This window comes from Salvia miltiorrhiza, chromosome 1 (assembly GCF_028751815.1).
Source record: "Salvia miltiorrhiza cultivar Shanhuang (shh) chromosome 1, IMPLAD_Smil_shh, whole genome shotgun sequence".
Taxonomy (NCBI): Eukaryota; Viridiplantae; Streptophyta; class Magnoliopsida; order Lamiales; family Lamiaceae; genus Salvia; species Salvia miltiorrhiza.
In genome coordinates, this window is record NC_080387.1 from 37,775,425 (window position 1) to 37,847,513 (window position 72,089).

A 72,089-nucleotide genomic window follows, 5' to 3' on the forward strand; every position below is an offset into this window, starting at 1 on the left:
AACAAAAAAATTATTTTTCGCAATTCATACATTTACACAGTGAATTCATACATGTTCTACATAGAATTCATATATTTTAGGTAGTTCGTATTTTATATGTTAAGAAGTGTTTATACCGTAGTTCTCCCTTACACACACACACAGATATATATATATGGTGGGCTAAAATAAAAAACACCTTTTAGAATATAAAATAAGAAATATTTTTAGCCCTTAGATTATCAAGATCTACGGTTGATTCATCACCTTATTGGATGAATTCATGGTCCCGAGTTCGAATCTCATAGGTAGCAAATAATTTATTTTTCACAATTAATACATTTACACAGCGAATTTATACGTGTTCTACATAAAATTCATACATATGGAAACTTTCATCAGATCCCGGATTATTAGCACTAAACTTTTACATTGTACTAAATATGAATTAATCATTAAAGCATTAAACAAGTTCAATAAAATAGAAGCCAAGTTCAATGAAAATGAGAACGAGACATGCAATACCAAGAAATATGTTCGTATTGAAATCTGCAAAGTTCGATTCATAAAATAACTATGTTCAAAATATCAAAGTAAAAAAAAATGGACGTACCGTAGACCCAAAACACATGCCAACCAAATTTTACACTGTACTATAAATTAATCATTAAAGCATTAAACAGGTTCAATAAAATAGAAGCCAAGTTCGACAAAACAGGACGAAATCAAATCTTCCATATATAATTAGATTTTATTAGTATTTTGATAAGGAAATAAACGGATATGATTAATTATTTTAATAAGGAAATCAATCAGTCAAATCGTGGCCGTTGGATTAAATAAATTGAATGAATAAGATTGTTTCTCGTTTCTCATTTTTAACATATTTGTGCTTCTCAATATAACCATTGCATATATATATATATATAACCAACTAAATTTGAGAATGGAGATATATCACAAATACACACGATTTAGTTAATAAGTCACTTCATAAATCCTCAAAACAGGAAGAAAAGAAAAGGAAAACAAAAAACAAAAAACAAAAAACTAAATTTGAGAATGGAGATATATCACAAATCCACACACGATTTAGTTAATAAGTCACTTCATAAATCTTCAAAACAGGAAGAAAAGAAAAGGAAAAAAAAAACTAAAAACTAAAAACTAAATTTGAGAATGGAGATATATCACAAATCCACACGATTTAGTAAGTCACTTCATAAATCCTCAAAAAAGGAAGAAAAGAAAAGGAAAAAAAAAAAACAAAAAACAAAAAACTAAATTTGAGAATGGAGATATATCCCAAATCCACGCGATTTAGTTAATAAGTCATTTCATAAATCCCCAAAAAAGAACACCTAATTATATTTGAATATTTATGTTTTTGGAATCATGTGAAGACTGAAGAGCTCCCAGTTTTTCAGGTGTTTAAATAATGTTGTTTGTTTCTTAGACTGCCACTGCATCTCTACTCTCTACCTATCCCTATTCCTACAAATTTAATAATATATCAATTAATTTCTTTTAGGCCCATGCACAACTTGAATCACTATTCACAAACAAAACCCATCAATTAGATTTTGTAGTTTTCTATGTGTCATGCAAATCTTAATTGAGAGAGAGATTACTTTCATTTTGTTTGTGTCCTAAAAGTTTGTTCTAGAGATGTCGCTTTACTATTTTTATTTTTTTCCATAGGGATAAAAATAATCAAAATTTTGAGTTAAATTTTCGATTATAGCATGTAGTATTTTTTTTTTCTCACCCCTATTTATTAGTTTTAAGTTTTTAACATCTACGAGTATTGGGGGCGTAATATAATCAACTTAAAAATATCGAATATGCAGTTCAACGGTGAAAAGTTAGAATGTAAATGAATCAAACAATTTTAATTCGAATTTCTAATAAATATGAAAGTTTATGATTTAAATAAAAATATAAATATTAGTTTTCAATTTGATTAATCATCAAATATAATTTGAAAATCATGATATTCGATTTGATATTTAAAAATAAATAATAAAATGGATATAATTAATGTAAAAAAAGCACTTAAATAAAAAGGAATAATAATAATAATGAAGTTGTAAAAAACTTTGATTCCAAATTCAATTCAAACGAAAGTATTTCATGTATCGAAAACAAAATTTGAACATCAAACCCTAACTGCAAACTCTTTCTTCTCCATATCACGCTATTATCCGCATGTTGTTGATTATCGTTACCTTAACCCGTCTCCGCTTTAATGTATTGTTTTTTTAGGTAAATGTATGTGTGTGAGTTTCATATTGTTTAAAATATTAGTAATTTAAAATTTTTCTCCTTTAAAATTGTGAATTTAACAGGAAGTCGAATCGAGTAAGAAATTTCGAATTGAATATTTGATTTATATTATTTAAAATACACTTATAAAAAATTGAAACAAATATTCAATTCAAATATTCTTGAATCAATGTATGAATTGAATACAAATAGCAAATACAATTTAAAAGATATTTGAATATTCAATTATTTTTACGAGTATGAATAGAATCCAATGATATTCGCTTCAATTTAATTCGTTTGCATCCCTAGTGCTGACTTCGATGAGATATGTTATGTCAACTTTTTAGTAATCAACAAAAATTAAGGGTGTTTATTATATACTCCTTTTATTCCATAAGTTTGTTTTTTTTAATCAATTCATCTACAAAAAAAAAAAAAAATTGATTTTGCACTATTATTAAAAATAAGTTCACTAACTATCAATTTCATAATTTTCATATATTTGCAAATATTGTTACTAATTAATCAACATAAATTCATTAACTATCACGATTTTTTAAAATTTGTGAGATCCTTCTCCACTCACCAAATACTCCCTCCGTCCCACGAATCTTGAGACGTTTGATTTCGGCACAGTAATTAAGGAATTGTAGATTAGTGTTTTAAGAGCATGAACAACGCTGGGTGCGAAGGCCGGATCGAACCCGGCCTATCGCACCCGCCGGCGTTGCTGCACCCGGGTGCAATGGGGGTGGGGCGATGGAACGCACCAGCAGCGTGTGGGAGCGAAGGAGGTGGCGTGTTTACACGCGCCCCTTTTCAAACCAAAAAAAAAAAAAAAGGAAAATTGAATTTGAATTCAATGAAATTTTAATTTTTTATTTTAGGATTTTTTATTTTATGTTTGTTTTAATTTAAGTAATTTAGGATTTTAATTTCTTGTATTGCAATGAAATGAAATTTTAATTTAAGTTTAGGATTTTTTATTTTATGTTTGTTTTAATTTAAGTAATTTAGGATTTTAATTTCTTGTATTGCAACTTTAATTCAATCAATGTAGGATTTGAATTTGAATTCAATGAAATTTTAATTTATCAATTATTGTAAATTTAAAATGGAAACTAGAATAAAACTATATCAAAAATAAAATAAAATCTTTTGCACCCAAGTGGGTGCAATACCATTGCTGGAGTGGGTGCAAGGATTGTTGATGCTCTAAGTGTGTAGTTAATAAAGTATAAAAGTGATAAAGTATGAGAGAGAATGTAATAAAAGTGATAAAGTATGAGAGAGAAGATAATAAAAATATTAAATATGTCAAGATTCGTGGAACGGAAACTTTTTAAAAAACTCGTGCCAATTTCATGGATGAAGAGTTTTTTGTAGATGAATACATTGAATAGAGTTATAAATAGAAAAGTGAATTGACTTATTCCAATATTTTAAAATTATGTTAAAATTACAAATACATATAAATTCGTTGAATAACAGACTATTAATTACGAAAGGCATCGAAATAACTAATAAGGTTGGATTTGTAGTCGGATACCTCTGCGGCTCTGCGTCCTCTGACGTTTATAATAGCGGGAAAACTGATTTTTTTTTTTTGAATAAATATTTAAGTAAAAAAAAATTAAATATCGCACGGATCGACGGAAAATTGATTTTCGCAGCCATATAAATACGTATAGAGGCTACATATATATATATTCTTCCAATTATTAATTTATATGTATTATAATAGATTTTTAGACACCAGGTGTCTTAGACACATTCATAAAAAAATGGTTTTTGCTTCATATTTAATTTGACCATTTTTTCTATTTAGTGATTTGTCTAAAATATCATTTTCAAAATATATTCAACCGATTTTGTTAGTATTATTTTTTATTTTTATATTTTTTATATTTTTTTTCCAAGTTCACTAATTTTTTATATAAAAATATATAAAAACCGAAAATAATAACAAAATCGATTGAATATATTTTTGAAAATGATATTTTAGACAAATCACTAAATAACAAAAAATCGGTCAAATTAAATATTAAGCAAAAATCGATTTTTTATGAAGGTGTCCAAGACACCTGGTGTCCAAAAATCACTTCCCATGTTGTAATCAATCATATTATCAGCGGAAAACAGGTAATTTGTCTTTGTCTTAACCAAGTAGACGATTTTGTAATATTATTAAACTAAACCCATGATTTTCTCCGGAATAAACCCTTCCACTCTTACAATATTGCACTTCTCAAGAAAATTTGCCACTTAAATAAACCGCATAATTCTCCTTGTCACATGTGGATTTCTTAAACTATAATATTTTTATACCATATTTTCGTACTCATTATTTTATAATATGATTTTAACTTTTGTTTCGGATATAGCCAAATTCAAGTCTTCTAGTGTCAATTTCCCAATAGCTTTCATTGTTATATCTTTTGTTTTCTTGCCTCCACACAAAGACAGTCTTGGGTTATTGCATTGAGGTGGTTTTGAGTACACCTATAATTGGATTACACTTTCACTTATATTTTGACTCGCATCTTGATTTGAATTTATATTATGATCCAATTCATATAAATAATATTATTTTGAATACGGGTCAATTCGATTGTACACCAAGTGTACCCAAGATTTTGTGTATTGTGTATTTCTTTTAAAAATATATATATCAATTTAAATTCTCAAAAAAAATATCAATTTAATATAGAAAAGAAAGATTACTCTCTGCGTCACATTTGAAAAGTCTAACTTTTCAATTTTGACAATCTCGTTTAAAATATCTCATTCTATTTTGAGGCACTTAAGACATAATTCTCATAACAACAATAATTCAATTTAATCAATAAATAAATAAACTGTAAAATGTTCAAGATTAAAATATAAACTTAAATATCATTTAAATATAACCAAAAGCCCAAAATTATGATTAGTCGTCGACATAGTGGTTGTTTATATCATTAGCTGGCGGTGTCCATCATCAGGGGCGGAGCCAGACTTTTGATTCAGGGGGGTCCAAAAAAACATTTAAAAGAAAATTAATAATTAAATTTAAAAATAAAAATTAAATTAAATTAAATTAAATTTAAATGATAATCAATAATACAATTATAATATTATTTTGTAACACCCCGCTTATATATATTAAGTTTAGAATTTATTTTAAACTTAGAATAGGATGATTTACGCCGGAAAAATGAAAAATGATTTATATTTTAAATTCCAACAAAAATGATTTACAAAAACATTTGTAAATTTAGTTATTGAATTTATATGCATTGCATATTTATTTAATTTAACATTTAGCATCTACACGAGCTATTTATTTAAGCGAACACTGATCGATTATTACAATTTTCATAGTACAACCCGGAAGACTTTTTATTGTATTTTATTTTATCCCACACCTACCTCTCCCATCAGCCACTCTATTCACCTATGCTCACCCATGCCTTAGCTCCTCTTTTTTCACTCCTACATAGTCAAAAATTTCAGCAGACAAATCTCAAAAATGTCAGCAGGCAAATCTCATCACTTTAATTTTTCAACCACGCCTCTACAATTCAGCTGCACTATTCACCCATCTTTTCACACTGATCAGCCTCTCCTTAGTTCAGTATTTACCTCCTTTAAAAGCCATCCTCATTTACCTAAAATCTTTAGCAGCTGCAAAGGATTTTAGACGGTAAAGTCTCCCTCTTCTCAATTCAATTTCTGCACATAACACTTTCTTGACCCTTCAAACATTTGTATCTTTCTGCAGAAACAAGATCACCATACATAACATAGCAGAACTCATTCAATCAAGGTTTTACCTTTTAAACTCCAACTTATTCCCTCTGCATAAATGAAAATACGATGCATCCTATCTATGTATGCTGTTTTACTTCTACAACTTATCAAACCAACAAAGCATGAGAATAAACTGCATAACTTGGATACTACTACACATCTGTGCTTTTACAATGTTATACATTCAAAAGATGATAAAACAGGATCGGTAAATTGAAAAGAAAAATTCAAACTTGTGTCTTGTTGGTGTTGCTGTGATGAGAGTCGAGTCAGTGGCCGGCGGCGGAGAAGATGAGAGAAGAGGCGGTGGTGGCCGGCTCTTCGCTGCTGCTACTGTCGACTGCAGAGTCGAGAGAAATAGGGGCGAGGGAGATGGTTGACCGGTGGCTGTCTCGCCGGGGAAGAAGACGGCGGCGGCGGCCTGGCAGCTTCTGTCTGTCGAAGCTAGAGAGGAAGAGGGAGAGAGAAGGCGGCGGTCAGCGGTAGCTTCGAGCTGCTATTGTCGGCCATGGTGGAGATTGGGGATGTTGGGTTTTACAGAGGGAGAATCGAGATACGAGAGAGAGGGAGAGGGAAGTCAGGGATGGTGGCGGCGGCGGCGGCCAGAGGACGGCGCTGCTGCCGTCCGCCGGAGGAGAGAAGAGGGCGAGGGGGGGAAGTGCAGCAGCAGCTGCTGCGTTTGTGTGTGTGTATTGTGTGTGTGTGAGTCGTGTGAGGATGAGAGGAACGAAAGGGATGGGGGAGGCGCAGGTGTGAGTGAAAGGGAGTGATGAGGGGGTTAGGTCTTGGACTTTGGGTTTATTGGGCTGCATTTTATTTCAATTGGGCTGTGCTTATATTTTATTTTTGGGCTGCTCATATTTTATTTTTGGGCTGCGAATTTTAAAACAAAAACATGGGCTTCCATTTAATGGTTGGACTTGTTTAATTGATATATTAATTTGACTTTTTATTGAGTTTAATTAATTGTTTTTAGAAAAAGTTTGCATAATAGTATTTTCTTATCATGTGCATATGTTAAATATATTTATTTAATTATGTGAGTTAAAGCATGAATTAATTTTGCACCAAACATTTTACATAAAATCATTTATGATTAAATTGACTTTATTATTAATTCAATTATTTAAGTAAAATCGAGCAAGAATATTGTTGGTGTCCTTGACTCAAGAATTTAGTTTTCAAATATTTATTAAATTTTGAAAACCCGGCTAAGTGAATCATAGAAAGATAAGCACTACACTATGACTTAAGATTAGATTCAGGAGACCTATTAAGATTATAGATTTCTTGTAGGCTTTGTGGATCGTGAGGAGTAGCACTGCTATACCGATTCAGAGTTAAGAATAAACGACAGGCATTGCCTAATAAGGTGGGCTTATTTTCCAAATGTATGGTTTAGCTATTGAGCTTAAATGTTTCAATGAAATGAAAACTGTTTATCCGATAAAATATTTTGTGCACTCTGCTCTGTTTAAGGCTCGCAACAATGAATCGATCGAGGTTCTCTCTTGACCTAACACGTTATTTGAGAATTGTGTACACCTATTAGCTGACCTGGTGGGTTGATCTCCATCGGGCACTAATCATGTATGAGGCGTTATAAGGGTGCTCGACGGGATGTGTTCCGGAGCATTGGGTCCCAAATGGGAACTTGACTGGGTTACGCCCTCAGTTCAAGTAAAGCAGGAGTAATGGATCCGTCGGTGGCTAAAAGGTCCGGGATCACAGCGAGTAACGGAAAGGGAGTGTGACAATTGCGCGCAATATAATAAAAATGTTTTAACATGCTTAGAAGTTATTTCAATTTAAAACCTTCTAAGTCATGTCAAGTATAATTGGATAAACTGCTCTTATGATTATGAAATGTTTATAAAAATGCTAGCCCACTAAGTACATTAGTACTTAGCCCAAAATTACTTTCAAATGTTTTCAGGTTGATTGGTCGGTGCTGACGGGGCAGAGCTGAGGCTAGGGTTCAACTCCGTATTTTGTCTTCCGCTGTTGCAGTAGCTCTTATTTGTCTTATGTTTCTCTAACTTAAGACATTTATGTTAAATTCTGAATTATGTTTCTTATCGAGCGCAGACTCTCAACTTCTAGCTCTATGTTATTTAACGTTGGTTATCAGAAGCATGAAACCAAACTTGTGATCCTGAAGTTTAGAATGTTGTTGATTGATTAGTATCACTTGATTTCTATCTTTCTTCATTCAAAGGGCGTTGCCCAACCTTTTTATCCTATTATCTGAATTTCACAAGGTTCTTCCCTTGTTCATTTCTATGATTTTAGTCGCACCTCGATTATAGTTTATTCCTTCAAGAATTGGGGTGGGACATATTTAAATTACAAAAAACACATTTTAACAGATTTTCAAGATTATATTCATTTTACGATGTATTTTGCAATAAAATTACTAAATATTGAATATTATATAGAGTGCAAATACATGATACAATCTCTTTCTAATTTGGAGAAATTTTTAATTGAAATGGTACGAAACGATGTCGTTTAGGCCTCACAAAAATGTCGTCGTCTTTACTAATCCACGTAAGCTCCAATTCGACACTATAGCGATCGAAAAAAATTGGTGGACGAAATTGCAAAACTTGAAAAAATAATGATTTAATTCGCCAAAAGACGTTAAAATTGCAAATTCAAAATAGTCCGTTATTTTATTTTCCAAAATCGCATGAAATTTTGTAAGGCAAAATAACTTTCAATATAAAATTCAAAAAATAAATCTCTAGATTCTAATCCAAACATGATATGTATAAATTAATTACGTGTTTACTTATTCTAACCGTTTTAACTCTAAAGCTTACATATCAATTACAGTATAAAATAGCTCACCAAGATAATGATATAGATAAAATTATATATTTTTTATTTTTAATATAAAATTACAAAAATATCCTAGTATTTTTGAAAATCCCAGGGGGGCCCAGTGACCCCCCTGCCCCACCCCTAGCTCCGCCCCTGTTCATCATCGCCGGCTAGTGGCGTAGATGGCCACTTTGTCGACGGCTAATCACATTTTCAAGTAAATTTTGCTATTTTTTGTAGCCAAATACATATAAACTTTAATTTTATCAAATGCTTATTTTATTTTTTTTGTTTGAAACCGGATAAAAGCTCTTTTATTCACCAACTAATATCCTCCAAAATTACATCATTCAACCACTCCGGGAAGTCCTGTTTCCAGCACACAAACTGACCATTATTACCAGCAAATTGTGCAAGCATATGAGCAGCCAAATTTGCAGAACGGAAAACATGGAAAATGCCAACAAGCATACACTTACGAGCTTCCTAAATCGTCTATCAAATGCTTATTGCTATGCTAAAAAATAACATCACTGAAGAAAGCAAAGAAAACGCGAAGTTGGTTGGAGCTTTGAAACTTTGTATTGTGCGTAATGTGTAAGGTGTATTTTACAATGAGACTTTACATATATTTATAGGCTAAAAACATTAAGAATCTCAGTAGGAGTAGAACTTCGCTCGTGTCTTAGTAGAACTAGAACTCTTTAATTAAGTCGATTTATATCATCAAGTCAATCTCCTACTTTGTTGAATGTCTGAATCCCTTAAGATAGCACCAAATCCCATAAAATTTGGGCTAGTAAATCCCGCATAATCAAAATCATCCAGTCAGCCACAAAATCTCCTGTACACTGGGTGTACCGTACACCCGGACCCGGGTTGACCCGTTCCCAAATTCTGACCCGCATGTTAATCTGAACCCGCATCCCGACCCAAATCGTGTAAATGACACTATTCAGTTATATAAATGACACTGCTTATAATTGACATTATTCAATTATATAAATGACACTGTAACATTTTAAAATTTTATAGTGTCATTTTCAATCTTATAGTGTTATTTAAAATATTATAGTGTCATTTACAATCTTATAGTGTCAATTACAGGAAGCGTCATTTATATTTCTGAATAGTGTCATTTATACGCAGTGTCATTTATATAACACAATATTGTCAATTATAGGCAGTGTCATTTGTATAACTGAATAATGTCCTTTACACGATTTGAGTCAGGATGCGAGTTTGGATCAGGTTGCGGGTCAGGATTTGGGTACAGGGTCAACCCGGGTGCACCCAAGACCACCTCCCGGTCAACAGCGTTGTTTTAATTATTAGATTCAATTAGATCTTCCTCAGTTCGTCAGTTTTAACTTCGTTCCTTATGATGGCATACTTTTGTCCTCATCACTAATAACTATAAAAATATTAATCAATTTTTAAGATTCTTAAAACACAAATGCAATATGCTATATTCAACATTTAATTAAGATTTCTACATAGCTAGCATTTAATTAAATAGAGATATTGGCTCGAAAACGTCATTAGCGGTCGAAATTTAGGCCATTAGTCGTCGTTAAAGAAAAACATCGGCTAATGACGTAAACGACATAAATTCCGACGGCTAATGCGGCCTTCGGCCTCCTGTACTATTTCATAGCTAAATATAAACTCCCCGAAATTTTATCCACGACTAATAACTACAAAACAATTAATTAATTTCATAAATACACGAAACACAAATAAATCCGTTCTATTTAACAATTGATTAATAAATCAATACACTGACTTAGCATTTAAATAGTGTGAGTAGCCGGTAAAATGAATTAGCCATAAAAAATTACTCCAGTTAAGATATTAGCCGACGATGGTGGTATCACGTTGGTGCTATTTTCTAACTTAATTAATACATTCCTTAATTTTTTAGCTATCCAACACAATTTATTTGAACAAAACATGCTTAAAATAAATAAATGGTGCTCGATCAAATCCAACAAACTACAAATTCAAAACATAATAATGATAAACTTTAGATGTTAAAAGGTTGAATTAATACTTAGTTTGAAGAAGAATGAAAAGCCATATGCACCAATGTGTATTACTCGTCAAATTTTCCTCAATTTTATGTCCAACAACCCATCAAATATTATCTTCCTACAAGCCGTTAGTGGAAGCCCTCTCACAAGCCGTCGATCTTCTCACAATTTTCACGCTCTCTCACAATCGATGGACACCAGTCACACCACTCTTAATTCTAACTTCAATTAATCATGATGACTTTAATTTTACACTTCATCTAGTTACAATAACATTAATTCGTCGAAATTTTACAATTGTGTGAAAATTGTGGATAATTAAAATTCATATATTGAAGATAAAATTTAAATTTATGTCCAAAATTAAAATTAAATGAAAGTTTTACATATATAAATACTATATCTCCATAATAAAATAACAAAATGTAAATTAAATGACCGAATTCTTGTTTTTAGGTATCATCTTTGTTTTTGAGGCAGTTGTATGGTTCATGTACAAATTCCAAAGGGGGTAAACCACTGTCATTATGCAGACATTGGCAGCTTCAAAAATTTATGGGGAATATAATATTTCTTCCTAAGGGGTAAAACAATATAAATATCATTTATTTCTAAAACAATGATTGGGGTTTCACCTTTATTTAAAATCATCTGATCAATTTGCAACATGAAGACGAACTACGGTTGCAGTAGCACGTGAATTTCCATTACATATAGTACGTTACGTAACACTATTATTACTAGCATTATTTTGTATTCTACTCTTAGAAACTCGCGTCATTTATTTTCAGCCATCTTTATTTCTTCACATATCGTACTTTTAAAATGTGGCCCCTCTTCTCTTCTTTACAGTTTGTTGTTGCTTTGGCATTTGGTTTGGATTTTTGTATTTATTGATGAACTCGGATTGGTTTTGCAGCTGCAATATAGTTTTTGTATATATGTTTATATTATACATGTCGCCCGATTAAAAATCGAGTTGTAAAGATTTGGCTCCAACTTCTCAAAAAATAATAAATGTGAGGGGCAAAGATTTGGCTCTAAAATTTTTGGTTTGCTAGATATACCTATCGTATATTCATGCGTATCATATATTATATTACTCCCTCCGTCCACTAATTCAAGGCAGAGACGGAGCCGGGGGGGCTAGAGCCCCCTCCCAAATTTTGAGATTTTTTTTTATAAAAAATTTAAAATATATATAGATATATGTATATACCTATTATAAAAAAATTTTGTTTTATAAAAGAGTATTTGGTTATTATATTCTCTCATATATACTTAATTTAAGGATAATTATGTTATTTAAAACTATATAATCTATGAAATATTGTTGTTATTATTACTATTATACTTGTCTTTTAATAAAAAATGCCTAATATGTATGAAATGCTAAAAAAAAAATTATAATATATTGAAACTAATTTGTAATATATATAAAATATATAATCTATGAACATGTTGTTTGTTATTATTATTATTATTATGCTTGCCTTTTAATAAAAAATGTCTTCAATATACGGAATGTCCAAAAAAAGTTGTCATATATTGAAACTATATAATCTATGAAAATATTGTTCGTTATTATTAGTATTATGCTCGTATTTTAATAAAAAAAAATCTTAAATATACAGAATGCCCAAAAAAAAATTCTCGGGGGCTACCGCCCCCGAACCCCCGTACAAGTTCAACCCCCCCCGAACTTAATTCCTGGCTCCATCCCTGATTCAAGGCCTAGGAGGCAAAATACGGGTTTTAAGAAAAAATATACTTTTATTAGTTGGGTGGAGAAAGGGACCCACAAAAAATATTGTTTATTGGTTGAGTGGAGAAAGAGACCCACAAAATATATTATTTATTAGTTAAAATGAAGAAAAAGTGTATTGTTTATTGGATCCCACCAATTAAAATAGGAATAAAAATTTACTAAAAATAGATAGGCCTTAAATTGGTGGACGAACCAAAAAGGAAAGTAGACCTTGAATTAGTGGACGGAGGGAGTATATTCATCAAATTAGATGATTTAACTATTTTTTTTCTTTAATCAACTGGACATACGTATCGTATATTTATCAAATTAGATAAAGTGGTTGATGAGGATGAAATTTGACACTTGAAAAATTACATTAAATCCTCAAAGATCAGATCAAATATCCATCGATTGATAAAAACACATCATATCTAAATAAGGAGGCTACGAGTCAAGACAATGAAAGAGAGTCAAAGGGCTCATGATAAGGATGATAAGGATCAGATCTGAGTGAAAAAGGCCCTAAGTAGTGAAATCTTTGATCAGAACTGTGCGATCAGAGATATGATGAAAAACTACGGGTCAAGATATAGAAGGAAGATCAAAAGCTAACGATGGAATCAAATTCAAAGGGCAGTTACTAGACGTTGAAACGCTTTAAGGATACAAGTTCAGTTATAAAAGACCGTTTCACAAGACTTTAAATAAATCAATCTTGACGCCAACACGTGTCTGCTGCTCATTTACACTTCAAAGTATATGCTAACTGCATTTAGTTAGAGGAAATCTTTAGGGATGAATTGTCAGGCTCCGTCACTATCGTGTGCATTACATGTGAAGGTCTAAAAAGACGATGGTGCTCATCGACGTAAGAAAGATCGAACATAAAAGGATAAAAATATTCTTCCGTGTGCAGAATTGTAAAGACCGTTTCTCTTGACTTAGTTATAATCTATAAAAGGTGCTACACTACATATAAAATTCTAGGCTTTCTCAATATTTGTACCAAAATTTTGCATTTTGAATACAAAAAACAATTTTCAAGTGATTAATTTTATATGTTCTTCGTCTTCTTCTTTTTTGACAAAAAATCTTGTCTTCAGTTTCTTTTCACTACTTCAAATCTAATTTTTCATGTTGTACCAGAACGTCCATTCGTGCGATGCACGACGAGCATCGAAATTAAATGACATGTTTAAATAATAAAAAAATATTAAATAAAATTAAAATATGAACAAATGAAATATATGTTTTAATAATAAAATAAAATAAAATAATCCACATCAATGACTCAATAAAATCTTGAATTTGAAACATATATATATTTTCAACTTTGTATAAAGTATAATGATAATTATAGTTATTAAATAAATTTAAATTATTTGATAATGAAAATTGACATTACACATTATTATTATTATAGAGTATTAAGCGTCATAATAAATAAATTAATATTTTTATACACAAATATAAATAAAAAGTTGTAAAATTTTAATGAAGAGAGAATAAATAAATATTTTTAATTTTAATTTTTTCATAATTTATTCATATTAAATTCATTTTTGATGATTTTTTATACCATATTAAAGATCTTTTCACGAACTTAAATTTAAGGTGCAGTATATTACTCCCTCCGTCCACCAATTCGTGTCCTAATTTCTATTTTGGTCCGTCCACCAATTCATGTTCTACCCATTTTTAGTAATTATTTCCTTAACAAATAAATCATTTTCTTAAAAGACGTGCTTCTTTCTCCACTCAACAAATAAACAATACACTTTTTCTTAAAACTCGTGCCCCTTCCCTAGGACATGAATTGGTGGACGGAGAGAGTAAGTGTTTTTTCATGAATTAAATTTGATTTGATTATATTTAGAAAAAAAAATAAAGAGAAAAATAGTAAAAGAAGAGAGAAAAAATGGAGGTAAATATTGAAGGGAAAAAAACTCATCTTTTGTATATTTTATAGATATTTTATTTTGATGTAAAAATTAAAACCCAACTCAAATGATAACGTGATGTGGGCCAAAAAATATTGGCTTTCAAAAAGATAAGTTGAATTGCCCAAATTTTCGTTCCTTGCTATATGGTTGATACTTTTAGGTAAAATGGTATGTGGCCAAATGATCCTAACTCACTTTTTCTCAAATTGAAATTTTTGTATCGTGTCATGTGTTTTGAAATGTTTGAGTTTTTATATTCATATTTAGTTATGTCACTTTTATATTGAGCATGAGATTGCCCCTGTTTTCACTGATTCTATTTTAGCTGCTTGTGCGATGGTCAATGTGTAAGAAGAAGATCAATGCCTCCCGGATGATTTACGTGAAATTTTAAAGGTTGCGAGAGATAATTTTCTTATTAGTATAAATCATGCTTATAGAGAGGCCAATTTAGCAGCACATAGTCTTGCTAAGTACTCGAGGGTTTGTGAGGAGTTCATTTGTTGGACGAGTGTTTTCCCTAGATGGTTGAGGAACATTGTTGATGATGATTTGAAGCAATATATATTCTTCTTACGTTTCAAAAAAAAAAAGTTATGTCACTTTTACAATTCGGTCGCCTTGGCACTTTGGAATTTTATTAATTTAGAGAGGTATTAATTTATTAATATATTAATAAATTAACTATTTTTTTGAGGAAATAAATTAACAATTTATTGATTCATAGAGTTTTTTTTTAAAAAAAATTAGATCAAGCTATAATTTGTAAAAATTAATAAAATATAATATTTAATGTATTTAATTTCAATAAGGTCATGGATATTTAAGATCAAGTTATAATGTATAATTACAATAAATAAGATATACAATATTTAATGTGTTTAAATTAAATAAATTTATGCATATTTAATTAAATAAATTCATGTATTCATCAAGTCGTTGTGGCTAATATTACAAAGTTCTCAATGATAATCGAACCGAATATGATTCAACACCACTAGAAGCAATCATGAAAAATGATGAATTAAAGCGACACGAGCTCTTCACAACTTTTTAATGCAATTGGAAAACTAGAGTCCATAACTTTTAGATGCGATTAGAAAAGTTTGGGATAAAATACATCTAAATTTCAATTTCAAGAAAACTCAGTTGGGATAAAATACATCTAAATTTCAATTTCAAGAAAACTCATACAACAATATGTTTATATTTTAACAAGTTATTATATTATTCATAATTATAATATTTTAAGAACTATTAACTTATAATATTAATGAAATCTATATATTTATAAAAGGGTTTTCTAAAAATTTATTACTTATTGAAATTAATAAATTTTTAAACTGGCCTAAAGCGTGATCGAAGAAATTTATTACTTTATAAAGTCTATTAATTTATCAAGTCTCTAATTCACACGTAATGCACATTTAATGCGAAACTTCCTTCCGCTTATTTAATGATTAATATAATGGCAAGTCTTGATTAAAAAGATAGTAGTATTAATTTAATATGACTAAAAAAATAGAAAAATAATTTAATGCGAAACTTCCACTTATTTAATGATTATAATAATATCCCTAAAAAATGATTATAATAATATTAGTGTAAGTCTTGATTAAAAAGAGTACTAATTTAATAGAACTAAAAAAATAGAAAAATAATTTGATGCAAACTTCCCCTTATTTAATGATTACAATAATCTATACTATATTAAAAGAGCAGTTTTCAATTTGAAATTGATTTCAAATCAATTTGAAATTGATTTGAATGGCGATTTTGTGATTCCTTCAAAAAATAATGTCATATTATATATACACAAAAAATGGATTAAACTAACTTAAATTAAATTACAACTTACAAATCCCACGTCTAAAAAAATGGAGCATGCACTAAAAATTGCATTTTTTACGTGCAATGCATTACTAATTTATTTCACACTAATTCAACAAAATATATTAATTACTTAGAAAACACTATTCAAATATATTTATTCAATTTGATTTTCTTTTAAATTCATCAACTTTAATTTATAAAAAAATATTCAATATGGATGTTAAATTAAAGATAATGACGATATCTTTAATTTGATGTAAAAATTATAAAAAATAAATTTAAAACCAATAAGTTATTATAGTTTAAAGTCACCAAATTATTTTTTTCTCTCTCCTCTCTCTTCTCTCCTCTATCATCTCCTCTCTCATTTCTCATTTTTTAAAATTCACGGTTCTTTCATTCCTTTTTCCATATTTTTTTTATTTTATTTTTTATGTTTTTACTATAGATCAGTATTTTTTATATTTTACTATTTATATTTTTATTATATCAGTTTAATGCAATTATAATGATGAAACTTATATTTGTTCATTTTAGAAATCTTTAGCTTAAAAATATTTTTTTAAAGGTCAACTTTATATTAATATAAATTTGTAGATAAATAACTAATATATAGTATATCTTAAAAATCGAATTTTTAAGCTTCAAAATTACTCATTGGAAAATCAGTAATTAGAGAACCATTATCGATTTTCTTTAAAAATAAAAAATAAAAGTAAATTGAAGAGTTTAATTTTTTAGTAGCACATTTATTTAAATTTACTGAAATTGTATACATTTTATTTTGGAAAATGAACGACACATATCTCATGTTAAACCCTTTATTTTTTCACTTTCCAATTGAAAAAAAAAATGTATACATTGTAACTTTATTTTAAAATTTGAGCATAAACAAAATGACCTCATAAATATGCATTCGAAAACTATATTAAACTACAGTTATACTATATGTAAATAAATAGTTTTGTACATCTTAGAATATTATATGATCCATAATGATACTCATTATCATCTATACTTGCTTTTGATATTTCATAATTTATTTATTTATAAATTTATACACATTATCAATTAAATCAATTAATTGCTATTTCAATAATTGAAAATTTGAATGTTTTCAGATTGATATTTTTATTGAGATTATATTGTGAATAATTTATTTTTTATTGAGATCATTTATGTTTATATTTACTTATATATATATATATATATATATATATATATATTATGTTTAACATTTTTATTTATTTATTTAAATTATCGTTCAATTTCGATGATGGTCGTGCATCGCACGAGCGGGCACATACTAGTATAATGTAAATGCAAGTCTCGATTAAAAAGATACAATAGAACTAAAAAAGTGAAAAAAAAAAATACTACTACAATTTTAAAGGGCCCAACCGGGTTTGAACCGGTGACCTCTTGATCTGCAGTCAAATACTCTACCACTGAGCTATGGACCCAATACATTTTAATAATTAATTATTTCATATTTGTTCGGTATAATAGTATTAAAAAATTTAAGATACCAAATATATTTGGTTTTGACTTTCTTATCCATATAAAATACTATACTTTATAACAAATGAGGCATCTAGGGCCATCTATGTAAATATTTGCATCATGTATTACAAAAAGGATAAGGATTAAGGAGTGTATTGCCAAAAAAAAAAAAAAAATCGGTAAATTAAATAAGACAAAGAATTAAACACGGGCCAAAAACAAACAAAAAATAAGACCATTAAAAAAAAAGTTTATCTAATGGCATTTTTTCGTATATAATGCATTCTCTCATTACGAACCACGATTATCCAAATTCGGATAATAACTCTATTTTATTTTATATTTTATGTACAAAAAATGGGATTCTAGGAAGCTTCGAGAGAAGATTAAACTTAATTTTTATATTTTTCTGTATTTATATTTCTAGGCTATTTTATTATATTGTGAAACTTAATAAGTTTGCAAACATTGCAACAAAGAATCATATCCAAGAAAAGATTTCAAAAGCAATGCTTGAAAAAAAAAAGCAAAAGAAGAATCGATTGCAAGCATTTTCGCAAAGTCAAAAAGGGTAAGGAGTGTATTGAAGATTTTCTTCGGAAAAGAAGATATAATGTAAATACAGACAAAGAATCAGACACTGGATTAAATAAAAACAAAACAACTCCATTTTGTTTTATATTTGTGTAAAAAAAGAAAAAGACTATGTAATGTGTTTTAAATCGAAAGGGACTAGTATATAAAGTTAAGGACCAATATCTTGACCAAGAAGACAAATAGTCAAATAGAGATCAATGAAGAGAAGATCAACCTTATTCCAACGTGGAAAGGATTAAATGGACTACATCCAATTGATTAGTTTACGGTGCACAGTGCACTACGGACGTGTTTGGCTAATTTTATTTTAGAGAGCTTATAATTTCTTGTAATTTATATATGTTTCAAGAATTTATAGTCTAATATCTTAATAGTTTATAAAATATTAAAATATTTAGATAATTGAGCTTATAAATTAGAAAGAAAAATATCAAAATAGTATATGACGAAAATAACAAATTACAATAGGATTATTTCTGTAAAATATTCGTTACTTATAAGATTATATAAAAAAGAAAAAAATTGAAGTTGATAAGCTTCGTCAAACATTCACTATAAGTATAGACCATTGAAGTTCATGACTCCTAAAAGTAGTTAAGAGGGTGTTTGGCTAAGCTTATTTTAAAGAGCTTATAAGCTTTTGGAGCTTATAAGATGTTTCAAGAGCTTATAAGATGTAATTTTTAAGAGCTTATAAGTTGTCAAAGTGTTTGGATAATTGAGCTTATAAGCTAGAGAGAGAATTTTTTTGCTAGAGAGAGAAAATCGAAGAAAAATGAACTTGAATGATATATGATAAAAATAATAAATTATAGTTAAAAAATATTTGTAAAATAATTGTTGCATGTAAGACAATAAAAAAATAAGTTGGGGTAGATGAACTTAATTTTTGGGGAGCTTATAAGCTCTTGGAGCTTATTTTTAGAGCTTATTTTGAAAAACACTTTTAAGAAGCTTATAAGCTCCTAAGAGCATCTCCAACGCCCAGATCGAAGGAGGCGCCGATCCGGGCCTTCCATTACTGCGCCGCATTGGAGAACCAGGGTGGTTCGAAGCCGAGGCTTGGCGGAGAGCCGAGGCGAAAGAGAGAACAGATGATCGCGTGCGGGAGACGTGCGAAAAAAAAAAAAAAAAAACGAACAATTACAGAAGAGAGGAGAGATGGGGGAAGAAGAATTTAAAAAAAAATGAAAAATTTACAGAGAGAGAAGAGATGGGGGGAGAAGAATAAAGAGAAGGGAAGGGTGGGCTGGGTGGGGCGGTAATTGATTTGACTTTTTTAATTCCTTTTAATTTTTAGCCCAATTTTTAATTATTGTTATTTAATTTATTGTATTGTATTTAAATTAGTAATATTTATTGTTAATTTTAATTATTGTAATTTTATTATTATTATTAAAATTATGTAATTTTTTTTAATTATATCTTTAATTTTATTTTAATTATTGTAATGTTTAATTTTAATTTTAATGAAATTGAGAATTTAAAAATAAAAGTGTAGAAATATGTATTTTGTGAAAATGGGGATCTAAGACACCCTCTAAGACCCAATGCATTGGAGAGGGGTGTGTCTTAAGTGGGGACCACCATCCACCCTCTAAGACACCATGTATTGGAGATGCTCTAAAGAGCTTATAAGCTCAGCCAAACACCCTCTAACGAGGATAAGTTGTCCCTTGCTAAAGGGATGATGTATGATCCATCTAAGTCATAATATTATTCGCTAATTACATCTATTAAGGTGTTATTGTAGGTGATTGGATGGGTGAACCCATGATAATTGGCAAACAATGTTATTGATAGTTTATGTAACAGATTATTTATAATAACGTCATAGATCTTATTGTGCACATATTTTATTTAATTATTCTAATTTCTATTTATTTCATTTGATTTGTTAATAGGAGGGTGAGGGTTGTACTTGTACGTTTCTTTTGTCTTTTGATAGTACTATCTTTCAAGTGAAAATAGGGTTATGTAGAAAGAGTAAAAGGATTTGAATAGAATTAGCCTTCAATTATTTAAGCTGAAATTATGGGCCTGCTACAGTCCATGTCCATTAAGTAGTTCTCATTAAAGATCCGTACCCGTTTTCGACCCGGTTATGGGCAAAATGGGCCTACATTCTGTTGAAGTGAGGGCCCACCTTTGATATGCAAATCAAGTTATTCTGGGCATAAATGATATTCTACGTAGGCCCAACATATACATTAACCATTTTTAACAACTTATACATTACTCCAATTGAGATTATTTTCTGGTGGCGAGGAATGGATCTTGGGAATAAAAACACCTAAATGTAGTGAGTAGCTCATAATCCGTGGCTTCATTTACTGTCTAAATTTAAGTTCCCAGAGAATCTTTTTTTTAGCTAATCAACATTGTTATTTTCGATAACAATTGACCGCCATGACAAACTTTCGATTTCTTTTGTGACAATCGGGTTCTTAGAATTCACGATCAAGTGTAGTTTGTTGATAGGATGTTTTTCCGTTTGATTTTCAGTATTTGATTAATCAGGATATAGATAATTTAGTGTGGATTAGTCATGATTTCTAATCTCAGATGGATGTTTGATATCATTGGTAATTAATCCCAAAAAGTGTTTGGTATCCATTGAAATAGGTTGGATTAACATATCAAATACCTAAATTAGTAGCCTATGGAGGGGGTGAAATAATTAGTGTGGGTTAATCCCATGGGGGAGGTGGGATAATTAGTATGGGTTAATCTCACAAAATAAGCCAGAGTCTTGGGATAAACCTGGAGTTGACCATATTAGTAACACATAATATCAAACACTACATAAATCCATATTAATTTAACTTATCCTGCTTTTAAACCCATATCAAACAGGCTCTTAATTAATTAGTTGGGGATTCGAATCACTTAAAATATTAGAATGTGAGTGTATTTTTTTTGGATGTAACAAATTAAAAAATATATATATATATCGGGTTCTTAAAATTTCTACTTGGTATTTCGATGATTCAATTGTAAATAGGTATTCAAAACTAATTTGCAATATCATGGTGAACTTCTAGGACACATTTGAATAAAGAATAAAGCTTACGTATGATTTATTAAATTTATTTAACCGTTAAAATTGATATGGGATTTAAGGGAATAGTGATTCTTTTGGGCATAAGCGAGACGTTTGTTTTTGACACAGAATTTACCAGAATAGTGTTTAATTGTTTAAGCATGTTTCTAATTGTATGAATAAATTATTATATATTTAAGGGAAAATTACCTGTAAATTCATAATGTTTTCTAGAAATTAGTTATTGCACTAGATTTGATAAATCGACTTCTAAATTCGTAACCTTTTGTTTTTATCTGTTGACCTATTTTTTTCTTACACCGACGATGCAAATGACACGGTGGCAGCTAGAAATGACACGGTGGCAACTGGAATTGACGCCTAAGCACATTTATAACATGTAGAAAAAAGAAATCCCCCTTCCCCACATGTAGAAAAAAGAAATCCCCCTTCCCCACCCCCAAACCTTTATTTCCCTTCCCCCACCCGTCGGCGCCGCCCCTTGCCGGGACCACCGGCTGTAGCCTGCTTGCTATTCCTCAACATTTGGAGTCGAGATCTGACATACTTAGCCTAGAGAACAGAGTGGGAAAACGCATGGAATAGGTGGCGATGCCACCAGAATTAGAAGGTCGCGGCGGCGACGATATTAATAAGACAGAGCAACAGCGCCTCGTGGGGCCCAGGGTCGACGGTGTTGAGCGGCGAAGGCCAGACAACTCCCGACCTCAGCGGCGATCCTCGCAAATTTCTGGAATAGTAGTGGCGGCGCGACTTTCCCCTGCCAGGAAGGACGCAACAACATCGATCTAGAGTAGTGTTGGCTTCATCTTCGTCGGGAGAGACGAGTTAGCGCAACCACGCGGCGGCGGCGATTTCGCTTGAGTTGAAAGAACTAGGGCTCAACCTTCCCCTTGATTGTGTGCGCGTGAGAGAGAATAGAAGACGGACGAAGAGCACGACGTTAGGGAGGGCGTCGACCAGTAATCGGTAATGGTGGCAGGGGGCAACAACAGCGGGTGGAAAAGGGGAAATTAGGGTTTGGGGGTGGGGGAAGGGGAAGACGATGGGTGGATAACCAATTTCAAATCTGGCGCGATAACCAATTTCTGGAAAACGTTATGGATTTACACGCAATTACCCCTATATTTAATTAGTGAGTTTTGATGATGCCAGATTTTTTTTTAATATTTTAATTTGAAAGTTTAAACAAATTTAATTAAAGTTTCATTTCACATTAATTTTGCAAAATTAATGTTCTCTCTCTCTGGATGAAACCTTCATCTTCTTCGGCAAAAATACCCTCCAATCTCCCCCCTGCAAACTTCGGCCACACCCAATTTCCCTCCAGCGTCAACTCCGGCCCCAACCTCAACGTCGGTCCCCAATCAGTGTTCGCTATTTATTTTCACTATGCCGCAAGTGTACGGTGTAGTTGCAATAAGTGGAAGCAAAGGTCGTATCCCACAAGGATTGATGAATTTAAACTTCTAAGTACTATTAATAAGTTATTTTCAACCTATTTAGACAACCAAAGACGAAGAGATGTTGAAAACTAAAAGCAAGCAAATTAAATAACAACAAAATAATCTTAGTTAATAAATTGGGGAATGACTCGAATGAAAGTTATCCTAGGGACTAGATTTTGATGGATCGTAATGAATTCCAATCTAAATCAATATTAATCTTGATATGACCTACTTATCTAGAGCGATCTCCCCACTAGTTTTAGCCTCCTCCCGGACGACTAAAATAGTAGATTATGGGTCATAATTGCCGTCCCCGATCAATTTCTAACCTATAACTCCCAAGAACACAAAAGATCAACAAGCCATCACCCAACTCTCAACCTCCCAGTTTATTGAGATGATATGTTTCAAACTCCTAATCTATTGCAATTATCATCTCCTGATTCAAATCACAAATTAGAAATGCACAAAAGGTGGCTAACCAATCATACAAGAGAAATCTAGGGCTTGAAAAGATATAAGCATTCAAAACAAGAGTTAATTTGAAATAAATATCAATCTATCTAATCTAATCCCTAAGATAAGGGATTTTAAGCAAACATATTCCTAATCAAAACAAATCCCAAGCAAACATATTCATAATCAAAACAAATCCCAAGTCATAAGATGACATAAACAAAGATATAAAAAAATAGAGATTCACAGACAAATTCTATAATCTTGATCTTCAATCATGTAATCTTGATGAGCTTCTTTCAAAGTCTTTCCCTTCTTCTCTTGATTGTGGTGTTCTTTTGTTGTGTGGAAGAGAGAAAAATGGAGAGGATGGAGGCTAGGGTTTTGAGAGATGAAGAATGATGAGAAAATCTCCAAATTGAAGGCGTATATGTAGGGATGTCAATCGGGCCAGCCCATCGGGTTTTCGGGCTAGCCCTATCGGGTTACGGGTTAATCGGGTGCGGGCAAATCGGGTTAGAGGTTTTTTCGGGTTGTAAATCTTCAACCCTTAACCCTAAACGTTCGGGTTTCGGGCTAGCCCATCGGGTTGGAGGTTTTAAAGGTGTAAAAATAAAATTATCATTTGTATTTTATTTTCTTAATGATCTAATGTATAATGTATAAAATATGCATAGATATAAATTATATAACAAAACATGAAATACAAGAATATAAGATATTCAAAATCACATAACATATAATAAGTTAATAACAATAAAATGCTCAACTTGTTAAAAAAATAAAAATAAAATATTCAACAATAGTTTGAAATTAAAGAAACAAAGCATCTCAAAAATAAATATAAAGTCTAAACATTTGAGTAACACTCTTCTTCAACATTGATAATATTTGGTGCTTCAACTTGATCCATGTCTTCTTGCTCATCATCTTCACCATCTATTAAAAGAAAACAATATAATTAAAGCATAATATAGTTCGATAATTTGAAACATAAGGGCTACAACATGAACAAAATTATATTAAAATTAGAAACAAAGGGGCAAATAATGGAAACTTGAGAGGATACGCAAATGAGATCCTTGAATCCACTTTTTATGTCTCACTGCATACCCTACTATCAAAATAAGACTTTGTAATTATCTTACATGAGATTCACTCTATTTGTAATTTTAAAATTTAACTATATTATTTTACAAATGATTAAAGGTGGTTTTATCTATCACATACTTTAAGAGCCTATTTTTCTTATTTCACAGTTAGTATTTGTCGATGCACACAAAATTATAACTTTACTCAAATATAGTAGTACCTTTTTTTTGCACTTCACAATCCACAACTTCAATCATGATACATTTTGTTCCACATAATTTATAAAATAATATAAGTAACGTAATATATCAATTAATTGTATCTACTTTTAGATTTTGACATCTAGTTAGCTAAATGACATTCCAATGGGGAATAATTTTATACTCCACTAATTTAACGATAGAAAATTACAATTTTATATCTATATACTATTATTTTTATTAACAATCCTACCTTATCATTCAATTTTCAATGGCTGGACTGCAAATTAAATAATGTCATTCTAGGAGTGTTGATTGAAATGTCAATCGCCAAAAATCGAATAATAAAGTAGAATTCTCAATTGGAGCGCAATTGTAAAAGAAGTTCAGCATATACCTTACCTTAAGCTTTAGGCAGAGGCGGTGGTGGTGGACCTGGTGGTGATAGCTGAGGCGGCCAAATGCAGGGGTGAAGTGAGCCCGAGGCCGGAGGTGGTGGCGGCTGAGGCGGCGACTCGAGCTGGTAGTTCTAGGCGGCGGCTGACGCGAGTGGAGGCGTCGTGTCGTGGTGGTGCCGGCGTGCAACAGTGGTTGACCTGGTGTTTCCGGGTCAGTGGCAAACAGCGGCTGCAGCGGACGGCGCGGCGAGGTGAATTGAAATTGGGAAAAGAAGGGAGGAAGAAGAATGGAGGAGGCGCAGGCATAAGCCGCATAACTCAAAAGCATAACCCTAAAATTTTATTTCAAATTCCTATTTTTTTCAATTTTTTTTTAAAATTCAGCAGCCCAACGGGCTGGCTCGCTTCAACCCGCCAGCCCGAACGGGCTAGCCCGATAAGCCCGATTTGTAATCGGGTTGGGATTTTTCAGCCCTAACCCTCTAATTTTGTCGGGTTATTCGGATCGGCCCACGGGTTTCAGGCTGCTTTGACATCCCTAGGTGTATGGTGTTGGGGTTCAAAAATCCCGTTTGGGCCCACAAGAACACACAATTCTGCCTTCGCTGTGACCGTGGCGTAAGACCGTGGAGAAGCTATTGAAGGGGACCGAGGTCGTGCCCGCGGGTGCGTTTTGGAAGATTTTGGAGTAGAGTCCCGCGGTCATTCCCACAGACCGGAACCGCGGGGTCCTGGGCTCTGTGCGCAGTCCGCTTGTTCGGCTCCGTTCTCCCTCGTTCGAACTCTGATTTGGTCCCCGTTTGCGCTTATGGATTCCTCTCGAGATGTACTTCAACCTCATATTTTCACAATTATCAAATTTATCTTTGATTTTCCCTAAAATCACACAAAATCTATAACCAAACATCAAATCGTCATAAATCTCAACACTAGGGTACAAACACGCATTGACAAGCAAAATACGAAGAGAAATGACAACAAATCATGTGGAATTGAGGTACAAAAGCCATGTTTGTCAATCTCCATCTACAAACAACGGCCCCCAATCTCCATTTGCAAACAGCAACAAAATAGGCCACCGTCGCCGCCTCGATTTCCACCGCCCTCATTGTCTCTGTGTGTATGTGTGTGTGTGTTGAATTGGCCACCACCACCGCCACCCCTGGACGCACAACCTCTCATCCATGTCTGCCTCACCGCCTTAATTTTCACCGCTCAAATTCCTGCAACTCCTCACCATCACAATCACCGCCTCGTCGCTCGATCTGCCACAGCCCCTCAACCTTACCCCCTCTAACCCATCACACGACACCAAAGCGAGCTCCTCCACTGCCTTCAGCCCTTCGTCACTGACGAGGCAACAACTTTCCATATTTTAGGGTTTTCAAAATTTTGAAATGGGGTTTTGCGATATGGCCATCAAATGGGCCTCGTCGGATTCAGAAGCAGCGACTGACGCCACTGAAGAACCGCAGCAGCGAAATTTCAGAGAGAGAGATTTCGCCGCGGGAAGGGGGAAGCACGACGGCTATCTCCATCTGTGTTTGTTTACAATTTGAGAGAGAGAGAGAAAAAGAGAGATTTAGTTAAATTTAAAAAATAAGAATGCAATTAGTTTTACTAATTCAAATCTTAATTTTCCTTATTATTTTCTAAAATAATAATGACTCATTTTCGTTGGAACGATTAAAATGGAATACGCATCAATTTTGATGGGACGGAGGGATCAGTATTTTATTAATTCAAATACAAAATCTTAAAAATTGTACACTCATAGTGGGATACACCTCATTTCCGGGGGTTCTTCCTATTGTCGAAAGAGAGAGGTTGTGTTTTATCATAAATACCCTTTTTGAACAAAAATTACAGTTGATTTATGAGAAAAGCGGAATATGTCTAAAGTATTGCTTATGTAATGAAAAGGATGTGTGATAGGCACCAATTGGATTTTGTGTGCATGATAATCAAGTAACTTTTCATATTTATATGATATAAGAGTGCAAGAGACGTGCAAGTTAATTGTGACAATTAGTTGGGTAGTTTGAGTAATTCTAACATGTCATTACGAGATTGTTGTATGTTAGTATTATTTAAAGTGGATATAATAAAATATAATTCAAAAAATAATTCAATTTAATTAAATGTTTGATTTATATTATTAGATCTATGATGTTTAGTTCGACTCGCATTCTAATTATTAAACTGAATAATTATTTATCACTTTAAAGTTGAGTTGATTATTTAATCAACCTTCAATCATATCAATTTTATATTCCATCCGTCCATGAAAAAACTTCTTAGGAGGAAGTAAGACAAGTTAAAAAAAAATATTGTTGAGTATATTTAGAATTGAGAAAAAATTGTTGAGTGTATGGAAAATGGTGAAAATGTGTTGTAATTAATATTGAGAGTGATGAAAAATAAGGGTAAATGACATATTTATAAGTGGTGGGGTATAGTCCAAAAATAAGTATATAATTTTATTTTTTTTGTCATCGTCCTAAAAATGAAAAGTATGAAATTCTTTCATGGAAGAATTATGTCTCATCTATCAAATCAAATGCCCCTTAAAATTATAATTTATCTCGATTTTTTCAATATATATGACTTATATCATTAGGATAATTTATGCTGGTGGTGTTTTCCACGACTGCCACAGTTGGGTTCAGGGATGCTTTCACGTTAATGGTGGCAAAGGCTTTGCTTTTGAGGCCGAGCTCTTGGCGGTTATTACTGCAATTGATATCGCTCATTATTGAGGTTGACATAATTTCTGGATTGAAGTTGATTCAACTTATGTGGTTCACCTTCTCTAGGAAAAACACTGAACGTTCCATGGCTGCTTGGCGTAGAACGTTGCATCTGCTTAAGGATATCGAGCTGAGAGCCTCCCATATCTTTAGAGAAGGCAATACTGCTGCTGACGTCGTGGAGAACCTCGCAACAAGTGAAGGATGGTGGCCCCATGCCATTCCTACCATTGTTGAGGCAGTTTCTCGTGACATTTGTACTTATTGCTATGTGCGTCAAGTTTGATAGGCTTTTCTTGGTTTTGGTTTGGACTTGGCTTATGTGGGTTAATGCTTGTAGGGCATTTCTCGCAAGTGTTTTTCCTATTTTGAAGTTTGGCCCGGTTCTTTTTCAGGTCGCTGATGCGCTGGGGCCTAGGATCGTGGCTATTCTCTGCTCAATGGCTCTATGGTTGCTCTACTCGATGACCGGCGCTTATTTCTGGGCGCATCCAAAAATCCTGCTTGGTAAGCCGTGGTTTTCCCCAAGCTTGACTGATGAGTTCGTTCATATTTTCAGTTATTTATTGTCCTATTTTAAATGCTCTATTTTTTGTTGAAAAAAAATTATTTTGAAAATATAAATTTTTGTGGTTCACACATCACTTAATAATATAATTAAATTTCCTAAATAATTGCGTTAAAAAAAAACAGAACATTTGAAATAAAATAGAGGAAATATTATTTTGTTATTGCATGTCCGTTAATAAAATTGAAAATATAATCAAACAACCCAAATCACGTGATTAAAAATTATCGATCAGAAAATCTGAGTTTCATAACTATCTACATTGTTTTGAAATACAATTGATACTCTCTCCGTCTATAAAAAATAATCTATTTTTATCATTTTAAAATATCTACAAAAATTAATTCATTTTCAGTTTTAGAAATTTCTCATATAATTTAATTATTATTATAACATTATCTTTTAAATGAGATCGTTTCTTCATCCACAATATACTAATTATTTTTATTAAAATCTATACTATTTTTTTGTTGAGGTTACTATTTTTTATGGACGGAGGGAGTATATTAAAAGGATATCAATGAAATTAATAAATTTAATAAGTAGTAAATGAAAATACTAGACAGGAGAAGAAGAGGGCAAAGTTGTAAAAATGAAAATGTGCGTAGGATCTTGGTTTTGGACACGAAGATCGAGAAGCTGACCACTGTCTCAATTCCCTCTCTCTCACACACACATACACACATTGAGAAGAGCCTGAAAACTCCCACGCGCACACACACACACACACACAGTTTCAAAAAACACCTTTGTCCCCTCCGCTTGCTCTCTTCTGGGTTTATGCCCTACTCCCTTCTCTCTTTGAAATTCCTTTACTCAGCACACACTCACACACCCAACAGTCAACAGTCCTTTGTCGTTAACCTTCTCCAACAATCAACAGTCCCAAATGCCGCCGCCGCTCGCCCTCCTCCTCCTCCTCCTCCTCCTGGCCCCACCCAGCTCCTCAAAATCCACCATCGAGCCCTGCTCCAACTCCGACTCCTGCTCCGCCCTGGTGGGCTACACACTGTACACGGACCTGAAGGTCTCGGAGGTGGCCTCCCTCTTCTCGGTGGACCCCATCGCCCTCCTCCTCGCCAACTCCATCGACATCTCCCCTCCCGACGTGGAGAACCACATCCTCCCCTCCCAGCTCTTCCTCAAGATCCCCGTCACCTGCGCCTGCGTCGACGGCATCCGCAAGTCGTCCGCCGTCACCTACAAGACCCGCCCCGCCGACACCCTCGCCTCCATCTCCGCCGCTGTCTACGGCGGCATCGTCTCCCCCGACCAGATTCGCGACGCCAACCCCAAGGCCGACCTCTCCGACCCCTCCGTCATTGCCGTCGGCACCCCTCTCTCTGTCCCCCTCCCCTGCACCTGCTTCAACAACTCCGACAACAATCTGCCCGCGGTTTACATGTCCTACGTTGTTAAGGATGTCGACACGCTGTCCGGGATCGCCGCCAGATACGCCACCACCGTCACTGATCTCATGAACGTCAATGCCTTGTCCAGCGCCGAGATCAAGGATGCTGACATTCTTGCCATTCCGCTCTCTGGTTAGTCTCTTTTTTTCATTTTAGTTTTCATTATGGATTAATTAATTGCCAATTAATTCACGAGCTTTCGCCCATTTTGCAATTTTAACACTAATGTTAGAAACGTAGCAATAGTGTAGCCTCCTTTCAATTTGTTGCAAAATGAAAATGAAGTGTAAATCATCTTTTGTACATGTAGAAATGTCCCGCAACTTTTCAAAGGTCGTGTGAAAATTGCAAAGTAGGTGAAAGTTAATGCATTAATTGACAATTATCGCTTTGATTATTGTGGTTAAATTTTGTCTTTGACAATGCTTAATTACTTTTTTCTTGTTTCAGTAATCTTTTATGTTCTTGATAATTAGTAATGATGTATTTATACTCATCTATGGGGTTTTTTTTAAGCTGTTTGATGTAATGATGAACCAATGATTATAGAAGGCTTAAATTAGTGATATGTGGATTGTGGGGTGAGCAAGTCTATAATTAAGTAAGGATTTGCTTCAACTATACTTATGGCATCCTTGCTTATACAGTATATAACATGATATATGGGATTGAAACATGATAGATGATAAGAGGATCTCGTGTGGAGGGTTCGATCAGAGGGAATATAACATTCCTCGATTTTTTCTAGACAATCTTCTTCAATATATAATATGCAGTTGTTCTGTCTGGATACATGACTTGGGATCAACATATTCTGTTTATATGCTATTTGATCTGTGTATATTTGAAGTTTAGCACGTTTCTTTGTAGCTGTCGTGTGTTTGCTATTTACAGTATAAAGCCTGCCAGTTTCTTGCGCAATTGCTTGATGGGAACGGAGGCTTTAGCACTGTGTGAAAGAACAGTTTTCTTAAAGATAGTATGCAGTTCCTGTTTTACTGCTTATCTTGATATATTCTCTATTTTCTTTTGTGGAATCTTACGACGACGAATAGTAGTGACAAAGTGTGATCATTTGATGACTTAGGGTGATGAGTTAGGGTGGTTTTTATGTTGCTTTTAACCCTTGCTTTCACCAGTTGTGCTCGCCCTCGTTGCATTGTTATGCCTCTAGAGCCATAAATCTTGTTAGATGCTGTCACGCTGCTACTCTCGTGTAACTAACTTTCTCTCTTGTTCGGTTGCTTTTTCTACAACTTAACTGTCATTGACTACATTATGCGTTTTTTGCAGCTTGTGCATCGAACTTCCCAAACTACTCCTCAGACTATGGCTTGGTTGTGCCAAACGGGAGTTATGCCATAACGGCCGGTCATTGCGTGCAGTGCAGCTGTGGACCGGGCAGTCGCAAGTGAGTGAGCATTTCTACTATATTTTATCCTAAGATTGCCTAATCTGACCTATTTGTCCAAGATAGTATCTAACAACTCAAACGGGCATTTCTGCAGTTTATACTGCCAACCGGCTTCATTGGCTGTCTCTTGCTCGACCATGCAGTGCAAATACAGTAATCTCATGATTGGAAACATTACCGCACAACCATCAAGTGGTGGATGCAATGTCACTTCTTGCAGCTACAGCGGCTTTATGAACGGAACCATTGCTACGACGTATGTTTTTCTTCACTTGATTCCGAGTAACTAACTCGGCAACCCTCGGATCCTAGCCAAAAGACCTATGAATGACAATTGACCCTGAACGTTTTTTGTTCTATATGCAGGCTGTCAACGTATCTCCAACCTCGATGCCCAGGTACCTTTGTCGATCCTAAGCTTCTCTCTCCAACGTATCTATTAGTTTGATTAGAGGGTTTTTACATAAGTTCAATTACCATGTCTGATCGTCGGTTCATGATTTTTGTTACTTGCAAGCTGCCTAGGGTTTAGTATTCAGTTAATTTTGGTGGGAAAAGCTACCAGACCAAATTAAGCGATTTGCGTGGGAAACCGACCAACCCTAATCGAATGGAGTTGATCGGTTTTTCAATTGCCGTTAGGTTGAAATTACACCATACCGACTGAAAGTTGAATTTGTGAAACTTATGTTAAGAAACTGAACCGAAAAGTGAATAAATCGAACCGTTTTAACCGGAATGTGTTGGTTTTCGATTTCCTCGGATTTTCACGCACCCCTATGAGGCCGGATCTACTTTAAAGATTTGATACACTCGTGGGGTGAAAAAACGCATAAAAGCGTGTGTGTGTTGGCTTAGTGGTTGATGTCTCAGGCTAGAGATTTTAGGTTCGATTCAAATATAACGTGGTCTTTAAAAGTTTTGTTTTGTTTTGTTTTTTTAATCCAAAAAAAAACATTTAGAAAACACTAGATATTTAAATGCTGTATCTCTTGCACTCATTTTTCATCTTATTTTTTGCTTGATTCCAATGTAGGGCCTCAACAATTTCCTACGCTCATCGCTCCCCCCACATCGCTCCCGGATTCATACTTTGCTCCAGCACCATCGCCATCAGAGGCCGGCGGCATTCCATCAACGAACCCTAAGTCCTCTGTGGTGCCCTCGACAGGCGTAGCTTTTGGACTCCCGCCAGCCGGTGGACCGACCGGGAGTACCTCCGGGACCTCAAGTGCTCGCTCGTTGATGGATCAGGTAACAGCCTTTCCCGTGATGCTCGTGCTAGGTCTCATTGTCAAGCTCGTGCTCTCGACGCACTTATAAACCTGCTCTCCTCATGGGAAGGGACCTTGTTTTTGGTTGGTTTTGTTTATGGTCTCATGGTATTTTTAGACAATTTTTAGATGTTGAGAAAATCTTAGAGGCAGCTTCGGCTATCATTCCTTATTTTCATAAAAAATTATGCCTGTTTAGTTCATTTTGGTGTAGCCCTGCTGCTGAAACTATGTATGTAGAAGAATTGATTTGTAACTACTTGGCATTTGCCTATTTTAATTCTTTCTTTTATCATCTCCCACTTTTAAACCAACAGAATTATAAGAGTGTGATGTACGTAATGCAATTTTGGTTCGAGTGAGTTGGTGTGTAATTGAAAATGTTATGTCATGAGCTCTAATTTTATTAATACAAATAATTTCAAAAGGTAAATATAATATTAAACTCTAACTTATACTAGCTTTATCAAAATATTTTGAATTATAATATATATTTTTTAAAACTTAGAATTATTCCTTTTTTGGTCTCCAAAATCATGATGTGATTTGCAGCATGTCACCGTGTAATTTATATTTTATTCTTTTAAATGATATGACACAAAATGAAATCTTTTTAAACTTAGAATTATTCCTTTTTTGGTCTCCAAAATATTTTGAATTATAATATATATTTTTCTTTTTGGGGTGTCCCGCTATTGATGACACGTTTCTTATTTTGAAAAAAATAAGGGAGTGATTAATGTTAATTAAAATCCTAATTAAAAGCCTAATTAAACAACTTTAAAAAAAAATAAAAAAACACTCTCACTCTTAACTCTCTCTCCCTCTCTCCCCCGATTACTCTCACTTGCCGCCTCTCCTCGGCGACTCCGTCTCTCCTGCTCCTCCACGGCAACGGCGCGGCGACTCCGCGTCCACTCGCCGTCTTCTCCTGCCTTCTCTACCCTCTTCTTCAACAATCTACCACCATCTTCTAAACCCTAGCGTCGCCTCCACTGCCTAGCGCCGTCGCCACCCTCCACCGCCTCCACCTCTGTGCCTGCTCCATCCGCCGTCGCCTCCGAGTGAAACCCTAGCACCGGTTGGCGCTAGATCTGAGCGGCTCCATCGTCGCGCCTCCACCCCCTCTGAGGAAACCATATCAACGGCCCGGCGGTGGACTGAGTGTGCCGCCGCCGCCGCCTCCTTCGCCACAGAGTGAAACCCTAGCACCAGTGCGGCGCCAGATCTGAGCGGCTCCATCGTCGCGCCTCCACACCTCTGCGCCTGCTCCATTCGCCGCCGCCTCCGAGTGAAACCCTAGCACTAGTGCGGCGCCAGATCTGAGCGGCTCAATCGTTGATTTTTGTTGATTTTGTTCTTGTTTTGAATCTCATTCTTATTCTTGATTTTGTTGATTTCATGATTTTTGTGGAATCTTATTTTTGATTTCATACAATTTCTGGAATCTTATTCTTGATTTTTGTTGATTTCGTGAATTTCATGAATTGTGAATATTTGTTGATTTTTAGGATCTTTATTGCTGCTTAGTGAATTTTGTTATGGTATTTTGATTCTGTTTTGTGTTGATTTCGTGAATTTCACCCGGTTCATGAGTTTTTTATTTTTCACCCCAGTTCATGTTCTTCCTAATTCCCAAAACTTTCATCTCGATTTTTGTTGATTTCGTGAATTTTGACAGCAGCTGTTTTTGCTGATGAAGTTAACAAAATTAAGAAAAAAAAAAATGCAATCTTTCTGCCTATTTTTCTTTAAAAACTTTTTTTTGTGAAATTAGTGTTAATGGTAAGAAATGATTAATTAATTACAGATTTTAAATTTATTTAATGAATCAAGAAATAAATATTTTTATATATTGATAAATTAGAAATAATAAACAATCCCTAAACACAATTCTAATCATGTGGATCATACACCTTTATTCCCTAATTTTCTTCTCCTTAATCTCCGTGCCGAAAAGAAACGTGTCATTAATAACGGGACGGAGAGAGTATCATTTAAAAAAAAATTAAGTTCGCATTGGATAAATTGATCTTTAACGCGATTCGAATCAATTGATGGGGCACAAAATGGTGTCATTTTTTAAATGATATATGGATATAAAAACTCAAACAATTATAGTGATACAATTTTGGTTGAGTGAGTAGGTTGATAATTGAAAATGTTACCAGCTCTAATTTTATTAATATAAATAATTTTAAAAATCACGTGACGGTGAATTTAAGTGTAAATTTTTTGACTTCATACATTAACGACAATATCACTAAATCAACACATTTTACATGATATAAATGCTTTCCTATGTCGGTAAGTTGTATAGGGTTGTCTATTGTGTATTTGTCAAATAATGCATGAGCTTTCAGCCAATTTTAATGTAAATATTGATTTAGGAACGTATCAACTAAAATCTCATATTTCAATATTTAGTAAGAAAACTTTCAAAATTAGACTCCTTTGTAATAATAAGAATGTAGTTAATTACAAATATTAGTCAAATTAGATGATATACACATTGATTCTTTATCTTGATTATGAATAATTAATTAAACTAAAAAAGTTAGCAAGCAAGAAAGAAAACACGGCTTATTTCGAGGGTTACAAGAATAGAATTATCAAGAATATTTATATATTAAACATTTTCTATATATGTTTTGCAAAGCTAGCTAGAAAATCCAAAATTAAATATTAGCGTCGAAAAATTTGTAAAAATCGAAAAAAAATCAGTTTGATTGGTCCAACTAATTCGAAATGGAACGAGTGCGCTCGATTAACCTCCCTAATTACTAATTAGCAGTCATAAATGAATAAATAACGATAGTATTAGTATTAGTATTGTTAAACATATGTAGCCTTTTCAGTAATATGGCAAAACATGTGGGAGGGGGTTTTGTGGAATTTCCCCATACTATTAGTACTTCATTGCAAAATCTAGATCTGAAGCAACCATCATACTATTCATTAATCATTACTACCAATTTTTCCAGCCAAACAAACGAATTCCGTACGCTAAATCCTACAATTTCAAGATAATCCCCAATCGTTAGAAACCCTAATTTTTTAGGTCGAGAAAATCAGAGCTTGAAGAGATATGGTCGGCTCAATGGAGGTGGCCAAGACGGTGATTGAGGTGGCTGACGTGGCGTGGACCGCCGTCGAGAGCTGCCACCACCACCTCCACCACGACGGTCCGAAGCCACCGCCGCAAGAATCAATAGAAAGAGCAGATTTGGATATCGAATGTCTACGAGCAGAGAACGAACGGCTTCGTCTATTGCTTGAGAAAAATCTCAATCTTCTACAGGAGATATCGAGTTCACCTACCTTGATGCATAGTTGCCCGTCCGATGTATGTAACCCTAATTTTTTTATAAATAGTTTGAATTGGGGAAAATTTAGTGGCGAGTTTATGTGAAATTCTAATGAATTGCAGCTCAATGATCGGATTCTCGGTGCTGTTAAGTCGGAGAGCTTCTTGAATGAGCTTGAATTCCTCCGTCAAAACTCTACCTGCACATTTCCGTTTCATGAGCCATCAGGTTTTGCCTATTTTCTTAATTCTTATGTGTGTATGCGTGTGTGTGCGCCCGCGAACTAAGGATTTATGTTTAACTTGAGGTGCTGAAGCAAGTTCGATTCCTGGCAATATAATGGATAGCTGATGTAACTAATACTAGTATATATCTATTCGAAGTTTTATAGATTGTGTGCCAAATAATTGTTCTTGTGTTGTTTCTGGTTCAACATGACATGTTTCTTGATTCTATATCTCTGCAGCTGCTGTTAATTTTTTATTTGTGTTGATATCAATGGCATATATGATATATCTTACTAAAATCTTTAGTAATATGAGATGGAGATGCTAGTTTTGCTCTGTCAGAGTGCATGTTTAAGTTGATTCTTCTTTTTTCCATTTGGAAATGTAATCAGGCGCAGATCTGGAGAGAGCAGAAGTCTTGATCAACATGGATCACGAAGAACCAAGTTGGTGGGTGTGGGTCACAGATGATATGGTCCCTAAAAATACTGAAGAGAAGAGTGGAATCGACAATGAAAATTATGTAATTGTAACTGAGGAGCATGTGGTGGATGGAGTGGCTACCTTTATGGCTAGATGCATCTTGGCAAACCCAAAATCCATGGTTTGTAACCTGACATTGATCTGCTTTTCCATTGTTTATCTTTTTATGAGACTACACATTGTTTAGCCTCACAACTAATGCTATTTCTCTGGCAATGCAGAATTTGACTCCTTTGGAGCTACAGCAAGGTAGGATCATCTTCCTGATTCTGAGAGCAATTTGATGCTCCTCGCCACCCCCACCCCCTCAGACGAGCATATGCCATATTTGGTGCCTATCTCATATATATTTTATATCTTGCAGCCTTAATGAAAGCGCTGAAAGGCATGAATAAATTAGAGAAAATGATAGACATTTGGCATGCTGGGAAGTTATTTTACACCCTAGCCATGTGGGGTCTTACCCTAGCGAGGTAAGTTCTGAATTCTAAGAGCAATTTTGCTCAGTTAAATTCACTGTGATTTGTATTTACCCTCGGAAAGTGCTGCATCTCTGGAACATCCAACTTGGTAGTACTCAGCCTGGTATAATTCTACTTGCACTAATGTCTAGCTCAGACTTAGGCTTATGTGTAGTCCAGATTGTTCTAACTCACCTAGCTTCAATTTGGCCAGCCTCAAACTGAATAGTTTGTACATAAATGCTAACGTCCCAAAGCTTGCATAAGGCTGATATAACTGGAAACAGCACAGTCATAAATAGAATGACGGAGCAGATTCTCCCAAATTTCTCTTTTTCAATTTCTAAAGTAAAATCGTGATCATTTTCAATGACGATTCTCCATTAGGTTAGTAAACAGCAGTTTAGTTTTTCTTTCTTTATTTTGTGGATGTGATTTTAGTTCTGATAGATATTTTGATCCCTTTTGGGCTGAGGTTCATGATCTTATTCGTCTTTTTGGTTGAGATGTACAGAGAGTAAGTTAATCTTATTGGTTGAAACTCCATTTTGCAGTTTATACCAAGGTCGTGCTATTCTGAGACTCGCTACACTCGGGGTTCACCACTCGAGCAAAGCAGCTCTGCAGATCCTATAAGAACTGGATTTGTCTTCTTTGAATACCAACTGTAATTATTTTACTTTCTTCGAATGTACATGTGTAAAAATGGCTGCAAGGATTGGATTACTCTTCTATGTATGTTCTTATTGTTTGATTTCTTCCTGTTTCGCTTTTGTAAAAATCTACTTGTTCATTGTCAAATGTACATAAAGTGTGAATAATTTGATGAAATTTCGGACTCAATCGCCATGATTATGCTGTCTGAAAATGGTTATGAAAGAACCAAGGTTTTTTTTTTTTTTTTTTTAATGAATTGATATTATAAATAAGGCAATGGTACAGAAGTACCAAACCAAAAACAAAGTCCAACAAGAAAAACAAAGAAAGCCACTGCTAAGAAACATGAGAGGGTAACATTCCTGTATCAGAGTTTGAAGCTGAATTCTCAAGTCTTACAGCGATGAACCAGGATCTAAAATCATCAGGTGCTGTGTTCATATTGTATGCCTGCTTCCAGCTCCATAGTCTCGATTTAATGTCTGCCACCATTTTTCCTTTATCCCACTTTCCATTGTTGAAACGGAGTTCATTCCTTTCTTTCCAAATACTCCAGACTGTACAGATCCACACTCCAACCAGAAAATGAGCATCCTTTTTGTGACCAATATTTGTGAAGGCCAAATACTGATCAATCGCATTTGATTGAAGGACCGACTGCTTTCCAAACCAAGAGAGTAATTCGTACCAGATTTCTGCAGATTTTTGGCAGGAAAAGAATAAATGATTGGTGTTTTCAGGTGGCACTTGACATAAAGCGCAAATATGTTCTGAGTTCGGAAAAGGCACCTTCCTTTTCAGCAAATTGTCGACAGTCGCCATTTTCCCGTTCATGATCCTCCACGCTGTAGTTTTTGCTTTGTGCGCTGTCGGGGCTTTCCAGATTCTCTTAAAATCTAGTCCTTTGCTCATAAAGATTCCATTTGGAGTTGCTTTCCATTTCCAGCCGTCGGGTTTTCCTTCATTTACTATGGAGCTGTTGATTAATGACAAGAGATCAGCCACCTGATCATTCTCTCTATCAAGCAACATAGGGACCAAATCCAACTTCCTTCATTCCAATTCCCCATGCTCCTAATTGACCCTCCCTGATTAATGCTAAGGCCAAACAATCTTGGATATCGGTCTCTCAATCTCTTATCCCCAATCCAGCAATGATGCCAAAAATAAATAGAATCTCCCCCCAACTTGCACCTCCATGTTCTCCCTAAACCAGCTCCCTTTTACCCCCCAGCTTAACCTCAGAACCTTTTTCCACCAACCCGCCCTCATATCCCGATGCCCATCGATCCTAAAGCCTCCTTCATCCCAATTCATTTCTCCCTTACATGCCCTAACCACTCGAGCCCATAAAGAGTCTTTCTCAGTGAGGAAACGCCATATCCATTTGGCCATCAAAGCCTTGTTAAACCTTTCCATATCTATTGAAACTCATTTATGAATGTCTTCATCTCAATATTAGCAATTAGCAATTAGCAATCATGATCATCTCAATACATAAAGTTTTAATTCAAGGGCTTATAAGACAGATTCCTAAGTTTAATATCATCAATCGATCAATTCCCCTTGTAATGAGAGTATGCGCCTCACTTCATCAGCAAGGTCTCTAACATGCTTGTCTTCACATCCTGCAGTTAAAAAGCGCAAAAAAACGACAAAAATCATGAAACTACACTCATTAGATTAGATGAAATTAAAGGAAAATATACAGCCCATCTTACCTATTTGGATAAGGGCACTTTCCAGCTTGAAGAGGTACTCTCTGTTTGGTCCTGAAGGGCCTTTTGCCCTAACTATTTGACTGCAGAATCAAGAATGAAGAAACTGAGATCGAAAATATCGAGGCATACAATCCCAACATCTAAATCAAATCCTGCTAAATGGTATGACGGGTCAAGAGGATATCTGGATCTAGGTCTTGACCCGTTAGACAGTCTTACACAAGATTCTCTCAAGACACAAACTTGCGGTAAGAGACGCTAATTGCTGTCTTAACTAATCAAGAACAATGCGTACATGGCAATTTCTTCGAGCGAGGCAGGTCCCAGATAGTTCTGGTTGAGCTTCTTGTCTGCAGATGCTATGTATCTGAACAATCAGAAAAATGTGAGAGTTTTTCAGAAAGACACAGTTAGCTGTAGTAGATCTCAGTAACCTCTGCAACTTACACCATAACATTGGAGACGAAAGGGGTGGAAGAAGCAGCGTCCTGCAAATCAAACAACGAACTCTGATATACATTAAATGAAACCTCAATGACTAGTTTTGAAGTAAAGAAGTGATCTCACTGTGAAGAAATCAACATAAGCTTTCATGTCGTACTGCTTCTCTCTCACCTCAAGATGCTACAGACAACAAATGGTACTAAGTTAAGGACATGAAGAAGAAAATAAAATGATTGATCATTAAAAGAAAAAAAGGGATCTTGAATCTTGATGGATTTCAAGCTCCAAACCTCCAATGCAGTTAGTTGATCTTCCTTGTTGACTATCTTGTACGCAGCACCCCACTGTAGTGCATGTTGTAGACTAGTCAAAAATTCATATAATCGCGAAAGAATTTGATGAAACTTTGCACGAGATGAAGTAAGAAAGAGATGAATTCAGAAATGGGATGGATTGGATTCATTAAAATGGTGCAATCACCACAAAAATTAATCAAGATGATGAACGGTGATGTTAAATGCAGAAACTGAGATCAGCTTCAAGATTGTTACCTGCATTATACAATGAACGAAAGGTCTCAACTATACTAGATGACGAGATGATAATGGTTGGTAAAACCATCTCAAGAAATTGTGATCCAAATCAGATTCATCCGTACACTCACATGTCAAGGCCTAGATAAGGAAGATTCTCTTTTGTTTTCATCATTTCACGAATGCAGGCGAAAATGAATCAAAGTATCTATTACAATAACTAAATGTTTGTTTAGGAAATAAACAATACTTCATTAATAGATAGGAAAATGTGATCTATTAATCATTTCACTCCTATACAAGAGTCAAGATATCATAAACACACACAATACATACTACAAAAACTGGCATTGAAACTACACGCTCCGATATACTGAACAACAAATTGCTGAAGCACAGGCTCAAACTCATTAGAAATGATGAAAAAAAAGAGAGAGAAAAGAAGAGAAGCTTACGCAGACTTCGCCCTTTGCAGGTTCCAACGTGACTGTTCTTCCAGGGAACTCCGGTGTTCCTCTATGATCCGTGCTTCCTGCAAAATGTGAAAAACCAATCATAAATTAGTATTGCAGTTCTTGAATCATGGATCTTAGGGGTAACAAAATGTAAAAGCCAAGCACACATCAGTATTGCAGTTCTTGAAATCATGGATTTTAGGGGATTAGATGTTAAAAACAGCATAAATGAATGCTTTAACAAAGAGTTACCATTCCACTAGGCTTGTAGATTATAGCTCATAACCATCACTTACGCTTTTCCCAACCCAAAACTCCACACACACACACACGCATATAAATAGGGAGTTGGTTATTGTGAGAACTATATTTACTGCATTCGTTGTGAAACTTACTGCACTCAGAAAAAAAAAGGAAAATTTCACCCCTTATGGAATTCGAACTCAAGCGCTGCATTCATCCATCAAGGAGATGCATTTTCTGTAGAATTGAAGGACTGAAAATAGTTGTTCGTTCTCAAATGATTAAGGATTCTCAATAGGAAAAGGTTCAAATGACAACCTTTAATTATTGTGAGAATGGAGAACCATTTTCAGTCATTCGATTGTCAAGATCTATGGTGAACACATCTCCTTGATGAATGAATGCGCCATCTGAGTTCCCATAAGGGGCAAAATTCCATTTTTTTTTCAGTGAAGTTAATTTCACAACAAATACATTACTTTCAGTTAAATGTTGTCACGTTCTTACAAATGTAGTTTTCAAGATAACAACCCCTATATATATGTCACAAAATTTGTAGGCAAATATTGAAAAATACAGTCAACAGTGTCATCTATGTGCTTAAACTCAGCTTACATATATCAAAATCAGGCAACGAGTTTAGGCAGAGAAAATAAAAGAGGTAGAATATGAACAGTTTTTCACTGTCTGCATTCATAAAACATTGAAAATTTGATAAAAATAGCATGAAATTTAAGAAATTAATGATGAAGAACATCTAGCTCCACACCACATCAGATTTATTACAGTAGAAGAAATTAAACCTTGGTAGAAGACACGGCGGTAATCCTTGATGAAACCCACGACCCGCTCATCGTAAGGGAAGCCCGCTTTCCATATCAGCGACCCGTACCCGAATACCCACATCGCCAAGATTCCTACTTTTTATGTTTTTCTCTCACTCAATCTGGAGCAGGAACCGCAGCCCAGATGAGCGAGAGAGCAGAGAAGAAGATCTTCTACAGCACGCAGCAGAAATAGGAGCGAATCATTGAGAATTTTATATAAAGATCGTGCCTTTTTGCGATTCGTGCAGCTGGTTGGTAATTCAGTTGATCATTATTAGCCCAACGTCAGGGAACTGTGATTTTGGGGTTTCATAAAGTTTGTGAATCCAAGTTTTGATGGGCTTGGCCCGTTTCCACCTTCATACCCTACAATTCTTTATATTTTTATTTTTTTATACTATAATTTTCTTAAGATATACTGTACTATTTGTCTCTTTATATGGGTGAGTTCACATTATAAATCCTTTATTTTATTTTTTTTCAATAATGAGTTATATAATATAATTAATAAAATAAAATAATTTAAATTATTTAATTAATAAAATAATTTATTTAATTAAATATTTGATTTGTATGATTCGATTCATGATAGATGTCGAGTAGGTTGTTCGTCGATGTACTTTAATCCTTCCGGCACTTCAGGTGCCTTATTTTCTTTTGTTCTTTGAATGAATTCTCTTTTCTGATAAAAAAAAAAAAACTTAACTTGCGCTCTAGTCATGCAATTAAAGGATTATTTATTATAAATACTGGATTGGTTACTTAATCATCTTCTAATCTTATCTACCCTATCAAATGCTTCATAAATGTTTAATCACAAAAATACACGCTTTACCAATAGATCACACCTCTGGAAAATATAGTAGTATATTTTTTAGTGTGTGTGTGTGTGCCAATATCTTATAATTTCTTATTTTTTATTTGAAATTTTTAGAACCGGTCAAATTTATTTGTAAAATGTTGCAAGAAAATGGCAAAATAGTAAAACATAAATGAAGGGCAAAACTTGGAATTTTGACATGAAAATCAAAATACATTAGGTAAAAGTAGCATTGAAAACATCAGACTGAAACAATTGAAATCGAGTCAACCACATCTTACACATGAGTGATTGAACATTTAATTCAGCAGTAATCATAGATTAAACATTGTGGATCAAGGCCCTTCATGCAAGGTATTGATTTTCTGATGATTATTTATGGATTTGACATTGATGTTGTCTGAAGCAATGGTGTCGGCCAGCACTGGTAATTCTTGGGATTTGGCCTTTGCCTTTGCCGAATCCTCTTTGCTTTTGCCCCACACCACGCAGTATAGCCCACTTACTATGATCACCGCTCCAATCACACTGCCAATATTCAAAATCCTTTATTAATTATATTAACTCGATACGACTATTCATAGTCTCGTAAATTATATTAATTTATTTATTATTCTCAATTCTTATAAAAATGAAAATTTCACTAAAATCACACTCTATATATATATATTATATACCTTCCGAGATGGAGCGTCTCAGCCAGAATTATGGCTCCCAAAACAGCAGTGATGATCATGCTGAGAGGGCTAAATGAAGTCACAAACACTGGACCTCGTGCTTTGTTCACCACACTTTGCAAGTAATATGCTATTCCTGAGCATACAAGTCCCTGAAAATTCGATTATATTAATTTCTATATATGAATTAATTAGTATAATCAAAATTGTTAGGCCAACAAAATTTCGGACTGCTTACAAAAATGGGAATACATCTTCTATTTTTATTTTTTTTTATCGTTAAACTTCAATCGCCCTTAGCCCATTATGTAAGCAGTCCAAAATTTTATTGACCCGACCCGACCCGACCCGACCCAACCCATGGCGTGAGATGGTAATTAAACTCACGGAATATGTAGCCGCGAGCAGCCTAGCATCAAAACCGATAGCCCACGCGCTCGGCCGCCGCTCCATTATCGCCGCCACGATGCCGCCTTCCACCGTTCCCATCAAACAAATCAACGCCGTCAACGACAGCTCCGCTGGGTAATCCTTCAATGTATTATTCTGTCCAATTCACCAAGATTTTAATTGAAATTCTTTTTTTTTTAATTGGAAATATAAATCAAGAATATATATATATATATTACTTGCAAAATGAAGAAGGCAGCCCAGCCGACGATGCAACCGAGCAGCATGATTGTGCCGGTGACCCAGTTCTGATCTGCGGCGGCGCTGGCGCCTTCGTGGTGGCCGCTGCCGTGAGAGAAGAACAAGATGTTGACGGCGGGGCCTTTGTACAGTGTCATCAGCATTGCTCCGGCCACCGTCACCGTCGTTCCGATCACTTTTGCTAAACTGTGCACTTTTTTCAGATTCACCTTTTCCAACCTGTGCCATTTTACATTTTATACTTTAATTATTCTTTTCAAAAGGAAAAATTGATAAATATATATATATATGGAATTTTGAATTTATTGAATGAATTTTGGAGAAGTGGAAGTTCTAAAATGGATTAGTTATTGCTAAAAATCAAATCAGTATTAACATTATTTCTTATTTTAGACGAGTTTTATAGATCAATGATAACATTTTTTTCGAGTTTCTAGTAAAATAAGCATGTTTAGAAATTTCTACTAATTAGAAAAATTAATGTGGAGTTAATTATTTCTTTTCACGATAATCTAGTTATTCAAACAAAATTTTCCTGCCGACATGAAAAAACCATGTCCGAGTCATTTCGTAGTCCTTAGAATATTCGAAATAAAAATAAAAATGGTACTCCTATTTTACACAAAAAATAATTATTTTATAAAAAACCATGAAAATGGAGTATTATTTTCTACAAATAAAAAAATGATATTATTAATTGTTACAATAATTTATAAAATATGTCTAAAATCATAATCACATAAAAATTGATGATTTTTTTAGCGGAAAATTGATGATTTTATAGCAATTAAGGATTATTTTGGTGGACATATATATACCGAACTGCAGGTGCCTCGGCTAATCATGTCAAAAGTTGTTGAATAAAATACTATGAAGTAGTAATTCATTGTATAATGTCAAATCTTGCCCAACTTCTTTAAACAAATAAATCACGAGATAAGTAGGAGTTCTACGATAACTTTTCAACTTTTAAATTATTCGCTCGTGCAAAGGCTTTTTTGTAGAAAAGATGGTGATTTATGAAATTATTTATGTCACGCCGATTTAAATTTAGAGAGAGAAAGAAAATTGTGCTATATCCGAGACTCGTGCATGCATTACTTGGAGCCATAACTTTTTTCTAGTTGCTTATTATATCTGCAATAAAAGAAACTAAAGGCGAATATGTATTAAATGAATATACCTGAAAACAACAGCCATAATGAAGGTGACGGCGGGGAGAATATTGACGGTCGCCGCCGCAAACGTCGCCGACGTATACTGGATTCCGACGCCGTACAAGTTCTGGTCCAAAACTGGCCTATAATTTTTTTAAAAAAATATATAATCAGAAAATTAATCCATATACCGAATATCCATCAACCTTATATATATAAACGCAACATTTACATGAGCAATTTTCCTAGATTGCATGCCTGTATATTTTGAATAAAGTAAATCGTATTAAATTAATGTTTTGCTGATATGTAAAAGTTTCTGACGAAGTTGTGAGTTTACGTAGCATGCATATGATATTATATATAAGAATATTAAAATAAGAACTAAAAAATTTAATTAATTTGTAATGTATTACTTATTTGTATAGTATACGTATGCACTTGTTATAAATATGCTTTATAATTTCCAGTGAAAACGCAGCATCAAATTTATGGAAAGATGACTGGGTGATAGAAAAGTAATTTGTGCCCGACAACCATTCATAATTAAATGACAAGATAAGAAAGTCAAATCAAATAATCTATTGTACTTGTATATTTTATCACATCCTTAAAAAAGATTAAGATAATTATATTTTTTTCAGAGGAAGATAATTATATTTTCTATGCTTAATATTTCGTATATATATATGAAATCACGTGCGATATATAATTACGGAATTACTACAAATTTGCAGTAGAAATTAAGAAAAAATGGATCCAAATTAGTAAACTATAGGAAATGAGAGTAGTGTAACAATTAACATGAATGTTTAAAGTTTAATGATACGAGACATTTAAAAGAAAAAAAAAGTCAAATTAATTATAGTAGTATGTTTAAGGGCATTACTCCAAGAAACCAAGCACCATTATCTTGAAGAATATCGATTTCGTCATGTTTGGCCTTATTTTCCTGCACAGAAGAATATAAGCAATTATACATAAAATCAAAACATATCATAGATTACTTCCAAATTCATAAAAAAAAACATGAAAATCTTACTTCTCAAAATAGTATGCAAAAGGAGCAAAAAAGATTGTTGCAACTGCATGGCGATAAACAACGAAAACCCAATGACTAAAACCTTTCTTAAAAGAGAGCAAGAGAATAATATGCATTCCTGCATACCCAAATTGAAGTGAAATCATAGCCAAATATGGCTTCATTTTGTTGAAAGATTCACCCATAATACACCCCATTTTTTGCTCTCTCTCTCTCTCTTTATATTCTTCTTCTCACTCTAGAACTCTTGCATGGGATGCACAAAAATGGGAGAGTGCCATTATATACACACAAAAAGCAAGGATAAAAGTGAGGAAACTTTGCATCATTTGAATATGTGTATACCACCTTTGCATGGTGCCACTAACTTTCTTTTTCTTTCTTTTTTAAATTATTCATCCTTTTAAATTCTTATCACGTATCGACTACAAGCGTATGTAAACCCGTTACGGTGCCATACCTCGTCAATGTCGACCTATATATATATATAGGGTGTGGTTCTAGAGAGAACTACATTATATGTGAGAACGTGAGAACCATCAAATCTAATGCATTCACTGTAAAAATTAATGCATTCACTGTTAAAATTAATGCACTCAAAAAAATATAAAAAATTGCTCCCTTCAGGATTCGAACCCAGGATCTGCATTCATCCAACAAGATGATACATCCACCGTAGATCTTGATGATCGAATGGCTGAAAATGGTTCTCCGTTCTTTTTTTATTTATGGTTCTTTCTTGAACCTCTCCCTATATATATATATATATATATATATATATATATATATATATATATATGAAATTGTTGTATAAGAAAAGACCCTTTGACGTTCAAATTATTAATGTTGAACTAACAAAATAATATCTTTAAAATTATAATATTGTTATTGGATATTAAATCTAGATATTCGACTCGTCCAACAGACCTTGACCCGCCACCGTGTCACAAGGTTTGTGGTCGAGCCAATTTATTTAAGAGGTGGTCTTGGGTACAACTAGGTGTGTACCGTACAATCGGGTTTTGCACCCGCACTTAAACCCTGACTCGCACCTTGACCTGAATCCGTATCTTGATCCAAACCATATAAATAACATGATTCTAGGTGCGGGTCAATCCGGTTGTATAGTACACTCAATTGTACCCAAGTTTTTGTGTTTATTTTAAATCCTCTACTTTGTAAATCGGTTTTAATTAATATTAGTTCTTTGTGTAATCAATCCAATATCAATTCTTTAAGAATACTAGCTCTATCCTATTATTTAAAAATTAAAAATAAAACATTTCCCCGAAATATTTTTGGTAAGGATTCCATCTTATTTTAATATTCCCGATATGATTATTTCTAAAATGGGATAGAATTTTTTGGACCATAAATTGTTGTTACGGTTTGGGTAGTGGTCATTTGTGATTGTAATGTGTAGTTGAGGATGTGGTTTCCTTTTGTGGATGACGAGTGGACACTTTTTCTTGAAAATGGCTTATAAATAATTACTTATCTTTTTCGAGATTTTTCATCATAATACTTTCTCAATCATTTACTTTCAAATATTAGAAAAGTATTGAATATAAATACAGTGGGGAGAATATGGATAATTTTTTAACTGAGACACTTATTGGAGAACAAGGACAAAAGCTAATGTAGTTGTAGTATCAATTTTTGGAGAACAAGGACAAAAGTTAATATATAGAGGGAGTACACAATATATACATGATCGATGTAGTTGTAGTATCAAATTTTTTTACTTCTAACAAAATTTACTTTAATAATTTAATTTGTAAATTATATTTGTTATAATGAGAACTACATTTTTTATGAGAACGCGAGAATCATTATAGTTAATCTATTTGCTGTTAAAATTAATGTACTCGAAAAAAAATTTCACTCTCTTCAGGATTCGAACCCAAGTGATGCATTCATCTAGTAAGATGATGCAACTATCATAGATCTTGATGTTCGAAAAATTGAAAATGTTCATTTTCTGTTTTCATTTTATATAGATAATGGAGAGAGAGAGAGAGGGAGAGAGAATAATGGAGATGCTACTCGAGCGTTATGTGATGATGCATAGTTTCTATCACATCTTTTAGACGTCTTCGGATAAGTGTGTCGATGGAACACCCAATAAGGCAAAAACCAATTTGAAAATAAAGTATTTGTTTCACCACATACATATATAATCGATTATTCGTATCAATATAAATTATATGGATAGTTCTGATGATATAATTATCATTATTTATTTGTTAGAACTTAGTCAGAATTTAATTGAATGATGATATTACATCATTCCTATTTAGCTAGTTTTCTCGAGAATGATTAGCTTCTACGGAATATATTAGCTAGGCTTATCGTCGTATCGTTTTCTCTAAAAAGATTTTCAAGAAAGTAGTCAACACATTTTCAATAATTGATAAAAAGAGATACTAAATAAATAATATAATAAGCAAAGTTGCAGGATATATAGGAATTAAATTAAATTAAATAGTTACATTTATGTCCATTTTCATGAGATGGTGTGCGTGTTGAGTTGTTCAATGAATCGATCGATAGGGAATTTTCCTCTTTTGCCTTATGTTGCGTGAGGAAATCTACTTGAATTATTTGGGATATACTTTTTTTAATTAATATAGAATATATGCATACGTAAATATTTTAAGGCCCTAAACTGAAACATTAATATAAAACACAAATAGATACTGTTGATTTTTTTTTTTATTATTATTACGTAACAAATCAACGTTTAGTGTTGGAAAGAATTGATATATTTATATTCTAGACAGTAACAATTTGCAAAATTGCATGTCGACAAATTTAGTTAAAAAGATCTCCGACTTGTATCTAACACAAGAAATGTAGTTTTTTGAAGGAAACACAAGAAATGTAGTTGTTACATCATTAAACAACAGATATAAGACAAGATTAATGACAAATGCAAAGTCAGATTATGCTACATGCATGATCATGCTTTTTGTATATAATAATCCCATAGCAAATTAAATTATCATGCAAAATACTGATCAAATCTATCGAAAACTATCAGACTATTATCGGCCTTAACCAGTTAAATACCCAACCTATAAGGGTGTATTTGTTTTTTGTCCCTCTAAATAGAGGAATAATATATATAATGAAGAATTAATTTATCACTTAAAGTAGCTAGGAATCACATTTTTATATCTTATTTACTTTGATTAATGAACATATTTATCTCGCTCTTTATAAGGTAGTATAAAATTATAACACCTTCTATCTTTATATATATAAAAAGTAAAGTAAATGTAAATAAGTTTAATTGCAAGGACATAATTGGAATTGAAAAATTAATTAAGTTAAAATTGTTACCTATAAAACCGCCGACAATCAATTTTTGCAAAACTGCCGACCATTTTTTATTTTTTATGTACACAATTTAGAATTAATACCTATCATTTCTTACTATGTAAAATAGATCAGAATAAGCAAAAGCATTAAAAGCAAAACGTATAATTTGTTTAATGTTTTATCAGTATACTTAATAATTTATTATCTCTCTATTTTTCCTTTTCAAGAGATGTGTTTAAACGTTTTTATTTTTATTTGCCCTTTTTATGATTTTTTGACATTTTGGTTTTCTATATTTTGTATTTGTATTATTTTATGTTTATTTTTTTAATAAGAGAAACGAATTTTAAATTAAAATGTATCATGATGTCACTACTATAAAAATTTGTAAATTACATGATTATATTTTATTTTTAAACATTAAATTATACAATTGCCACATAATAAAAGGTAGTGACAGTGGATCAATTTTTTGAATTGATTATTAATTTGTTCAAACACAAAATATAGAATTATTATAGGTTAAGAGAATAATTTGTAAGTAAATTGAGCATTAACCACTTTCTACCCAGGCCACATTGATTTTTATTTTTATTTTTTTTTATCTATTCTCTCTCTCTCTCTCTCTTTGCATATTTGCTTTCTTCTTATTTTAGTATATTTTATTCTATATGCAATTAAACTAAAAGATTATGAAAAATAATTTAGTTTGATATGCGATATGAAAAATTAAGTTCAAGATAGTAAAATTACAATCTTTTAAAATTTCAACATATTTATTTGAATAATTAAATACATGTTTATCTTTCTACAAATATAAATGGAACAATTACTTTGTTTGCATGTATTAAACAACCTCAACGAGTTATATAATATGCATATATTATAAAATATCTCTTACTTTAATAAAAAAAGAAAAGTGAATCATTTTTTAACTTTTTGGAAATTTCTTAAATACTTAAAATTTCAACATATTATTTGAAGGAAATAACTTTTTATTTTTTTATATTTTCCTTATATATATACTTGATTTGACTATTACTTATAATTTTGAATTCGAAAGTATAGTTGTTAATCTGGTTTACATCATTAGCAACTTATTGTGATACTAACAAATGTTATATTGTTGCATAAATTACATTGATTACATTAAAATATTAGATAAATTTGTAAACAATAAATTTGATATTAAAATTATTTTTTAGGTTATACTAATAATTACTCTCTACTCCCACAAAAACAATCTATTTTTGCCATTTAAGGATGTCCACAAAAATTAGTCTCATTACAGTTTTGGAAAGTTTGCATCACATGATGGATCTTTTTCTTCATCCACAATATAATTAATTATCATTATTTACATTACTTTTGAAGTGTGATCCTTTATTCATTACAATACACTAACCATTATTATTAAAATTTGTATCATCTTTTTCTAGGACTATTTTTTGTAAACGAGCAAAATATAAAATATATACACAATTTATGCGTGTCTAAGATCATAATCACCGCGTATAGCGCGTGAGATACACTAGTTTGGTACAAAATTATATCTTGCTCAAGAAAAAAGGTGATGCCCAAAATTTTATACAATATGTGCAATTTTTTATTACGTTAAAACAAACCAGATATAAAGTCATAAATTGAGCTTATTTCTTCCTTTACCTCAAAACAATTAAACTTACCCTAGCAAGTTCGCTATTTCAACTCGATGTTTAATTTGTCGTTTTATTCAGGTTCTTTACCTGATTTTGTGGACTATTCTCTTTAAGTTATAATAGTTCCCCTCTTTTAAGTTATAATAGTTCCCCTTTTTCGCTCAAAAAAAAAAAAAAAACCTTACCCTAGCAAGCTATGTGAATCTTACATCGGATGGATTTTTTAATGCTGGCTAGCTAAAATATTCTTAAAATATTGAGATCTGAATTAAAATGAGCTATCATTTTCACCATTTAATACAATTAATTATTAAATACGATTTTTATAAAAGAAAAAAAAACTTAAAGATCCCTTGAAAGCACAAAGAAGCAGAAAAATAGTGATAATTTGTGTATATTTGAATATCTGGCCAAATTATTATGTCAATGTGTTTTCATCTTAATTAATATTGTTCGGAATAAATCAAAATACATTTTAATTTTTTCTTACACATACGTGTACGTACTCTAGGATTAAAGATTATGTGATACATAATAGGGAAAAGAATATGGGGCCAAAGAAACCTAGATTGATTAATTAACGACAAATAGTAAACGCATTTATTTATTATTGGTTGATTAAACATTCATTAGAGTGCATGTAACTATGTAAGTATTAAACTATTAATAGCTCTTCATTAATCTCACCTTTATTAGATGTCCCATTTACACGTGATATTCAGAAAAAATATGTGGCAGAATAAGAGAAAAAGGTGAATAAAAAAAAATCTTTTTATAAGAATGAAATAAAATTCGTAATAGTAGGCTAGAAAAGTTGGGAGACAAAGCCAAATGAAAGAAAACTTGGTGCTTTCTTGGTAAGATTCCAATATTGTTGAATTGTGTGGATTCCCACCTCAATTTTGGAAAGCACAAATTGAAAGCCTTTGATATAGGCATTGATCATATCCCTAGCTATTATTGATAAATAACAAACATACATATCCATTTATACAATCATATTGATGAATAATTATATTAACAATAATACGTCGGTAAGAAAAATATACGTACCGTTAAATAGAATTCAACCCTAATCGTGTGATGATATATGTGGCACTATCATATCATCTTAGTGGTTGATGAGTTAACTTCATCCTTTTCTTTTCTCCCCTCTTACTCCTCAAGCTCATGGTCACAATAATTAAGGGGGTGTATTCGTTCTGAAATTTGATGAATTTTTATGGATTTTAAAAGTCTGGGTGTATTCGTTTAAGACTTTTAAAAGTCTGCAGAAATCTGGGTGTATTCGTTCAAGACTTTTAAAAGTCCATATAAATCTGGGTGTATTCGTTCAAGACTTTTTAAAATCCATACAAATCTAGGTGTATTCGTTATTCCATTGACTTAAAATCCGAAATGACTTTCATGGATTTCATCCAAAAATACACACGACGAAATCCGGCTATGAACCACGAGAATTGAAATCCATGAAATTTTAAGCGAGCGCTGAGTTCCAGCGCCCGCGGCCAAGAAGCCAGCGAGCGCTGGAACTCAGCCATCGTTGAATTGTCCAGCCCACGCTGGGTTTGAACGGGCGCTGGGTTCCCAGCGGCCGCTGGGTTGCCGCGATCGCTGGGCCCAGGCAGCCCAGCCCACCCACGCTTTTTAAATACAGCTCTTCGGTTTTTCCCCCTCATTCCACAGACGCCTACACAGAAGCAGACTTCAAAAAGAAGACAAGTTTAGGGTTCTATATTAGCTTTTAGCCAGGTATTTTTTTCATAAATTTTGTATCTTCATATTATTTTAATTATGCAATTTTTCTATAGCATGAATCTTGTACCTTTATAAATTGTTAGCAACTGTATGTTGTGTTTCTGTTGCGTGTGAGTTGATTTCAGTTTTTTATTGATGTTTTTTATTTTTATATTTTTATTCATTGATATAGTACTGTATCTGTATTTATTTTCGGTGTCTAGTAATATTATTATGGGAGACTCTCAACCACAAGATTCCAAAAAAAAGGCAGTGTATGAAGCATGGACAAAGGAACAAAGTGATGCCTTGTTAAGAATTCTGGTTGAATCTACAATTAGGGGATGGCGCGATAATAGTGGTTTATTTAGCAAAGCCACAGTAGAGGAAATGATATTGCCTGTTCTGAATGAAAGACTTAGGTGCAATAAAAATTATAATCACTACCAAAGTCGTATCAAATGGTTTAAGAGCCGTTGGAATGCTTATTCAACACTCTTGAAGTTTAACTATGGTTTTGGCTATGACAACAACACCAAAAAATTCACGGCCCCAGATGAAGTATGAGATGTGTATATAGAGGTAAATTTGTTATCAATTATTTTTTAAACACAATGTTATTTAAATAATATAGTTAATTAATAATTTTCTTATTTATTATTTTAGGCTCACCCAAAAGATGCATACTTACGCACTGAGAGTTTTTCGAATTTTGAAGACTTGGGGCTTGCTGTTGGAAACGGTGTGGCTGTAGGAAGAAACGCAATTGGAGTGGGCAGTGTTACTGATGCTAGGACAATAGGAGTTGATGAAAGTAGAGGTCCGCTCATAGAGGAGTTGAATTACGATGCTGATAATGAGGCGTTTGTAGTACTGGGTCAAGATGATCCACCGTTATCCGGCTCCAAATCACCTTTGGAGTCCACTGAAGTGCCTGTGGAGTCCACTCAGAGAAAAGCTCCCGCCAAAAGAAGCAGAGGCCAGTTTGAGACAAATTCAGGCCACACTGAAAATAGTTCGCATCAGGAGCTCATGGTAGAAATTAAAAAAATCACTAGCACAATGGATCGAGTTGAAAGCCTCTTCGTGAAACGAGATACTATGCTGGAGAGAAGAGAACAAGAAAAAAGTTATACAACTTGGGATGCTATCAAAGAAATTCCTGATTTGAGTGACGATGCCCGCATGACAGCATTTGACTTGCTTGTTACAAAGTCACAAAAAGATGGATTTATGAAAATGACTGTTCCTGAACGTAAAAGATGGATAGAATCCAAGACTAGGGGGATTAGAGGATAGTTTAGTCATGTTTTTTGAACTATGTTTTTATTTTTGTTTCACCATCTTTTTATGAGTACATTGTTTTGTTGGTTTTATGTTTTAATACTTTATTTTGTTGATTAATGAATGGTTTTTATGAGTATTTTTAAAAGGCTATTTTTTGTGAGTCCCTTTTATTCTTATTTCAATTATTGTTTCATTGTTTTAAATGGCAGCATGAATCATGAAGATAAAATTAAAATTGCAATTGAAGAAGACATAGATGAAGAACTTGAGGATGAAATCGAAACAGAGATGGAGATTGAACTTTCTGATCATGCTAGGCAACTGATGGAAGCAGCTAAGGTAGTTATCACTCTATAGGGAAATATTATGACGCTACATCCGACTGCTGACAACTCTCTGATGCGACGACCAAAGACTAGGGAAGGATTCCGTTTTATTACGAGAATGATGGATGGAGATCCGAGCCAGTTTCGACAGTTATATAGAATGTATCCTGACGTCTTCATCAAATTATGCCAGATCATTAGGGAGAAAGCCCATGTGGATGATACACGATACACAACTGTTGAAGAAATATTGGCAACATTCCTCATCATTGTAGGGCACAACGATCGTTATTGTAACGTTCGTGAAAGGTTTGGTCGTTCGCATTTTGCTGCTAATCAGAACTTCAACAAAATCTTGAGAGCATTGAACACCATAGCACCGGACATGATGGTTAAGCCGACTGGCGCAATACCCGCTAAAATTCGGGAAAGTACCAGATTTTATCCTTACTTCAAGGTATAATATTTCTGCTCTTGTATTATATTAAATATTTTTGGTTTTTGTGTAACACATTCAAATATTATTTTAGGATTGTATCGGGGCTATAGATGGCACTCATATCCCGGCCATGATAAAAGGTAAAGACGTGAGCTGTTATCGTAATTGTCATGGGGTGAATTCGCAAAATGTTTTGGCAGCTTGCAACTTTGATTTGCAGTTAATCTATGTGCTTAGTGGATGGGAAGGCCCAGCCCATGATTCCAAAATTTTAAGTGATGCAATGTCTAGACCAAATGGACTCCACGTACCTCAAGGTAAATATTTTCTAGTAGATTGTGGATTTGCTAATCGTCGTCAGTTTTTGGCTCCGTTACGTGGCGTTCGATATCATCTCAAAGATTTCGGTGGTGAAGGTCGTCATCCAAGAAATGCAGATGAGTTGTTCAATCTTCGACATGCATCATTGCGAAACGTGATTGAACGAATTTTTGAAATCTTCAAATCACGTTTCACAATTTTCAAAACAGCTCCTCCGTTCCCATTTCAAACACAAGCAGAGTTAGTTTTGGCTTGTGCTGGATTGCATAACTTTCTCCGAAAGGAGTGTCGTTCTGATGAATTTCCAGTCGAAGTTGAAGAAGGAAATGTTGCACCAGATGTTGAGAACGATGCAGACATTTTGGAATATCTTTCTCAAAGCCAACTGTCCCAGCGGAATGAAGCGAATATATGGAGAACAAATATTGCTAATGCTATGTGGCAAAATAGACAAATATCTGAAACCGATCAAGACGATCAGGCGGAGACCGAAGATAATATTTAGGGCGGTGTTTTGATGGATGTTGTTGAATTAACGTTTTTTTTTTCAATGTTGGATTTTTTATGGATGTTGACGTTATTTTTAGATTTTTTTTAATGGATTCATAACGATCATTATTGAGCATGAATTATATAATTTAGGGGTGTATTAGCTGGGGATTTGATGAAATCCACGGAATTGAGCATGAATTAGGGGGTATTTGTTTGGGATTTGAGTAAATCCCAAGAATTCGTGCATTCTGACTCGGCTTCCAGCGGCCGCTGGAAGCCAGAACACGCTGGGTTCCCAGCGTATTCAGGCTTCCAGCGGCCACTTGAAGCTGAGTTAGAATGCACGAATTCTTGGGATTTCCTCAAATCCCAAACAAATACATCACCTAATTCATATTTTTGGGGTTGTTTATGTTACAAATTTGTGTATATTTTTTTATTTTGACTTCATCATTCGTTATATTTATGTAAACTTGTATGATGATAAAAACATAATAACATGATTCAAATCCAAAACATGAAATCCAAGTATGTTTTAATGATAACATGAAACTCATGAATCAAATTCAAACATAATTCAAACTCATAAAACAATGTCAACATTAAACCAAATAACAGAGATATAAAACATCAGAAACGTGGTCTCCAAAAAATCCCACTGGCGCTGCAACTCGGCAATATGCTAGTCTTGTGCATCAAAGCGAGCATTCATATCATCCCTCATTGATGTCATCGAGGAGTCAAAATGCGCTTGGAATGCTCTCATGGAAGAATCAAAGTGTGTACGGAATGATGTGAGATCATTCTGAAACTGCTGATGGTAGTCTCTCGACATTGAACCACCGGCTGCTCGATCTCCATTCCCCTCGTCTTCTTCCTTTGCCTCTTCGGCTTCCTCTTCAGATTCTTCTTCGTTCTCCTCTTCTTCATCATCACCGGCGGTTCCAAATGGACCGGCACCAGGATCATTGCGAGGACAACGACCTGCTGCAATCTCGGAGTGTATGTAGTTAACTACACAACTCCTCTTCTCATGAGGAACCAGCGTGAATCGGTCAGAAATCAATTGAGCTCCTTTGAGCTCACCATAATCAATGTACTCACCATGCAGCTCATCCTGACCATCCTGAGGCCCCTCTGTCGCAGTAAGAACTCCAAACTTGTGTGTCAAACCAGTGATAATAGTAGATAAAGAAGCATGGGCAGCAGGGCGCTTCTTCGCCCGAATCATAGCAGCCCAAATAAACTGTGAGATGCACACTTTTATGCCATCAAAAGCACACTCCAGCAAAAATACCTCATATGCATTCACCTTATTCGCCTGTTCCTTTCCAGACACATTATATGCAAGAAATTTATGTACAATAGACAACGCCGGATCCTTAATGAACTCACTAGGCATACCCGAACTATCCCAATTATCACAGCCAGTCAATCGATTCCACGCTTGATTAACATTCCATCCCCGAGGTTTATCAGATAATCCAAAAATAGGGAAACCAAAAACAGCTTTCATTCTAGCCAAACTAATTTTATACTCTCGATCATACATCCTAGCTTTAATCCATTTCATATCACCACTCATATCCACGGTAGTCATGAACTCATAACATAGAGGATCATACCCAGAAAATTTAATATTTCTAGTCAAATACAAACCACCTTGCCGCTCAAGATTCAAATCAGTAATCAACTCCCAATCCAAGTAATGCGGACAAGTAATGTAGTTCACGTTAAATTTCTTAAATATTTCTCCCTCTAATTCGGTTTGCAAGTCAAAGGGACATTCGTACCTTTCGCTCAAAGTTGGCTCCTCCTCGTCTCTACGGATGTTGGCGTTCTTGGTTCGGACCATTATGTCATTGAAGGTGACCGGAGAGGATGGTGGTATGGAAGGACTGAAGTGGTGGTGAATTTTTTGGCTGGGAGAGGTTTGGGAGCGGCGCAAAGCGGAGAGGATGTAAATTAGGGCACCAGCGCCCGCTGAGCATTTATATATACCACTTATTCCCAGCGCTCGTTGGAACCCAGCGGTCGCTGGGTTTCCAGCGCTCGTTGGAACTCAGCGCTCGCTGGGTTTCCAGCGGTGCTGGGACTCCGCGGGCGTTGGTTTCATGGAATTCAATTCCAAAATTATCCCGTAAAGTCTTCGAAAATTAGTGAAAATCGGGGTGAAATCCAACCACGAATTCTTTGAAAGTCGTCTGGAATCTATATGAATTCCATGAAATTTAAATTCCATGGACTTTTCAAAGTCTGTGGAAATCCACAACGAATACATCCCCCTAAATTTAATACATAAAAATGAAAGCTCGATTAATACTTTTTCATTTAACTACCAAAAGAGGAATAAATTTAAGAAATTAGACTTTTAATTATATTATCTCTATTCACGATACCGTTTTCATTTTATAAACGACACAAATGTTTTAAAAAATGATGGATAATAGTAGGTATTGATGTGAGTGAAGTTTGGGTCCCACGATTGTTGTGAGTGAAATTTGTGGACCATACTGCAATAAATGAAATTAAAAATGATATTGTAGACGGATCAAAATGATAAAAATAAAAACGATACTGTGGACGGCGGGAGTATATAGTTTGTAAATGTGATGTTCTTAGCCGTAATTTTGAGATATAAAAGAATATGAAATGAAAACGGTAAAAAAAAAATGTTAATGCGAACTACACGTTAACAGTGCTAATAGATGTAAGAAAAGAAAGACAAGGCCCACATTATTCGAACCTACTTCACTAGCCTTTTTCGATCCATCAATCCATCAAGGGCTGCCATCGACGGTGTGATGAATAACATTGACGAGCGAGTGTCGGAAGAAGATAAAGAACTTCTAGCTAGACCGTTTGAGGCGGCGGATTTCAAATGGGCAATTTTTTACATGCACCCGACTAAAGCCCGGGGACCAGACGACTTTTGTGCTCATTTCTATCAGCGTTTTTGGCTAGCTATGACAACTATATTACGTATGAAATGTTGGCAGTCCTCAATGGGAAAATTGACATTCAAGAGTCAAATGAGATGATTATCACACTGATCCCTAAGGTGGATAAGCCGAGCACTGTGGAAGATTTCAGGCCCTTGAGCATGTGTAATACTATCTATAAGATAGTGTCCAAGGTGTTGGTTAATCGGTTGAGAAAGGTGTTGGATGGAGTCATTGAACCAGCACAGAGTGCATTCCTGAAAGGCAGGCAGATTACGGATAACATGCTTATTAGCTTCGAATGTCAACATTTGATTCGAAGAAGAAAAAAAGGTCGGAACGTGTCACAGCCCGACTCCAGACTTGACGGCTGTCCCCACAGATCAACACATGTCTTTTCTAGCGTATTTTGTCCTCACTCGCATGCTCCCCGAGAAACTTTCGAGGGGGTCACCCATCCTGGAATTGCTCCAAGCCAAACACGTTTAACCTTGGAGTTTCTTCCACGTGGCCACTAGAAAAGAAGATGCATCTTGTTAATATGAGTATCCCTATCAAATCCTTTAAACTATCCTTAAATATGTTGTCCCATTCCAACATATTCTCGGAATCCCTCTCGTTTGGGTGTGTTCCGGTTCATCCCTGCGCCCTTCCGCTTGGAAGTCTTAATCGGAGTCGCTCCTTGTCCGTGCCTTTTTTGCACCGGCGATCACTCCGCACTTCGTCCCCGAACGTCACAGAACGAGTACGTGACACTTAAGCTTAATATGAGCAAGGCCTATAACAGGGTGGAATGACCGAATGAGATTATTTGGAAGCGGTGATAAGGAAAATGGAGTTTCCACATGCTATATGCTCGCTGATTATGAGATGTGTTCGACCGGTGTCCTTTACTTTTCTCCTAAATAGGGCCGTTTATAGGGAGATTATACCCACGAGAGGACTAAGGCAAGGAGATCATCTGTCTCCGTTCCTATTTATGATATGTGCACATGGATTTTCATTGTTGTTCAATTCCTATAAGAGGCATAAAGTAATAAGTGAAGTCCCGATTATTGCTAACGAACTTCATATTACTCCACTTATTTTTTACAGATGATAACCTTATCTTTTTTAAGGTGGATGATGGTGAAGCAAAGACCGTGAAAGATATCATTCAGAAGTACTAACATGCTTCGGGCCAACTGTTCGCTATTATTTTCACCACGCCGCAAGTATACGGTGTAGTTGCAACATAGGGAAGCAAGGTCGTATTCCACAAGGATTGGTGAATTTAAACTTCTAAATATTATTAATAAGTTGTTCTCAATCTATTTAGACATCCAAAGTTCAAGAGGTGTTGATAACTAAAACAAAGCTAAATAAAGCAAGTAAATAAAATAACAAGAAAATAAACTTAATTAATAAATTGGGGAATGACTCGAAGGAAAGTTATCCTAGGGACTAGATTTCGATGGATCGTAATGAACTTCAATCTAAATCAATATAAATCTTGATATGGCCTACTTATCTAGGGCGATCTCCCCACTAGTTTTAGCCCCCTCCCGGACGACTAAAACAGTAGATTACGGGTCATAATTGCCGTCCCCGGTCAATTTCTAACCTATAACTCCCAAGAGCACAAAAGATCAACAAGCCCTCACCCAACTCTCAACCTCCCGGTTTATTGAGATGATATGTATCAAACTCCTAATCTATTGTAATTATCCTCTCCCGATTCAAATCACAAATTAGAAATGCACAAAAGGTGGCCAACCAATCATACAAGAGATAAATCTAGGACTTGAAAAGATAACAATAAGCACAATCAAGATATATATTGAACAAAGAAATCAATCCATTACAAATCCATCTAATCTAATCCCTAAGATAAGAGATTTTAGCCAAGCATATTCATAATAAAAGCAAATCTCAAGTCATAAGAAAACATAAATAAAGATATAGAGAGATAGAGATTCATAGACAAATCCTATAATCTTGATCTTCAATCATGTAGTCTTGATGAGCTCCTTTCCAAGTCTTCCCCTTCTTTATTTGATTTTGGTGTTGTTTTTGTGTGTGGAAGAGAGAAAAAAATGGTAGAGAATGGAGGCTAGGGTTTGGGATTGGAGAGTTGGGGAAGATGAAGTGGGTGTGTGTGAGGTTGGGGAAGATGAATAATGTGAGGAAAAGGGGGAGAAAGGGGTTAAAAACGCGTTTGGGGGAGCCCCGCCCTTTTCCCGCGGTCACGGCCCGCGTCCGCGGCCTTCAAACGTGGGGGATGCTCAGGGGACCCGCGGTCCCGCCCCGCGGCCGCGGGTGGTGACCGCGGGTGTCTCCTGGAGTCGAGGCAGCTGACCCGCGGTCCCACCCCGCGGCCGCGGGTGGTGACCGCGGGCTACTGGGCGTATTGCGCAGGCCGCTCGTTTTGCTCCGTTCTCCCTCGTCCGGACTCGGATTTGGTCGCCGTTTGCGCTCACGGATTCCTCTCGAGACGTACTTCAATCTCATATCTTCAAAATCCTCCAATTAATCCTTGATTTTTCCTGAAATTACTCCAAAACTACACCAAAACATCACATCTTCATAAAACTCAACATTATGGTACAAACACGCATTGGCAAACAAAACATGAAGGAAAATGACAACAAATCATGTGGAATTGAGGTACGAAAACCATGTTTGTCACCAACTCATCAACTTCGAGAAATCATCCATCTCGTTCAACCCGAACTCTAGCGGGGAGACAGAAGATGTCGTTCTTAGAGTGCTCGGGGTGAAAACGAGAGAAGTCATCTAGAGGTACTTGGGACTCTCATCCTTCTCTCTAAGACACAAAAGACTATAATTCGAGTACCTGAAGGATCGCATGGAGAAGAAAATCCAGACTTGGAATCAAAGAGAATTCTCCGCGGGTGGTAAGGATGTGCTAATCAAATCCGTTATCCAAGTTGTCCCAACTTATGCGATGCAGTGCTTCAAGATTCCAGATTCTATATGCGATGATATGCACAGGATTTGTGCGGCGTTCTGGTGGGGTGATAAGGAGAATGAGAGACGAATGTATTGGGCGAAGTGGGAACGTTTTTGTGAGATGAAGGATAACAGAGGCATGGGATTCCAGAATTTGAATTTTTTTAACAAAGCCTTACTAGCGAAATAGGCGTGGCGTATGATAAAGAAGCCAGAATCTCTTATTGCTAGGGTTTTTTGAGCTAAATATTTCAAGAATGGGGACTTGATGCACGCCACTGTACTAGCTCGCTCTTTGTAGGTGTGGTGATCTATTGCATGGAGTCGATCGATGGTGAAAGAGGGACTTATGTGTTGTGTGGGAAATGGACAGAATATTAAAGTCTTCAAGGATTATTGGGTGAAAGGGATGAGGGGCACGGTGACCGGAAGGGGCAGCGGGGATGGTGAGATGAAGGTTGCTGATCTTATAGCTACTCACGGAGGTTGGGATATGAACAAGTTGGTACAACTCTTCTGGCCTCATGAGGCTGATGGCATATTGGATACTCCGATTGGAGAGCGTGGTAATGAGGATGGAATTTATTGGAAAGTTGATCCGAGATGGGAGTTCAAGGTGAAGTCGACATACCTTATTGGCAACGGATACTACAAGCCGCATCCGTAAAAACTGGGGCGCCTTTTCTGGAATACCTCCATCCCTCCCAAGGTGAAGGTTTTCCGTTGGCGCGCCTTAACCAATATCATTCCAGCGGCAACAAACCTTAGAAGACACCACATGCCCACAGATGGGATTTGCGAGCAGTGTGGGGACCGATGGGGCACTACTGACCACATGTATATCTTCTGCCCGAAGATTAGATCTTTTTGGCAACGCTCAAGGTTTTGGAGAACCCTCAAGAAGATGAAGGGAATGGAGTTGGCAGATATTGCGAATGTGATGGTGAAAGAAAACGACTCAAATGAGTATAACCTATGGTGTATTCTTTTATGGAAGGTGTGAGTGTATTTATGTAACCTCAAACACGGGATTAAAGAGGTTTATGAGATGCCAACAAAATAGGACAGCGGGGAGTTTCTGGACACCTACAACGCGGCTAAGCTAAATTATACCGGGAATAATGGTTGGGCGTCAAGTTGGGTCAGAAAAGTTGGAGGAGACCGGCTCGTGGGAGGATATGGGTGGACGTGGATGTCATGGTTGCTCCAACGAGAAGACAATATGGTGTAGGTATTATAGCCTGTGACCACGATGGAACTATTGATGCAGCTGCGGCGAAGAAGATAACATCGACGTCGAACGTTATGATGGCCGAAGTAATGGTTGTGGTTCAAGGCATTATTATGTGTGTGGAGCAAGAGTTGGCGTCAGTTGAGATGTGACGAAGCCGTCCTTTAAGCTTCGCGCAAATAAAATATCTTGTGCCCACAACTAGACTAGCTAGCGGTAAATCCAGGGTCGAATCCACAGGGAACCGAGCAGTAACTCCTCCTGCAAGGGTGTCACTAAAAAGAGTTTGTTTGTTGACGGTTCTGACCACAACTCGCTTATGGGCAGAACAAGGTATCTGACTAAACTGAAATATAAAAGTAACTTGATCAAATAACAAAACAATTCTGACTTGGGTTTGACTCACTAAACATGAACTAGACACTCGATCATTGGTGCAAAGATAAATCACTATACTCGCATACCAGTGGTTATAGGCATAAGAATTACTACACCCCTATTGTCACTCGTCACGCACGTAACAACCCCTTGCCCAATCTATCCTTTCAGTTTATGATCTCTTAAAAGTTATCAGCTAATGTGAATCAACTACCCCGGGCAACATCCACGCCCGTGCGATGGCCTCTCGCGAGTTGTGCTTTGCCCAAAGTGCTTTTAGAACTAGATAGACCCACTTGACTATTGCACAACATATTTCACCACAGTCACATCTCCAACACTCGTTGTACTATTTTGGAGGTCGATGGCGTGTCGCCTTTGCCCAAAGTTTACTTGTGGTCAAAACTCCCTAGTCAACTAGTGGTCAATTAATTAACCAAGTTGTTACAACCTTATTGGAATCAAACCTAGTGTATCGGGAATATGCTCATATAGTTATTATGCCCAAATTAGACATCTCGAGTTAAGTGTTCATGCTTAGATCATCTTGCCCAAATCAGAATATAAAATTTGGTAGACATAAAAAAAATAACAAAAGCAAAAGACATAATTCAAAGCATAATGAAAAGTACTAGAATTACTTAAGAAAATATTAGAGTACTGACGGCCAAAAGTCCGCTCCAAACATAAGAACAGTAAAACTAAACTATGCCCACAGCTTGGGCTAAGCTAGAATAACGATCAAAACGGAAATTATGCGCAGCAGCCGGTCATTGAATACATTCGCCTTCGGAATGATCCTCGGGTATTAATAGGTGCGATTAGGGCAGCGGAAGGCCCAACCCATAGTGTTGCGGCCGGATCCATGCAAGGCATGGAGATGCAATCCAAATCTTCAGATCACCTAGTATCTTGAAGATTTCTTTCCTTTTCGGACAAGGCATGGATTTAGCCTTATCAGTCTCTTCTTGGATGTTGCCGCCTTCGGCCCATATCGAGCGCCTACACCTCGATCCTACATCGTCCGTCTGCTACGCTGCTTCTGCCTTCTCTCATCTTCTCATTCTTCTTATGCCAGCCAGATCCCGCGCAGTACTTATGGGTAAAGGGATGGTTATGCCCAACTTGCTGTTTGTCGGAGGAAAACCCCTTCTCACAGCTTGTTATGCCCTCCAAGATTCCCTTGCATCCAGACCATGCCTCTTTCACGGAATGTGACAGCATTCTACCCCTAAAGCATCTTTTGCCCACAAGCGGGACCTGCCTTGGAACTACGCCCTCCCAAACGACCAAACATACAAAAACAAAAGGAAAAGACTCGATCTAGACTTAAAACAGACACGAAAATGGAGCACAAACATGGGCTCATCAAGATGTACACAAATTTGGTGCTAGCAGTACGAGCGATGGCCAGCGAGGAAGAAGAAAATAGGTGCTTACCGGATGATTTAAGAGACATTCTTCAAGTGGCTCGTGAGAACTTTCTTATTAACGTTAATCACGTGTATAGAGAGGCCCATGTGGCGGCACATTTGTTAGCCCAATACACGAGAGATAGATCAGAGTCTGTATGTTGGACTCAAGATTTCCGTAGATGGATTAGGGATATTGTTGCTGATGATATTTCTTAATACAAATTCATATCTTTAACTTCAAAAAATAAAATATAATATTGAGGTGGACGGAGAAAAAAAAATAGGGACTTATTCTAGAGCCCTTAATCTACAATATTAACAAATTTGGTATAAAAATTGACTTAAATATTTCGAATATACTTTAGACTATTTACGGACCGATCCTTCTTTATGAATGAAAAGACAAAGGCTTAGGGTCCCAAATAAAAAATATTTCCATTAATTATAATCTTATGATTATTAATTTTAAATTTAGTAGAAAAAAATATTTTTCGACATTGATCCAGAAAATTTATTTTTTGAATTGCAAGTTCTACAAATGCATTATCTTCAGAATAAAGTCGATTGATGAAATTCTCCAATTTGTTAAAACTTGTGTTGCTTTTCTAATGTTTCTATTACATATATAATATTGTTAACTATATTCATTACCGTAGCTTCAACAGAATGATTTTATGCATTAAAAATGAGGTATTGAAAATATTTGATATTAAAGATTTTTGCTTCTCAAAATGCTAGAAGATCTAAATTATTTCAATAACCATTTGATCATTGGTTTTTTAGTTTATTACACTTTATAGATTAAAGTTCTGTAGCCACATGGGAGACAATTATGCGCTATCTCTAGCTGACAATAAAAATATCAAAATTTCATTTCTTAAGACCATTTTTTTTGTTTTCACCTAGGCCCTCAAAATATCAAGGTCAGCCCGAATTGTTCACGTCTAATTACCAATAAATTATATACAAGAGAAATAAATTGCGATAATAGAAAACTTCGTTATCAAAAGTTACTTTAGGAGAATTTTGGTTAGTTAGGGTATAATCCCTTTAATTTGTTTCACCTATTTGTAGTATTTGCTCTAAACACACGTAGGTATAATTTTCAGCCCAACAAACACTTTAAAATGTGGTTAAAAGCTAGGTCAAAAAGCTAGACAAAGAAAAGTTAAAAAGGGCCGTTTTTACCGCCCCATATATATATATATTACTATGTGTGAATCTTATTTAAAGCAAGAAACTATTTATTGTTTGAATTCAATTCATTACTTTTTGTAAGCATTAATGTTATTATCAAAAATCGACATACATATTGTGCTGACTCTGCCACTGATTTTTGTCCCAGTTAAAAGACGCTGCTGGAAAATTCATTTAGCATTTCGAGAACAAAAAGTCTCTCGATTAAACAGTTTAAAATTCAAAGAAATATACATTATTTATTTTTCCATGTCTTATCAAAATTGTACACAATTTTATGTCTTCTGTCTTGTAATTTTCTTTATCATGTCCGGTATATGATTGTATATATTGGTAACATTCTACTTAATCTATAAATGTCAATAAAAACACATTCTTTGAGAAGATACAAAAACTTTTATTGACAATAATTATGTTTAGAAATTTCAAAATCAATTTACACTGATTTAAAATATAATGTTTATAAATTTCATAGTCTAAAAGAAGCTTGTATATAATACATAGGCTAGTCGATCGGTATACATAGTTAAGTCTATATATAATGAAAGCCCCATTTGGTATCCTCTATTAATCTTTACCCTTAAATAAATAAATAAATAAATTATATTTTTATATAAAAAAAAGTGAGAATACTTTTGACATTCAATGGCTAAAAATGTAGTTTAATAGTTATCATAAATAATTATTTTACAATTGGCCCATATAAAAAAATTGTGGTCCAATTTTACATCTCTTAATAACAAAAGTAATTTTCTTTAAAAAATAACAAAAGTAATTTATTCTACCAATGACCACTTAAACATACAAAAATGAAAAATATATGAGTTAATATATAGATTTGGTCAGTTTTATATAGTAAATTTAAAATTTGGCATATGAAATAAAAATTTAAAAAATTGGCCAATTTTTGTGCAAAAAGTCAGAATTATTCTTAACATAAAAAAATTAAAATATGACTGCACACTCTCTCGGTGATCACCCCCTTAAGGTTTTTCTCATTTCTCTCTGTTGCCTTTACTGTGATGCGATCCAAAGTAAAATGCACGTTTTTGTTTTCTATCTGAATTTCTTCATTTGATGGTCTAACTTATGCATTTAGTTTGATAACGATGATTCTCCACACCATATTATAAAATTGATTCTTATTGTTTTTCACCAAATACAACACAAGCTAATTAATTACTCCTCATGATTATTCTCGATTTTTATCATTTACGTGACTGAGGTATTTTGTTGGCACAGATCTACTAACCAAGATTGATTTCGATTTTTGTTTTAGGTTATGTTTTAGCTTTTCTTAACTTAGAATTCTAATTAGATTCGAGCGTTGCAATTTTATTTTTACTTTTCTGAGTTCAGAATTCTAATTAGAATTTGGATTGCATTGATGGTTTTAATTGGATGGTGTATTTTCTTCCGTTGAGTTTTTTAATTGAGGTGAGTCTGTATTGTTAATGTTCTTGAATTCACAATCAGATCTATGAATTCATACATTAATGTTTTTGAATTCACGACCAGATCTATTAATTCACAACTTAATGTTTTTTAATTCACAACTAGATCTATAAATTTACAATCAGATCTATGAATTCACAACTTAATGTTCTTGAATTCACGACCAGATCTATGAATTCACAACTTAATATTTTTGAATTCACGACCAGATCTATGAATTCACAACTTAATGTTTTTGAATTCACGATCAGATCTATGAATTCACAACTAAAACTAAAATTCACAACCAACTCGATGAATTCACAACTGAATCGTTAGTGTTGGTTGCGAATTCTCGAATTTACAACCAATTTGATGAATTCACAACTGAATTGCTAATGTTAGTTGTGAATTCGAGTTTTAAATCTCGAATTCACAACCAACTCTATTGTTAGTTGTGAATTCAAGTAGTCGAGAATTTGAGTTTTAAAGCTTGAATTCACGACTAACAATATTCGTAGTTGTGAATTCAAGTTTTAAAACTTGAATTCACGACTAATAATATTTCTAGTTGTGCATTCACAATTAATATTTTTAGTTGTGAATTCAAACTTTAAAACTCAAATTCACAACTACTTGAATTCACAACCAAAATAAATCCTGATTGTGAATGATTGTGAATTCGACTAGTTGTGAAATGCGCAAATTTTTTAAAGGATAATGTTTTAATTTTTATATACAAGGGTAAAATGGTAAGTATGGTAAATTTTTTAAAATTTTATCTTAGTGGACAATTTTTAAGTTTAGTTCCTTCTCTCCCTTTCAAGTGAAGAAATAGGGTATTTTCAAAATCCACTCAAAATATATTGTCTGAGTCGTTTCGTTACAAAGGCACTTACTCGGTAATCTCGATCAATCATATTAAGATAATACTATCTCTAAAAAATCTTGACTAACTCCATATATGTCATTTAATCATCTTGCAATCTTTATATATCTAAAAAACAAGAATAAATATATTTAGAAGTTGAGTGAGAAGCCACTCATCTCCCCCTAATTAAATTGATGAGGCGACTCGTTAGTGTATAAAGATGGTCGTAATTATTACAATATAACTTAAAAAGCAATTGGTCAAACCATTATAACACCAAGATAAGCCCACCAACCCTACTTCTTTAGTGGCTTACAATTGACGAACATGTTTGCGATATGTGTAAAACACTCATAAGCCATTCAATTAAATTAATGCTTCAACAAAATAAATCAAATAAAAGTATGCTTTTTATCAAGGTCCATTATTATAATTTTCTAATTATTAAAATTATTTGTCACGTACTGTTGTAGTTTTATTCTTAAGAGATAAGTAAAACGATTATGATAGCATGGAGATTATTATATTTTTGTATAAGAATCAATGGATCCCAGCATTGATGCAGGTGGAAAGAGGAAAAGTACCAATTCATTTGATACACATTACACACCACACATTTAGTATGTAGACGGTAGACTAGAAATAGAATGTTAATAAGCTCAATTCATGGAGTTCTGAATTAATTTTATCGAATTGTGAATTATACCGATCGTAGAATATTCGGGTTCAAAAAATTTGGGGCTATACATTTTTTATCCTAATCCTAAATTTTCGAGTTTCGGCTAATTCATTGAGCTAGTTTAATTTTATCGGTCAGACATTCAATTTTATCGGTCAGACATGTGTCCGACCGATAAAATCAAGTGTCCGGCCGGTGAAAACATGTGTCCGCCCGGTCGGACACATGATCTAGCCACCGGTTGGACACATATACTCTTGACCGATAGCTGTCAAATCGTTGACTTTTATGACCGATGGCTGTCAAATCGGTCAAATGTGTAAGACTTTCACATAAAACCAAGCAAACCCATCAAATCAAGGGGTACTTAAAGAATAGGGCATGAAATGCTTTGTATAATAAGAGAGAGCATTTTTACAAAAAAAGATAAGGAAGTGGGCATTTTAAATTTTCACTCATGAGTATTACTTTTGAATATTGAATCAAAATATATTTCATAAACCTTTGAAAAAAATATTTTTATACTAACTTTCAAAAGCAAAGTAATAAAGTTGAAAAAACAAATAAGGAAAAAAAAAATTATAACCAAATAAATACATTATTTTCGAGTCAGCCCTATAGACTCAGATTATTTTTAGTCAATCCTACAAATTGTCAAGCTATTAAGGCTGTGTACGTGTGAGTTACATAGATGAGATTGAGATACTCGTGCGTGTGGGTGAATTGAGCAGATCAGGAGATGTAATTGAGATAATTTTTTTTGGGGGAGGGGGGTTTGAAAGCCTTAAAGAAGTCGATATACCCCCTCCGTCCATGAAAGAACTTCCTAGGAGAGAGTGGCACGAGTTTTAAGAAAAAATATTATTGAGTGTATTGAGAGTGGATGAAAGGTAGTTGAGTGTATTGGGAGTGGTGAAAACGTGTTATAATTAATATTGGGAGTTGTGAAAAGTGAAAAGTAAGAGGATTATAAATAGTGGGGTATGGTCCAAAAATAGGTAGGAAGTTCTTTTGTGAACATTCCAAAAAGGAAAGATAGGAAGTTCTTTCGCGGACGGAGGGAGTATTATTGAAAAATGAAAATCAGATTAATGAACAATGTTAGGGGTGGGAAGATAGGGTTCGGGTATAAGGTACCCGATTACCCGACCCGAAAAAATCGGGTATCGGGTACCCTATACCCGAAAAATTAGGGGTCGGGGTCGGGTTCGGGTACTTAGGGTGTTAAAAATTCGGGTATCGGGTATACCCGATCGGGTATCGGGTATACCCGAAATACCCGATTTTTTAATTAATAAATTTTAAATTATTTAATTTAAAAATCTGTAAAATTTTGAATTAAAATTCAATTTTAATTTAAAATTTTAGACTTGGGAGTTGAGATTTGTGCTTGTTGATTTTTGATTTGATGTTATATATTACTCCCTCCGTCCACGAAATGAGTACCCATATTTCCATTTTCGTCCGTCCACGAAATGAGTATTCATTTCCCTTTTTGGTAAGTGTACCCCATACAACACTTTAATTAATACACTAAAAAAGGTGGGACCTCTATTCTATTCACACTACACTCAATACATTTCTTAAAACCCGTGTCGTCCACAAATGGGTACTCATTTCGTGGACGGAGGGAGTATTTGTTAATACATGGAATTAAAAACATATACAATTATATAGGGAAAAGCTTAAAATAAGGGCTACAATTTTCGATTTTTTTTAAAAAAATAGGGTATTTCGGGTATTAGGGTACCCGATTAAGCCAAATCGGGTAATTCGGGTACCCTAATACCCGATTTTCACAGTTTGACTTGAAAGATTCAATTTTGACCGAGTAATTTAGGGTACCCGAATACCCGACTCGGGTACCCGAGTTGGGTATTAGGGTACCCGATTTTTTTTCGGGTTCGGGTTCGGGTATAGGATTTTGGTCTTATTCGGGATCGGGTACCCGATTTTTTCGGGTAGGGTACCCGATCCCGACCCGATTCCCAGGTCTAAACAATGTCTAGAAGTCATGATGATGGAAAATTTGATTTTCAAATCATTACATGTTAATCTTGGGAATGACAATCAAAACAAGCAAAGGTATGCATAACCTTATTAGCTTCTCATCGCGTGTGACTAAACTCGATGACTCGTTTAAAAAATTTGTGCCATCATACAAAATTGAGATAGTTATGATTAAGTTAGATTTGGACGGAGACGGAATCCAATGTCTCACTATTTTGTATGTATAGTTATGTTTCACTATTATTAGGGATGTCAATCGGGCTAGTCCATTCGGTTTCGAGTTATTTTCGGTTCGGACTAGTCGGTTTTTTAATTTTTCGGACTAAAATTTTTCGATACTAACCCTAACTCACTCGGTTTCGGGCTAGCCCGTTCGGGCCCATAAATTTACAATTTTTTTTATATGTTTAATTTTTTTTTATAGATACTCTGCTGAAATAAGATTTTATTAAAAAGAAAAAAAGAAACAACAACGGAAAACCGAAAACCCTTGAAAGCACAAAGCTGCAGACTAAGGGCCGAGCCTCGTTAAAACCTCAAAACAGAAGAGGAAAAATAGTACTCGTCAAGGACCAAGGTTGACAGAGCTGAGTTAGGAGGTCTCAAGGATTCCGGCCGAACCATTACCCTTAGGCCTCCCGGCTCAATACCGATCCAGAACGAAGAGAAAAAGAAAAAAAATCCCAAAAAAATTAAGCGAAACGAGTAAAATAGGGAATAGAAACATCCTCCTTGACAAAATCATTTAAACCAGCAATGGCATGAGGCCAAAAACCCTCTTCCCTAGCTTGAGAAGCCAAAAAATCCGCCGATCTGTTGCCCTCACGAAAAATGTGAGAAATGTGCCATGTGAAAGTATGGAGTTTGGAGAGAGCGAGCTGCCACCGAGGCTTGAATCTCCAAGGAACCGTTTGAGAGAGCGACTGAAGGAGCTGGACCACGTAAGAAGAATCCGACTCAAACCAAACTCTGTCCCATTTGGCACGATGCACAGATTCAATCGCAATAATAATAGCTAAAAGCTCTGCTTCGAACGCAACCCCCTGGCCGCCTGAGAAATGATAACAACCAATAACGTCATTGAAGGCAT

General features: G+C 34.4%; 6 protein-coding genes and 1 non-coding gene across 7 annotated transcripts; 2 read left to right on the forward strand and 5 right to left on the reverse strand.

Moving 5' to 3' along the window:
• Positions 1-17,815: 17,815 nt before the first annotated feature.
• Positions 17,816-17,887, reverse strand: TRNAC-GCA (transfer RNA cysteine (anticodon GCA)). The gene has a single exon. It is a non-coding gene; the product is annotated as a tRNA-Cys (tRNA).
• Positions 17,888-24,211: 6,324 nt separating this feature from the next.
• On the reverse strand, positions 24,212-26,759 carry LOC131024039 (uncharacterized). The gene is made up of 2 exons (XM_057953647.1): positions 25,187-26,759; positions 24,212-24,431 (listed from the first exon to the last, which is right to left on the reverse strand). Exons 1-2 carry the CDS (start codon positions 25,508-25,510, stop codon positions 24,324-24,326), a joined length of 432 nt encoding a protein of 143 aa, XP_057809630.1. The 5' UTR covers positions 25,511-26,759; the 3' UTR covers positions 24,212-24,323.
• Positions 26,760-29,099: 2,340 nt separating this feature from the next.
• LOC131024055 (lysM domain-containing GPI-anchored protein 1-like) lies at positions 29,100-32,895 on the forward strand. The gene is made up of 5 exons (XM_057953648.1): positions 29,100-30,044; positions 31,206-31,323; positions 31,421-31,582; positions 31,693-31,724; positions 32,363-32,895. The coding sequence occupies exons 1-5, from the start codon at positions 29,390-29,392 to the stop codon at positions 32,647-32,649; spliced, it is 1,254 nt and encodes a 417-aa protein (XP_057809631.1). The 5' UTR covers positions 29,100-29,389; the 3' UTR covers positions 32,650-32,895.
• A 2,539-nt stretch (positions 32,896-35,434) lies between these two features.
• Positions 35,435-37,922, forward strand: LOC131024071 (uncharacterized). Its single transcript, XM_057953649.1, has 6 exons — positions 35,435-35,946; positions 36,031-36,136; positions 36,528-36,739; positions 36,840-36,867; positions 36,983-37,091; positions 37,634-37,922. Exons 1-6 carry the CDS (start codon positions 35,689-35,691, stop codon positions 37,713-37,715), a joined length of 795 nt encoding a protein of 264 aa, XP_057809632.1. The 5' UTR covers positions 35,435-35,688; the 3' UTR covers positions 37,716-37,922.
• A 150-nt stretch (positions 37,923-38,072) lies between these two features.
• LOC131007745 (uncharacterized) lies at positions 38,073-39,155 on the reverse strand. Its single transcript, XM_057934651.1, has 2 exons — positions 38,977-39,155; positions 38,073-38,712 (listed from the first exon to the last, which is right to left on the reverse strand). The coding sequence occupies exons 1-2, from the start codon at positions 39,153-39,155 to the stop codon at positions 38,073-38,075; spliced, it is 819 nt and encodes a 272-aa protein (XP_057790634.1).
• Positions 39,156-39,170: 15 nt separating this feature from the next.
• On the reverse strand, positions 39,171-42,292 carry LOC131024087 (gamma-glutamylcyclotransferase 2-3). The gene is made up of 8 exons (XM_057953650.1): positions 41,936-42,292; positions 40,890-40,966; positions 40,192-40,245; positions 40,025-40,081; positions 39,905-39,945; positions 39,753-39,824; positions 39,458-39,537; positions 39,171-39,364 (listed from the first exon to the last, which is right to left on the reverse strand). The coding sequence occupies exons 1-8, from the start codon at positions 42,036-42,038 to the stop codon at positions 39,285-39,287; spliced, it is 564 nt and encodes a 187-aa protein (XP_057809633.1). The 5' UTR covers positions 42,039-42,292; the 3' UTR covers positions 39,171-39,284.
• Positions 42,293-42,971: 679 nt separating this feature from the next.
• LOC131024103 (WAT1-related protein At1g44800) lies at positions 42,972-46,772 on the reverse strand. The gene is made up of 7 exons (XM_057953651.1): positions 46,307-46,772; positions 46,154-46,216; positions 45,291-45,407; positions 44,086-44,326; positions 43,844-44,002; positions 43,457-43,608; positions 42,972-43,307 (listed from the first exon to the last, which is right to left on the reverse strand). Exons 1-7 carry the CDS (start codon positions 46,501-46,503, stop codon positions 43,115-43,117), a joined length of 1,122 nt encoding a protein of 373 aa, XP_057809634.1. The 5' UTR covers positions 46,504-46,772; the 3' UTR covers positions 42,972-43,114.
• Positions 46,773-72,089: the final 25,317 nt, after the last annotated feature.

Bases quoted from the DNA above. Each gene is read 5' to 3' on its own strand.
- LOC131024071 (XM_057953649.1), top strand. From the start codon at position 35,689: ATGGTCGGCTCAATGGAGGTGGCCAAGACGGTGATTGAGGTGGCTGAC. The intron at 36,868-36,982 runs GTAGGATCATCT...TATATCTTGCAG, and splicing joins TCCTTTGGAGCTACAGCAAG to CCTTAATGAAAGCGCTGAAA. The intron at 37,092-37,633 runs GTAAGTTCTGAA...TCCATTTTGCAG, and splicing joins TGGGGTCTTACCCTAGCGAG to TTTATACCAAGGTCGTGCTA.
- LOC131024055 (XM_057953648.1), top strand. From the start codon at position 29,390: ATGCCGCCGCCGCTCGCCCTCCTCCTCCTCCTCCTCCTCCTGGCCCCA. The intron at 30,045-31,205 runs GTTAGTCTCTTT...CGTTTTTTGCAG, and splicing joins TCTTGCCATTCCGCTCTCTG to CTTGTGCATCGAACTTCCCA. The intron at 31,725-32,362 runs GTACCTTTGTCG...ATTCCAATGTAG, and splicing joins TCTCCAACCTCGATGCCCAG to GGCCTCAACAATTTCCTACG.
- LOC131024103 (XM_057953651.1), bottom strand. From the start codon at position 46,503: ATGGGGTGTATTATGGGTGAATCTTTCAACAAAATGAAGCCATATTTG. The intron at 44,003-44,085 runs GTAATATATATA...TGAATTGGACAG, and splicing joins CTGCCTTCTTCATTTTGCAA to AATAATACATTGAAGGATTA. The intron at 43,308-43,456 runs GTATATAATATA...GAATATTGGCAG, and splicing joins GAGACGCTCCATCTCGGAAG to TGTGATTGGAGCGGTGATCA.
- LOC131007745 (XM_057934651.1), bottom strand. From the start codon at position 39,155: ATGGAAAGGTTTAACAAGGCTTTGATGGCCAAATGGATATGGCGTTTC. The intron at 38,713-38,976 runs GTTAAGCTGGGG...ATTAATCAACAG, and splicing joins TGGTGGAAAAAGGTTCTGAG to CTCCATAGTAAATGAAGGAA.
- LOC131024087 (XM_057953650.1), bottom strand. From the start codon at position 42,038: ATGTGGGTATTCGGGTACGGGTCGCTGATATGGAAAGCGGGCTTCCCT. The intron at 40,082-40,191 runs GTTTGGAGCTTG...TGTTGTCTGTAG, and splicing joins ATCAACTAACTGCATTGGAG to CATCTTGAGGTGAGAGAGAA. The intron at 39,365-39,457 runs GTAAGATGGGCT...TTTTAACTGCAG, and splicing joins AAGTGCCCTTATCCAAATAG to GATGTGAAGACAAGCATGTT.
- LOC131024039 (XM_057953647.1), bottom strand. From the start codon at position 25,510: ATGCTTTTGAGTTATGCGGCTTATGCCTGCGCCTCCTCCATTCTTCTT. The intron at 24,432-25,186 runs GTAAGGTATATG...TTCTTTTAATAG, and splicing joins GCCTCTGCCTAAAGCTTAAG to ATGGTGAAGATGATGAGCAA.